This window comes from Stenella coeruleoalba (genome assembly GCF_951394435.1).
Source record: "Stenella coeruleoalba genome assembly, chromosome: 4".
Classification (NCBI taxonomy): Eukaryota; Metazoa; Chordata; class Mammalia; order Artiodactyla; family Delphinidae; genus Stenella; species Stenella coeruleoalba.
In genome coordinates this window covers 85,424,789-85,496,877 of record NC_137149.1, presented here as the reverse complement: position 1 = coordinate 85,496,877, position 72,089 = coordinate 85,424,789, and the positions used below count along the sequence as shown (strand labels likewise).

The 72,089-nt window shown below is 37.1% G+C and overlaps 1 protein-coding gene across 1 annotated transcript; it reads left to right on the top strand.

Moving 5' to 3' along the window:
• Nucleotides 1–24,219: 24,219 nt before the first annotated feature.
• On the top strand, nucleotides 24,220–54,734 carry TMPRSS11A (transmembrane serine protease 11A; the record flags this gene model as incomplete). Its single annotated transcript, XM_079919815.1, has 11 exons — nucleotides 24,220–24,311; nucleotides 24,359–24,477; nucleotides 26,497–26,615; nucleotides 36,731–36,802; nucleotides 38,761–38,828; nucleotides 40,792–40,952; nucleotides 45,434–45,472; nucleotides 47,371–47,542; nucleotides 49,731–49,990; nucleotides 52,599–52,741; nucleotides 54,502–54,734. 11 exons carry the CDS (start codon nucleotides 24,220–24,222, stop codon nucleotides 54,661–54,663), a joined length of 1,407 nt encoding a protein of 468 aa, XP_079775941.1. The 3' UTR covers nucleotides 54,664–54,734.
• Nucleotides 54,735–72,089: the final 17,355 nt, after the last annotated feature.

Below are 72,089 nucleotides of genomic sequence, written 5' to 3'. Positions count from 1 at the left end.
TCATGAATGATTTCACCTTCTATCTCCAAAAAGGGACAGATATTTGTATACCCATGTTCATAGCAGCACTATTCTCAATAACCAAAATGTGGAAGAAATTCACCGTTCACAGATGAATAAACAAAATGTCATATGTATGTACATAAAATGGGATATAATTCCACCTTTAAAAAGAAGAAATCCTGACACATGCTACAACATGGATGAACATTGAGGACATTACGCTAAGTGAAATAAGCCAGTCACAAAAAGACATACTATATGATTACACTTACATGAAGTACCTATAAAGTACTTAGGGTCGTCAAATTAATAGAGACAGAACGTAGAATAGTGGTTGCCAGAGGCTGGGAGAAGGGGGAAATGGGGAGTTAGTGTGCAATGTGTACAGAGTTTCAGTTTGGGAAGATGAAAAATTTCTAGAGATGGATGGTGGTGATAGTTGCAGAGCAATGTGAATGTTCTTAATGGCAAAGAACTGTACATTTAAAAATGGTTAAGATGGTAAATTTTGTGATCTGTATATTTTATCACATTAAAAAAGAGAGACAGAAAAGGAAGGAACAAAGAGAGAACAAAGAAGATATTCATGTCAAGACTGAGACAGAAACTGGAGTTTTTAAATACAAGCCAAGGAACTCCTGAAGCCACCAGAACTAGAAGAGGCAAGGAAGGGCTCCCTGGCTCCCTTGAGCCTTTGGAGGGAGTGCAGTCCTGATGACACCTTAATTTCAGACTTCTGGTCTCCTGAACTGTGAAAGATTACATTTCTGTGTTTGTGGTAATTTGTTACAGCAGCCTCTGGAACCTAACACAATGATGTAGGAAGCAAGGTCATCAGCTAAGAGTGAGAAGTGAGGGGGTTTGAGAAAAGAGGAGAGGCGAGAAATTGTTGACCAGGAGTGTGGGAAAGGGAACAGGCTACGAACTATAAAATGACTGTCTGCAGCACCAGGAGCCCACTTTAGGATCACGGACAGAAGTTTAAAATTAGATCAATCAGTTTGTGTGTTTTTCTAGAGGCCGGTTTATCTGCACAAGGGTACAGGTGAGGAATCATAAAAAGTTGGCTTTATCCAAGGTTATCTTTTCATCAAGAGAGTACAAAGTAAAAGAGAAGTAAAGGAGTTGACGATGTATGTAAGGAAGTAATTTTAATAAATTTTTTTAACTGCTCTAATTTCCAAGTACCCAAAACGTACCCTGGCACATCATAGGAACTGGGACAATATCTATTTAATGAATTACTGAATGCCATGACGTTACCGTGTTAGGCTTCTCTGAAATAACCATCACACAATGGAGTCTGAACTACTATGTACAATGACTCCTAAGCTATGTGATGCCTTCCATCTGTTCATTTCCAACATGACAACACTTGTTTGTCACCTGGTATCAGTCCTGTAATTTCCCCTTAGCAGAGAGAGGACAAAAATATCAGTTGAAAAAAAATATCATTCAGAGAAATATCTTACATCTCACTCAAGAAAGGTATATTGCTGTTGTCTCATGATATAATCCTTATGCATTATAATAGTTTTTAGTATTCATATTTCAGTATTTCATATTCAACCAGTTAGTCCTCTACCCTCCTGTAAACAAAGACCCAGAAACCTAAGAAGCCAGATGACGTCAGGGCCTATAGAAAAGTTAGAAGCAAACTTCTTGCCATGTTCTGCCATGCTGACATTCAGGGTAGTCATCTTTTGATCTCAGTACACTTCTCTGTTCAGTTCTTATATATGCCAGTTAGTGTGGGTGACATATTACATGTACTGTTACATTCATTCCTACAATAGCCTGGAAAGCTGTTATTAATGTCATGTACAGACAGGGAAGCTAAGATGCAGAAGAGCTAAGCAGCAGCTATGTGGGGAGCCAGGATTTAGTCAGGTGTATCTCCCTCCAAGTCTGGGCTCTGTCTACCAGGCCTTCTTCCACCAACAATGGAAGCTGTGATTTATTACCAGATATCGTGCTAGGCAGTTCCACACACATTATGTTGTTTAATTCTCATAAAAGTATTGCACATAAATGGTATCAGCTCATTTCATATAGAAGGAAACTGATGCTCAAAAGATCTAAGTAGCCTGTCCAGGTCCACATAACTTTCAGAGTGTCAGAATTCCATTTTAAGTCAGGCCCCATTTCACTGAAGTGAAGCACTCTGTCAAGAACAAAGGAGGGAAAAGAAGGAAGGGAAAGAAAGGAAAAGAAAAGAAAGGGATGAATGAAACTATGTATACTCCTTGTATAGTTCAATAGAATATGCTCCATTAAGTGTTTCTCTCTTAAATAGTAAGAAAATATATGCATATAAACTACAGGCCTAATAATAATAATGCTTAATATTTCTGTGGTGCTGTGATTGCACAAAGCACTATTCTAAGCATTTTACATTTATTAACATATTTACATTTCAAAAAACCCTACAAGGTACTCACTAGCATTATTCCTATTTTACAGACATGGAAACTGCTAAGATTTGAACCCTGGCATTCTGATTCTAGAGTCTATGCACTTAAAGCACTATGTGGTACTAAGATTATTTCAATAGTGTTAGAAGCAATTTCCTTAAGTGTTAGAAGCAATGACTGCTGAAAACCTTTATTTAAAGTAGTGTTTCCCTTTAAATGGGTATCACTGGGTTGTAAGATTATAATCAAGGCTAAACACTAAGTATATTCATATTTCATATAGCTGTTAAAAAGAATAAGGTAGGTAGATCTGTGTCTCCAAACACAGAAAGATCTTCTAAATATTAAGTAAAGAAAGAGTGGGTTGCCCAAGGGTGTTTGCATCATGACATTGTTTAATTAACATTCATATATATTTTTCTCGAATATATGTGTGTATGTGTCTGTGCCCGTAAATGCTTAGTATGTTCCATGAAAAGATGGACCCTAATAACAATGGTTGCTTCTGAGGAGAAGGAAATAAATCATGATAAGGACATGGTCAAACAGAGTTTCAGCCTCATTTCTAATGTTTTAATATTCACAAAGAGTTGGTATTCATGTTGTCTAATTGAAAATATTATCTGTTTCCCTTATCTTCTCTTTTTATTTTCTTCATTATAATAAATCTCTCTCTCCCTCTCTCCCCCTCTGTGTGTGTGTGTGTGTGTGTGTGTGTGTGTGTGTACACACACATACACACATATATGTATATAAATATAGATATATATATATGTATAAATATATATTATATAAATTAAATTACACTTATTACATTAAGACATTTAGGGGAAAAATCTGGTTTGATATGAATTTATTTGTATGTACTCTGAGAAATAGGTATTTTTAAAAAGTAAAATGATTATGTATTAATAAACTCACTATACCCCTGATACATGGAGATAGCTGTTGTTCAACAAAAATTTAAGGAGTATTTCCCGAGTCATATTATGAATCTCGGTTTTAAGAATATCTAATTGTTTTTATTGAGAGCTTTTTATGTGAAGGTTTCTTTAAGATATTTGTATACCTGCCAATAATCTTCTTTAAACTCTTAATCCTAGTGCATTCTTAAAGTATTTCTCATTCAAATCCCTGAAACCAGTTCCTTCTCCTTTAACAAAATTAGTCAATACCAAAAAAAGAAATATTGCTTTCTTGTTGGGACTATGCTGTCTCTGGAGCTATTCTATGGGTTGAGGCTTCTCTGTTCAGACTTGTCAAACTAGTTTTATTTCAAGTACTTGTAATTTGTTTCCTTATGTCTTCCAGCCATAGACCTCTAATATATCTAGAGATATCATATTGTTGATTAGAAAGTCAAGGTGAGTGCACGCAGACCTCTAAGATCATATTCTTCCTCCCACAGATGATGAATCGGTAAGTTCAGTTTTGTTTAGTAATGGCTTGTTTGTTCTACAGTCTGTCAGTGGCTAGATCCCCGGAATGTTGGAGGACTGCCTACATTGGATGTTATGAAGTTTGTGGAATTATTATAGCAGCTGGATTAATTAATCTCTGTAGTTAAAATCAATATTTTTGTATTAAAATTCATTATTAACATTATTTCATAGTTGGGATTTTAGAGGAAGTTAATGAAAAACTATATTACATTGTTGTTTTGACTGCTTCTGATTTTGGAGGGGGATGGGGGAGAAAGGTGTTAATTTGTTTTAAGAAAAGCCTCCTTTCAGTAATCTGACTAAACTTAGCTTCTGTAATACTTTCCTTCAGCTCCTTTTCCTCATACCTTATAGTCAGTCAATGGGAACTAATGCAGATTGGGAGGTCAAAATCTGCCAAGACACCTGCCTTCATAGATATTTCAGGACTTCTTGGGGGGAGAAAGGAGACGAGATCCTGATTAGGGAAACTGTTTACTCTCTAAAATTTTTCATGTTAAATATTAAAGAGAAAAGAAAACTATAAATTATTTCAAGTTTTTTTTTTCAAAGTAAGGTTTGCCACATGCAAAGGAGAGGAAAAAAATAAGACTTCTTGGTATAACCTTTGATACAATTAAAATAGTGATTTTAAACATCAATGACAATAATATTTCAAGATTGCTTAGATGTATGCCATTTTCAAAACATTTTTACACATTTTATTTCATTTAATAGTCAGGACACCCCTGTAAGATCAGGAGAACAGTTACCAACTACCATTTTAAAGTGATGAATCTAAGAGAAACAGATCTTAAGGGGCTTCTCTGTATCGACAGAGCTGTGATGTCAAGATCAGAGCACTGCAACCCACAACTCCTTAAATCCAGTCTTCCTGGATTCTTGCAGCCTCTCTAGGTGGCAAGGATTCCATCTGGGGCCTTTCAGAGATGAGAACTTGACACTAGGTCAGCCCCTAAATTAGTGAACTTCACTGGGCTTCCTTCCCCACTAATAAAATGCACATTTGGATCAGTCCTTTAGTAAGCAAATAGTAATTGCCAGAGGGTCTCTGACATCCTTATGCAGGGTCTACAGTGCTTCACACATAATTGGCACTCCACATATTTGTTGACCAAATTAATGAATAAACAAATGTAAATATCTAGAGTTAGTGTTTTGCTTATTAAAATTCATTGAATTTGAAAATGCATATTCCATGTCTATGGAAATCATGATATTATAGAGCAGTAGTTCCAACCTTTCGTATTTCACGTTCCCCAAATTATTCTTTTAAAAAATCAAGTCTCATTATTATGGACACCAAAAGTCTTCTTTTCTAATGCATATTTATGTGTTTAGAGGAATGTTTCCAGCTTAAGGGAAGTAAATTATAGGAGTAATATTAGGGGTCAGTGCAATTGTTCAGGACATCCATGACAAAGAAAGGGGACAGTGAGAAACACTGAATGTTTATGGTTTCTTTAAGATAAACTAATGGAACATTAATCCAGGATTTGGAGGATTTGCAGGAGATGGCCAGGCAGTCTTAAGGATTGAGGCAAAGCAAATGCTTAATAATTACTATGACACCCTATGTCTCACCTACACTAATTTTACAGTACATTCTATAGTCGTGTTGGCCATCCTTACCTCTCCACTAACAAGAAACTCAGTGTGGAAGCTGTGTCAAAATGTACTTGATTCATCTTTGCTGTTTCTGGTCTGTTGAAACTTGGATCTCTTTTCTATGGGTTTTTGACCCTTCTCTCTACCTTTCAGAGATAGTATTTAGTGTTCCAACTTTGCTGTTAATATCCATTTGTATTTGCCTTTAGCAATATCCATACGCCTACTCTTTCCTATAAATTGATTAGTTGGGTGATATATTCACTGAAAATCTCAATTATTTCTCTTATAAAAGATAAAATATCAAATGACTTCTTCATCTGAGATTGCTGTCCTGTTCCCAGATGACGGGCATCTCTCTCTTCCTATTGCCATTATTTTCAGCATTGCTTAATAAATGCAAAAATTAGATTTCTCCTTGTCATTATCCTCATTTAGAGAAAATGCTTCTCAAGCACTCATGTTGTACATTTTAATTTCATTTTGAATACTCATTTAAATCAACTTGTTAATTTGCTAAGGTCATTCTCTAATATACTCAAAAACTATATCTTCAGAGTTAAAGCCAAAATAACAAGGTAAAACCTCCATGTTACTTACTGATCACTAAACTTTGTGTAAATTATCAATTAAATGTTACTGTTTTGTTAGTTTTTCGCAAACTCATAGTGCTTGCTGGGTGCCACATATGCATATTATATTACCTCATTTAATTCTCACAACAATTCTATGATTAGGTACTATTATTATCTCCATTTTATAGATGAAAAAGTAACTAGCCCTACATCACAGGCTAATGAGTGGAAGCTGGGATTTGAGGCAGTCTAGAACTCAAGCCTAAGCTTAACTATTAGGATATCCTGTTTTTTTCAAGAGAAAAAAATCAATTTTTCCATTTTAATTTAAAATTTGAGTAAGAGGTTCATAATGTTAGTTATGCAGTAAAGCTTTATCTATATATGTATTAAAATCATTGAAATTTAAAGGCTAGTTTATAGCATCCTCTTCTTTCTTTTGCTTTTCTTCTTTCCAATTGTCTGTCATACAAAGAATAATGTATTTGTAGATAAAATAGGGAGGCTGGCAAATATGTATACAAAATACTTGGAAACCAAGATAATAGAAATTTATGTTCAGGTAAGCATATATGAATCTATAGTAGGTGGTAGTTTATTTGTAATTACTGTACTAGCATCTACCATTTATTACCTATTTACAAAATATTCATCATTTTCCATATATTATTTATTTACAATCCTCATATAAGTTAGCTATTATTATTCCATTTTACAAAAAAAGAAAGCAGCCCTAGATTATAGAGTTATTGAGCTTTAAACCCAAGCTATACACACCATCTTACCCCCAATACATTCATAACTGTGCCTCTGAAACATCTGGGCAACGACAGGAAATTGATCCACTACGGATACAGAAATAATATAAGCAACAACTGAACAGCGTACTACTAAAGGCTTTCACATTCATGATCAGAGTGGCCTGGTTACGAATGGTACTGATAGATTCGAAGTCAGAAAGATAAGGCCTCCCCTTAGCTTTGGAACCTGTGTTGATTTTCCTCTCTGATCCTCAGTTCCTTATTAGTGAATGGTGATAAGACACACCTCACCAAGCTGTGGCAACAAATACATCAGATAGCTCCTATGAAAACTCCTGACCCAGAGTAGGAATTTGATATGTGCTAGAGTCTTTCATATACTCATTTCACTACCTCACATCCTTGGGTAGTATTTATTATCACCATCTTACAGGTGAGAAAACTGAAATTCAGAGAGGTTTCATTAACTTCTCAAGATACATGTTAAAGAGTTATAAGCATGGACTGAAGCCAAAGTCCTTTGACTCTAAAAGGTAGGGCAGATCTGCAATACAAATAGGCCTAGAGAAGGTTTGTCCAGGCAGGTAAAAACTTAAAGGAATTAAAAAAAAAATCTTTGTATTGGAAAAACTGTGTTTTTCTTTACTATCACACTATTACCACACACAATACTTCTGACATCAGCTGGGTAGGGTTTTCCCCCAAGCAATTCTCCAACACCAGCTGGGAATCTTACAATTCAATTCAATTATGACACTAACCAGAGTTAGTGCAGGCCCCACAGGTTAAGGGCTCAGTCCCATAAGGCTGCCCGTGCTGCCACTTCAGATATCAATCCCAAGTCCCAGTTGTTACCTGTGTTCCTGACTGGTGGGCTATAAAATGGAGCTTCCTACAATCCCCTCGTCTGATTTGAGTAATTTGCTAGAGTGACCACAGAACTCAGGAAACCAGTTTACCTACTAGATTACCAGTTTATTACAAAGGTTATTAAAGGATATGTATAAACAGCCAGATGAGACAATATATATGGTGAGGTCTAGAAGGGTCCCCAATGCAGGAGATTCTGTCCTCAAAGAGTTGAGATGCTCCCTCCTCCCAGCACGTAGATGTGTACACCAACCCAGAAGCTCTTTCATCATATACGACTGGGATTTTTGTGGAGGCTTCATCACATAGGTATGAATGATTATTAACTCGATCTCCAGCCCCCTTCTCTTCCCAGAGGATAGAAGTGGGTGGTGGAGCTTAAAGTTCCAAGCTTCTAATCATGGCTTCGTCTTTCTGGCCCCCAGAAAGACTAGCCCCCATCTTGAAGCCATCTAGGAGCCCATCAAGAGTATCTAACTGGAATAAAAGACACTGCTATCACCCAGGAAACTCCAAGGGCTTTAAGACCTCTATCTCAGGAACTGGGGCCAAAGACCAAATATTAGAACAAAAGATGTTCCAAGTGCTCTTCATCACTTGGGAAATTACAAAGGTTTTAGAAGGAACTGGGGGCAGAGACCAATATATATATTTTCTATTATTTCATAATCTTTAACTCTCATTTTTGTTACCTTAATGGAAATTCATTATTTGTGATATTTTAAATATTTATAGAAAAGAAGTTTACAATACTTAATTATTATCATCCATATGGCACAGATTGAGACAAAAGCATTATATGTTGTATCATGAGTTACATGAGGGTAGAAACCATATTTTATTCATCCTTGCCTCCCTAAGCCCTGCATGATTCCTTAAAACATAATAAAGACTCAATGAAACGTTGTGGAAAAGAAAAATAGTTGAGTAAATGGACAGATGGATGAATAGTTGAATGGATACATAAAAGGACAAATTAAAGGACAAAGGAGGAATAAGAAATATTGCAATATATGAGTAATTCTCAGTAGTTTGCTAGGACATATTTATGGTATATAAGGCTCTGATCCAGGCATTTGTATACAAACAACTCATTTTGCACACATGCATAGACTCCTAGCCTAGACCTTAACCTCTAACCTGAGACATATTTTACAAACCTTAATAGGTGGGACTGCACTTTGCGTCAAAAACATGCTAGACTAAACCAAACACACAACTCCATAACATCTGGTGCTGTCTACCTTTTCTAGTAAACTAGAACATCTGTAATAAATTTCTGTTTTGTTACTGAATCTCTTTTTCCCTTACTAATAGTGTACTTGTAAAACAGGATTTCTATTTCATTGTGTCACTCAGGGCCACCCAAGGACACATTTTTGTTGATTAACATTGCATTTAAAATATTTGGGGGATTTCCTAATATACTACCTATCTAAGCTTTCTCTTGCAGGGCCACTCCAAGATGATCCTAAATTCCAAAATGCTACTGGTATAAAAATTACCTACCATGAATATTCTCAGGGTGAAATGCCAACTTTCTCAGCATGGCAAATTTCTAACAAGTGTGTAATATTAAGAAGAACAAAAATACTGATAATAGCTCATATTTATATAGCATTTACAATGTGCTGGTCATTTCACATGAATTAATGCACTTAATTTTCATGGAAATCCTGTGAAGTAGGTATTCATTTCATCTCCATTTTACAAATGGGGGAACTAAAACAAAAAAGGGACAAATACGTTGCCACCTATTACAGAGCTAGCAAGTGGCAGGGCTAGGATTTGAACTCTGGTAGTTCAGCTCAAGAGATTGGGCTCTTATCCTTAATACTATACCACCCCCTGTAGAAGTGAGTTCAATCATGTTGCATTAATTTAAACTAACATGTGACTATGCTCTACCTCTAACGCAAAATCTAAGTTCAACACCATTTAAGAAAGACTATGTGGGACCTCCCTGGTGTTCCAGTGGTAAAGAATCCGCCTTCCAATGCAGGGGACGTGGGTTCCATCCTTGGTCAGGGAACTAAGATCCCACATGCCGCGGGGGCAAATAAGCCCACGTGCCACAACTACTGAACTCGTGCGCCTTAACGAGAGAGCCCACGTGCCGCAAACTACAGAGCCCATGCACTCTGGAGCCCATACGCCACAACTAAAGAAAGAAAACCCACATGCTACAACTAGAGAGAAGCCCGTGTGCCACAACAAAGAGCCTGTGCCGCAACGAAAAGATCCCACATGCTGCAAAAAGGAGCCCACATGCTGCAATTAAGACTCAACACAGCCAAAAAAAAAATAAAATATAAAATAAAATAAAATGAAAGACTTTGTGCTAAACTACACAATAAAACTCCCTATTTTGCTTATATATGAAGGTGAGAGAATTAAATGCCAGTCATTTCTTAGAATAAAGCTAGAGAATGCCTCCTTACTGAACCAGGACAGGGAAACCTAGAAGGGATAAGAATCTGAAATTAATTTAACTCACTAGGGCTGGGTAGATGCTAGAGGAAAGACAGAGCTGCCAGGATTTGGAGTAAATCCAGCCCAGCAGGTCAGATGTGATAAAGAATGAGTAATTGTGTTCCCGTCAGGAATTGTCAGGGGTGGGAATATCCCTCCAAGAGGAAGAAGTACATCCATGCGGAATCCAGGAGAGGTATTCTCAATCCCCTTTAGGTCACGTTTTCTTCTTCCAGCTCAAAATTCTCAGTTATGCTCCCTTTTTGCCAGTGTGCCTAATTTCCACCCCTGGGACCAGGATGAAGGCATTTCCCTAGATATGTGAAGAAGTTGAGTCTTGTCTTTTCTGGCATTCTCATTTTCTTTTTCTGAGTCCCCTGAATTCAGCTCAGCCTGAAACTCTTCATTATTTTCTACAGAAGATGTTCTTTGTTCTAGACTCACAGTGGTATTTTATTCAATTTTGCCCTTCTCTCTTTGTCCCAACCCTCACTCCATTCATATCTGGAAGTTAAATATAGAAGGAAAATCAGAAGTTTTCTTTGTTTCTTCTTTTTTTTTTTTTAACCTCCTGACAATAAAGCATTCCATGGAGCAGCACACTGGTGTAAATACATCTAGAGCCATGTTTTCAAAACTGTGTTCTGTGGAACATCAGACTCCCATGAGATACCACTAGATAGGTTGATTTTTAATGAGCACATTTGGAAAACTTTTATTTCAGTCCAATTCATTAAATAGTATTCAAGTATTTACCAAGAGTCAGATAATGTATTTGGTACTGGGGTTGTATCAGTTAACAGGATATATGCAAAGCCAAAGCAGAAATGCTGCCTCACCTTTACTCCCTTTTTTTTTTTTTTTTCTTTTTTTTTTTTTGCGGTACGCGGGCCTCTCACTGCTGTGGCCTCTCCCGTTGCGGAGCACAGGCTCCGGACGCGCAGGCTCAGCGGCCATGGCTCACGGGCCCAGCCGCTCCGTGGCATATGGGATCTTCCCGGACCGGGGCACGAACCCGTGTCCCCTGCATTGGCAGGTGGCCTCTCAACCACTGCGCCACCAGGGAAGCCCCTTTACTCCCTTTTAAAACCATTAAAGGCTCTAAGACTTCTAGAAGTGAGAATCCTATTTAACTTTCTTTAACCCATTTTTTTCCAAACCTATTTAAATATGGGAAACCTCCCTTTACCCCACTACCTGGGAACACTTCTTGAGAAATGCCTCAATGCTGTATATGGCTTACTCACTGTCTTCAAGATCTTCTGCACTTTGGGGCAAGAAGATAGGTGTACACATAATATCTCAAGAAATAAAACTTATAGGGAACATATGGCAGCATGGAAAAAGTGTCAAATTAAATAAAAGCCTCCAAAGTTTACAGACAAGCCCAAATATGGTAATTAATTCTCCTCATACATGCCTGCTTTCACAGCCCTCTTTCCTTCCTCCTCCCTTCTAGATGACCTCTGCTACTGTCTGGAGAGGGATAAGGGAATACTTACTTCTTGAGAGTTCACAAGAATTTAAAGCCAGTAGAAAGGAAGAAGTGAAAGCAAAAACAAATTCAAGACTTGACCACAATGGACGTGGGTGGTCCCTCTGGTCAGTAAACCAACCCTTGCTTTCACTTCATAAAACTCTTCACCTGCCTTTTATGCTTCTTGATGTTCCACACATTATTCATTTGGATTAATAGGAAGTCTGTTCTGTAAAAGGGAAAAAAATCACTCTCAAAAGAAAATATCATACTACAGAAAAAAAGGGCTTCTGAGTCACAGTGGCCAGAGCTAGGTTCTGCCTCTGCTTCTGGCTGCATGAATTGAGCAAGTTGTTCACCTGTAAAATGAAGATAAATCATTCTACTGACAAGAGCATTTAAAGGATAAAATCAACACATCCTACGAAGTCAGCACTTACTAAATAGTAGCTCTTGTTCTTATCACTTTTAGTACTAAATGGTCATTCTAAAATAGTCACAGGAATATCAAAGCATATTAGGTCACCACAAAAGGTTGCTTTTCTGTAACAAATGACTGAGTTCAGCCACTCAAAGGGAATGACAATTTTCACTGGTGGAAGGAGAGTTTGGCACTTTAGTTCTATAAGAACTTTCCTCCAGGGGTGGGAGCCAGGCTAGGAAAAGAGAAGCAAATTTTCTGCACCATCTCCCAGGAATTCAGTGCATTTAGCATCTTTGACAGTTTATATTAGGAGTTCAGTAGACTTGTAGGTTGGCCTGGGAAACTAACCAATAATTTCTTTTTAAATCAGATAGTATATCTTAAACACCAGAAAACTCTCTCTGTGAAGATTTATGGGAACATAACCTGTCTGTAAATTGGCATTTTTATAATAATCACATGTATCTACATTTGTATAATGGTAAAATGTAACTACAAGAAAGCAGAAAAATAATCCTGAAAAGGGAAGATTTGCAGCTTATAGCAAAAATGATAAAGGGCATGTAGTTGACTGTGGAGTGAGCCAAAGTTACTGCCTTCAAGGGAGGTCTTTATAGGAAAAGGAAGATCCATGTGGAATAGGGGGTCCATGATGTCTTCTGCTAACTCAAGTCATCTTTGAACTCACATATATAGAAGTCATCAGCTTAGAGGGTTTCTTTTTGTTTTTTTTTGTTTTTTTTTTAAATATTTATTTATTCATTAGGCTGTGCCAGGTCTTAGTTGCGGCACATGGAATCTTCGTTGTCACGTGTGGGATCTTTAGTTGTGGCATGCGGGATCTAGTTCCCTGACCAGGGATCAAACCCAGTCCCATTGCATTGGGAGCGCAGAGTCTTAATCACTGGACCACCAGGGAAGTTCCCAGCTTAGAGTTTTGTTACTAAGGAAATGAATATCCCAACTCTGATCATTAACAATTCATACTGCTCTATATATTCTTCAAGGTGTATATCTTTCGGTCTTCAAGATTGCAGAAGACAAAGTCACAAATTTATTCATATTATCACTATGTTTTTATTGATAACATCTTTGGAAAAATCATGCCATAAATACACCCTTCTAAACACAATAATCAAAGTTAATGAAGGTGTAATAGATATGATAAATTGGATTTCACGCAGATTATAGGTTACTACTCTGAATAAATATCTGCTGTACTTGCCCTCTCCTTAAAGGAATGCAAAGTGCTAATTAGGTCATGATCAGGGATTACTTTTAGCTTTTTTCCTACTTTAATTTAGAAGAGTTCACTTTGTATTCCCCCCAAGTTGTTACTTGAATAAAACAGTCATCTTCTAATTTTATGCTTAAAATAGAATTCCCTTTTAATGAAATAGTTCTGCCCCAGCTCCACAAAAATTAGAGAAGATTTTAAATCTCACATGCTTTTCTTTGAAAGCTGTAGATTTCTGTCCCTTTTTATGAAAGTCATAATATTTTCAGTTGTGAAAAACTTCTAAGATCCTCCAAGATTCCCAACCCTTGGGGTATACACTCCTTCACCCAATTATTCAAACACTAACCTAGGTGCTGCTGTGAGGGGATTTTGCAGATATAATGAAGGTCTCAAGTCAGTTGACTTTTAAATGAAGAGATTCTAATTTGTAGGCCTAACCTAATCAGGTGACACCTTAAAATAGAACAAGGCTCTACATGGAGAAAGAGATTCAGAATGTGAAAGAAATTTGATGGGAGGAGATTCCCCATTGCTGGTTTTGAAGATGGAGTGGGCTACATGGCAAAGAATGTGGGTGACATTTAGCAGCTGAGAGCCCTCTGACTGACAGCCAGCAAGGGAACAGGAACCCCAATTCAGCTTCAAGGAACTGAGCTCTGCCTCAAACCTAAGTGAGCCTGGAAGAGGGTCACATACGTCAGGTGAGATTGCAGCCTCAACCAACACCTTGATTTCACCCTCCTGAGATCCTGAGCAGAGAACTCAACCATGCCACATACAGAACTGTGAGTGAAGAAGTGACTGTTGTTTTAAGCTGCTAACTTTGTGGTAATTTGTTACACAGCAACAGAAAATTAATATACCAGTGTTTGTTTTATGGGTGCAGGTAAAGCAGGGAAAAAATGCTTGAGCATCTCTACCTACATACAGGCTAGATTCCAAAGGCTTTACTGAGTATATTTCCTTTCAAATCTGTAGTGATATTATGCAAATCATTAATAGGACCTCTCCAGAATGGGAGGTTGATGATGCATATTTGTTTTCATGCCTTGCTTGTTCATAGTCATGAAAGTTGATACTAAGTTGCAAGTTTATTCATATAGGATTAAGTAGTTACAGCTTTAACCCATGGCTCCTGCAGCATTTATAATTTGGTCTTGCGCACCTGTTACATTCCCCAAAAGTTTTCTCAAAAGGAGAAACTTCTGACAGCTGATCACCCCTGTTTGTTGGCCACCATTTCCCGCAAGATGTTAACAGCTCCTTGTATTGCATTTTTGGACATGACCTCCATGGCACTTGAGGCAGTGTATCAGTGAGTGTTGAACCACTCTTCTGCCTAGTGTCTCACAGCCTGTAATACTGTGAGTTTGTGTGCATCTTGGTGGCGGGGATGTGATCTTCCTGCATCTACTTTCTCCATTTGTCCTACTCGGAGGAACTATGTTATCATGGGAAGATAGATTTGAAAGCTTGTAAATCTGCTTGAGGTCTAGCCTTTCTCCTTTGGTCCATTGTTGGTTTTGAATGACTTGAAGACACACTGATAAGATTCTCTAAGAAAATAAATGAAGAATGAATAAGTGAAGAGATGAATATATAAATAATAAATCTAGTTAAGAATTAAAATGCAATCAATGGGGAGGTACTCTGGCACTAAGAAAAAATAGCATACTACAAGTTAGAAGACATGAGTTTGAGATGACTACTAGCTTTATTATACTGGAGAAGGCACTTAATCATCTCTAGGGCTCAACTTCCCCAACTGGAAAATGTGTTACATTGTACTAAATAGTCTTTAAATTATGCTTCACTTCTGAATCTAGGTTTTAAGCCAATTAAGAGGCTAAATAATGTCATATCCCATGAAGCTTCTATTTGTTGGGTTTTTTTTAACATCTTTATTAGATGGTCTGTCAGTTTCTGCTTTATAACAAAGTGAATCAGTTATACATACACATATGTCCCCATATCACTTCCTTCTTGCATTTCCCTCCCTCCAACCCTCCCTATCCCAGCCCTCTAGGTGGTCACAAAGCACCGAGCTGATCTCCCTGTGCTATGCGGCTGCTTCCCACTAGCTATGTATTTTACATTTGGTAGTGTATATATGTCCATGCAACTCTCTCACTTTGTCCCAGCTTACCCTTCCCCCTCCCCGTATCCTCAAGTCCATTCTCTAGTATGTCCGCATCTGTGTTCCTGTCTTGCCCCTAGATTCTTCTGACCATTATCATTTTTTTTTTAGATTCCATATATATGTGTTAGCATACAGTATTTGTTTCTTTCTCTGTGACTTACTTCACTCTGTTTGATAGTCTCTAGGTCCATCCAGCCCACTACGAATAATTAGGTTTCATTCCTTTTTATGGCTAAGTAATATTCCATTGTATATATGTGCCACATCTTCTTTACCATTCATCTGTTGATGGACACATGTTGCTTCCATGTCCTGGTTATTGTAAATAGAGCTGCAATGAACATTGTGCTACATGACTCTTTTTGAATTATGGTTTTCTCAGTGTGCATGCCCAGTAGTGGGATTGCTGGGTCATATGGTAATTCTATTTTTAGCTTTTTAAGGAACCTCCATACTGTTCTCCATAGGGGCTATATCAATTTACATTTCCACCAACAGTGAAAGAGGGTCTCCTTTTCTCCACACCCTCTCCAGCATTTATTGTTTGTAGATTTTTTAATGATGGCCATTCTGACCGGTGTGAGATGATATCTCATTGTAGTTTTGATATGCATTTCTCTAATGATTAATGATGTTGACCATTCTTTCATGTGTTTGCTGGCCATCTGTATACCTTCTCTGGAGAAATGTCTATTTAGGTCTTCTGCCCATTTGTGTATTGGGTTGTTTGTTATTTTGATATTGAGCTGCATGAGTTGCTTGTATGTTTTGGAGATTAATCCTTTGTCAGTTGCTTCATTTGCAAATATTTTCTCCCATTCTGAGGGTTGTCTTTTCGTCTTATGGTTTCCTTTACTGTGCAAAAGCTTTTAAGTTTCATTAGGTCCCATTTGTTTATTTTTGTTTTTCTTTCCATTTCTCTAGGAGGTGGGTCAAAAAGGATCTTGCTGTGATTTATGTCATAGAGTGTTCTGCCTATGTTTTCCTCTAAGATGTGATGGTGTCTGGCCTTACATTTAGGTCGTTAATCCATTTTGAGTTTATTTCTGTATATGGTGTTAGGGACTGTTCTAATTTCATTCTTTTACATGTAGCTGTCCAGTATTCCCAGCACCACTTATTGAAAAGGCTGTCTTTAATCCATTGTATATTCTTGCCTCCTTTATCAAAGATAAGGTGACCCTATGTGTGTGGCTTTATCTCTGGGTTTTCCATCCTGTTCCATTGATCTATATTTCTGTTTCTCTGCAGATGCCATACTGTCTTGCTTACTGTACCTTTGTAGTATAGTGTGAAGTCACGGAGCCAGGTTCCTTCAGCTCCGTTTTTCTTTCCCAAGATTGCTTTGGCTATTCGGGGTCTTTTGTGTTTCCACACAAATTGTGAAATTTTTTGTTCTAGTTCTGTGAAAAATGCCAGTGGTAGTTTGATAGGGATTGCATTGAATCTGTAGATTGCTTTGGGTAGTAGAGTCATTTTCACAATGTTGATTCTTCCAATCCAAGAACATGGTATATCTCTTCATCTATTTGTATCATCTTTAATTTCTTTCATCAGTGTCTTATAATTTTCTGCATACAGGTCTTTTGTCTCCTTAGGTAGGTTTATTCCTAGGTATTTTATTCTTTTTGTTGCAATGGTAAATGGCAGTGTTTTCTTAATTTCACTTTCAGATTTTTCATCATTAGCGTATAGGAATGCAAGAGATTTCTGTGCATTAATTTTGTATTCTGCTACTTTACCAAATTCATTGATTAGCTCTAGTACTTTTCTGGTAGCATCTTTAGGATTCTCTACGTATAGTATCATGTCATCTGCAAAGAGTGACAGCTTTATTTCTTCTTTTCCTATTTGGATTCCTTTTATTTCTTTTTCTTCTCTGATTGCTGTGGCTAAAACTTCCAAAACTATGTTGAATAATAGTGCTGAGAATGGGCAACCTGGTCTTGTTCCTGATCTTAGTGGAAATGTTTTCAGTTTTCCACCATTGAGGACGATGTTGGCTGTGGGTTTTATGGCCATATAAAGGCCATATATGGCCTTTATGATGTTGAGGAAAGTTTCCTCTATGCCTACTTTCTGGAGGGTTTTTAACATAAATGGGTGTTGAATTTTGTCGAAAGCTTTCTCTGCATCTATTGAGATGATCATATGGTTTTTCTCCTTCAATTTGTTAATATGGTGTATCACGTTGATTGATTTGCATATATTGAAGAATTCTTGCATTCCTGGTGTAAACCCATCTTGCTCATGGTGTATGATCCTTTTACTGTGCCTTTGGATTCTGTTTGCTAGTATTTTGCTGAGGATTTTTGCATCTATGTTCATCAGTGACAGTGGCCTGTAGTTTTCTTTCTTTGTGACATCTCTGCCTGGTTTTGGTATCAGGGTGATGGTGGCCTTGCAGAATGAATTTGGGAGTGTTGCTCCCTCTGCCATATGTTGGAAGAGTTTGAGAAGGATAGGTGTTAGCTCTTCTCAATGTTTGATAGAATTCGCCTATGAAGCCATCTGGTCCTGGGCTTTTGTTTGTTGGAAGATTTTTCATCACAGTTTCAATTTCAGTGCTTGTGATTGGTCTTTTCATATTTTCTATTTCTTCCTGGTTCAGTCTCAGAAGGTTGTGCATTTCTAAGAATTTGTCCATTTCTTCCAGGTTGTCCATTTTATTGGCATAGAGTTGCTTGTATTAATCTCTCATGATCCTTTGTATTTCTGCAGTGTCAATTGTTACTTCTCCTTTTTCATTTCTAATTCTATTGATTTGAGTCTTCTCCCTTTTTTCTTGATAAGCCTGGCTAATGGTTTATCAATTTTGTGTATCTTCTCAAAGAACCAGCTTTTAGTTTTATTAATCATTGCTATCGTTTCCTTCATTTCTTTTTCATTTATTTCTGATCTGATCTTGATGATTTCTTCCTTCTGCTAACTTTGGGTTTTTTTTGTTCTTCTCTCTCAAATTCCTTTAGGTGTAAGATTAGTTTGTTTATTTGAGATGTTTCTTGTTTCTTAAGATAGGCTTGTATAGCTATAAACTTCCCTCTAAGAACTGCTTTTGCAGCATCCCATAGGTTTTGTGTCATTGTGTTTTCATTGTCACTTGTTTCTAGGTATTTTTTGATTTCCTCTTTGATTTCTTCAGTGATCTCTTGGTTATTAGGTAGTGTGTTGTTTAGCCTCCATGTGTTTGTATTTCTTCCAGATTTTTTCCTGTAATTGATATCTACTCTCATAGCATTGTGGTCGGAAAGGATACTTGATATGATTTCAATTTTCTTAAATTTACCAAGGCTTGATTTGTGACCCAAGATATGATCTATCCTGGAGAATGTTCCATGAACACTTGAGAAGAAAGTGTATTCTGTTTTTTTTGGATGGAATGACCTATAAATATCAATTAAGTCCATCTTGTTTAATGTATCATTTAAAGCTTGTGTTTCCTTATTTATTTTCATTATGGATGATCTGTCCATTGGGGAAAGTGGGGTGTTAAAGTCTCCTGGTATGATTGCGTTACTGTCGATTTCCCCTTTCAAGTCTGTTAGTATTTGCCTGTATTGAGGTGCTCCTATGTTGGGTGCATAAATATTTACAATTGTTATATCTTCTTCTTGGATTGATCCCCTGATCATGCTGTAGTGTCCTTCTTTGTGTCTTGTCATAGTCTTTGTTTTAAAGTCTATTTTGTCTGGTATGAGAATTGCTACTCCAGGTTTCTTTTGATTTCCATTTGCATGGAATATCTTTTTCCATCCCCTCACTTTCAGTCTGTATGTGTCCCTAGGTCTGAAGTGGGTCTCCTGTAGACAGCATATATATGAATCATGTTTTTGTATCCATTCAGCCAGTCTATGTCTTTTGGTTGGAGCAATTAATCCATTTACATTTAAGGTAATTATTGATATGTATTTTCCTATTACCATTTTCTTAATTGTTTTGGGTTTATCATTGTAGGTCTTTTCCTTCTCTTGTGTTTCCTGTCTAGAGAAGTTCCTTCAGCATTTGTTGTAAAGCTGGTTTGGTGGTGCTGAATTCTCTTCGCTTTTGCTTGTCTGTGAAGGTTTTAATTTCTCCATCAAATCTGAATGAGATCCTTGCTGGGTAGAGTAATCTTGGTTATAGGTTTTTCCCCTTCATCACTTTAAATATGTTCTGCTACTCCCTTTGGGCTTGCAGAGTTTCTGCTGAAAGACCAGCTGTTAACCTTATGGGGATTCCTTTGTGTGTTATTTGTTGTTTTTCCCTTGCTGCGTTTACTATTTGGTCTTTGTATTTAATTTTTGATAGTTTGATTAATATGTGTCATGGCGTGTTTTTCCTTGGATTTATCCTGTATGGGACTCTGTGTGGTTCCTGGACTTGATTAAGTATTTTCTTTCCCATATTAGGTGAAGTTTTAAACTATAATCTCTTCAAATATTTTCTCAGTACCTTTCTTTTTCTCTTCTTCTTCTGGGACCCCTGTAATTCGAATGTTGGTGTGTTTAATGTTGTCCCATAGGTCTTTGAGACTGTCCTAAATTCTTTTCATTATTTTTTCTTTATTCTGCTCTGCAGTCGTTATTTCCACTATTTTATCTTCCAGGTCATTTATTCATTCTTCTGCTTCAGTTATTCTGCCATTGATCCCTTCTAGAGAATTTTTAATTTCATTTATTGTGTTGTTCATCACTGTTTGTTTGCTCTTTAGTTCTTCCAGGTTCTTGTTAAACGTTTCTTGTATTTCCTCCATTCTATTTCCAAGATTTTGGATCATCTTTACTACCATTATTCTGAACTCTTTTTCAGATAGACTGCCTATTTCCTCTTCATTTGTTAGGTCTGGTGGGTTTTTGCCTTGTTCCTTCATCTGCCATGTGTTTCTCTGTCTTCTCATTTTGCTTAACTTACTGTGTTTGGGGTCTCCTTGTCACAGGCTGCAGGTTCGTAGTTCCCATTGTTTTTGGTGTCTGTCCGCAGTGGCTAAGGTTGTTTCAGTGGGTTGTGTACGCTTCCTGGTGGAGGGGACTGGTGCCTGTGTTCTAGTGGATGAGGCTGGATCTTGTCTTTCTGGTGGGCAGTTCCACATCTGGTGGTGTGTCTTGGGGTGTCTGTTATTATGATTTTGGGTAGCCTCTCTGCAAATGGGTCAGTTTGTGTTCCTGTCTTGCTAGTTGTTTGGCATAGGGTGTCCAGCACTGTAGCTTGCTGGTCGTTGAGTGGAGCTGGGTCTTGGCATTGAGATGGAGATCTCTAGGAGATTTTCACCGTTTGATATTACATGCAGCTGGGAGGTCTCTTGGGGACCAGTGTCCTGAACTTGGCTCTCCCACCTCAGTGGCACAGCACTGACTCCTGGCTGGAGCACCAAGAACCTGTACTCCACAAGGCTCAGAATAAAAGGGGAAGAAAAAAAAAGAAAGAAAGAAGAAGATAAAATAAATTTATTAAAATAAAAAATAATTATTAAGAAAAATAATTTTTTAAGTAATTAAAAAAAAACGGACAGACAGAACCCTAGGATAAATGGTAAAAGCAAAGCTATACAGACAAAATCACACACAGAAGCATACACATACACTATGACAAAAAGAGAAAAAGGGGGAAAAAATATATATCGTTGCTCCCAAAGTCCACCTCCTCAATTTGGGATGATTCGTTGTCTATTCAGGTATTCCACAAATGCAGGGTACATCAAGTTGATTGTTGAGCTTTAATCTGCTGCCCCTGAGGCTACTGGGAGAAATTTCCTTTTCTTTGTTCGCACAGCTCCCGGGGTTCAGCTTTGGATCTGGCCCTGCCTCTGCGTGTAGGTCGCCTGAGGGCGTCTGTTCTTCAGGACAGGATGGGGTTAAAGGAACAGCTGGTTCTGGGGCTCTGGCTCACTCAGGCACGGGGGAGGGAGGGGCACGGAGTGCGGGGTGAGCCTGCGGTGGCAGATGCCGCCTAACATTGCACCAGCCTGAGGTGCGCCATGTGTTCTCCCGGGTAAGTTGTCCCTGGATCACGGGACCCTGGCATTGGCAGGCTGCACAGGCTCCCGGGAGGGGAGGTGTGGATAGTGACCTGTGCTTGCACACAGGCTTCTTGGTGTCTACAGCATTAGCCTTAGGATCTCATGCCCGTCTCTGGGGTCCACGCTGATAGCCACGGCTCGCTCCTGTCTCTGGAGCTCCTTTAAGCTGCATTCTTATTCCCCTCTCCTCATGCACCAGGAAACAAAAGGGGCAAGAAAAAGTCCCTTGCCTCTTTGGCAGCTCTAGACTTTTTCCCAGATTCCCTCCCAGCTAGCTGTGGCGCACTAGCCCCCTTCAGGCTATGTTCACGCCGCCAACTCCAGTTCTCTCCCTGGGATACGACCTCAGAAGCCCAAGCCTCAGCTCCAGCCCCGCCCGCCCCGGCGGGTGAGCTGACAAGCCTCTCAGGCTGGTGAGTGCTGGTCGGCACCGGTCCTCTGTGCGGGAATCTGTCCGCTTTGCCCTCCGCACCCCTGTTGCTGCACTCTCCTCCGCGGCTTCGAAGCTTCCCCCTCCACCACCCGCAGTCTCTGCCCACGAAGGGGCTTCTAGTGTGTGGAAACCTTTCCTCCTTCACAGCTCCCTCCCACTGGTGCAGGTCCCGTCCCTATTCTTTGTCTCTGTTTTTTCTTTTTTCTTTTGCCCTACCCAGGTACATAGGGAGTTTCTTGCCTTTTGGGAGGTCTGAGGCCTTCTGCCAGCATTCAGTAGGTGTTTTGTAGGAGTTGTTCCACATGTAGATGTATTTCTGATGTATTTGTGGGGAGGAATGTGATCTCCGAGTCTTAATCTTCCGTCATCTCGAAGCTCCTCCTGTTTGTTGTTTTTATGTTCTGGAACCTTAGGTCTTGTCCATCCAAAACTGCCTTTCGACATCAGTTGTCTAGATTCTTTTAAATCAGTCAATGTGCATTGTCAGTATTTTCCATACACAACAAAATTCAGGTCTCTCAAGTTTCACTAGTGGTAAGTTGTTACACAGCAAGCAACAGAAGATTAATACACCAGTGTTTGTTTTATGGGTGCAGGTAAAGCAGGAAAAGAATGCTTGAGCATCTCTACCTACAAACAGGCTAGATTCCAAAGGGTTTACTATGTATATTTCCTTTCAAATCTGAAGTGATATTATGCAAATCACTAATAGGACCTCTCCAGAATGGGAGGTTAAGGATGCATATTTGCTTTCATGCATTGCTTGTTCACATTCATAAAAGTTGATATTATGTTGAAAGTTTATTCATATAGGATTAAGTAGTTTATTGGCTAAATGTATTACTTATGCCAAAACTATTACCTTCTTAACTATTTAGGTCCAAACAGTTTATATCTTTCATGCTGGCATTTATGTATAAAAGTATTTTACATTAAAAAAAATTCCTGTAAATCAATCAATATTTATTAAAAGTCTACTTAGAGTAAATCAATGCACTAAATATTGTGAAACATGAAAAATACCTCTGCCCCCAAAGAATTAGCTTTTCAATACACACACAAAAAGATAAATTCTAATGAAAGAGATAAATTAAGTTGACTACAATGGCAAGTTGCAGAGAAGGAGCACTAGAAAATGCGTTAGATGACCTGGGTCCTTTTAAGTCTCCTGGCTCTAATAAATAAGACATCTTCTCTCTCAGCCTCTGTTGTTTCATATGTAAGGTTGGTATAATACCTGCCTGATTCTCATGGATTTATAAAATTCCTACTCTGTACCAGGCACCTTATTAGGTCTTAATGATTAAAAGATGAACATGACTAGTTTAACCCATTGAGTTCACTGTTACGTATAGGTTAATATACTTGAAAATAAACAGTTACTACAATGTGATTATCGCTATTGTTGAGCATAACTAGAGGAAGAGCAAAGAGTTACCTTTTTTCTCCTAAACTGTGGAAATTTTCTCTAATCCAGAGGTGATGCAATATAAAGTATATAGCATCACTTTTGAAGTATTTTTGCCAAATTAATTTAAATCTAATCAAACCTTTAGATCTAAATTTAAGCTTATAAGAAATGAGGGGGATAGAACAAGTTAAATGAGATCACAAGAAAGCATTCAGACAAGTCCAGAAGGTGGACATTCTAAAGAAAAACTGGCTTGATCTCTTCAACAAGTCAATGCCATTAAAAATTAAAAAGCAAGCTGGACTCTTTTATGTTACAAAAGACTTAAAAGACATAACAACCAAGGTACTATGAGGTCCTTGATTTGTACAATCCATCTGTAAATAGGGACAATAAAGGAAATCTGAAGATGGATTTTGTTTAGAAGATAAAAAGATTAGAGAAATACTGTTAATTTTTTAAGACTGTTATGGTATTGTGGTTATATTGTAAATATCCTAATTGCTTATAATAATGATTTGGTAAAAACTCATGAAGTCCTATTTTACATTAAAATACAGCAGAAAATAATGAATGAAGCCATTATAGTAAAAATGTTAACTGACAAAATGATGTGATGAATATAGGGGTGTTCTACTATACCATTCTTTCTAAATTTCTGTGTCTGAAAAGTTTCATAATAGTTAAAAATGAAAGATAAAGAATAAATGAGAATATATTTGAAATCACTTTGTAAACTTTAAAAGGATAAAAGAGATTTTTTTTTTTAAAGAAATTGTTGGAGAAAGAAGGAATGGTTTTTTTCAAGCATATGTGCTACTTTGGACCACACTGCTAAAAGAAGTCAGGAATGGCCACCACAGAGATCCACCCAATGCCTCTAGAAATAGAAACCAGGAGGAATAGCATGGATTCCCAGATACTGATCTTTTTAATACCCCCCTTCATGCCTAGATGACCTTGACCAAAATTGAAGACAAATGTCTTCTTGCTGGGAAAGGTGGGCTAAAGCAACGTGCACTTATCCAAGAAGCAGCAGAAAGCCTGTAACCGTTACAACATGAGAGTAACTGGTGAGTTTTCCTTTTTGCAGATCGGTAGGATTTGGCACCCAAAGCAGAGGTTTGAAACCATGGATGATTGCCCTTATTGTGTTATTACTGACAGTGGTAACTGTGGCCACTGGTCTTCTGGCTTACTTCTTAGTCTCTGGTAGGTAAAATTGTGGATTTTGCTCAGTTTGATTTCAGTTTTCTGTAAAGCTTCATTTGAATAAATGTAAATTTATTTCCATCCAAAAATAATGTACTTTCACTAGTAAATGTCCACATTTTGAATTTTTTAATTTATTCAGTCATTTCATCAACAAATAACTACTGAATGTTTAGTATGTCCAAGTACTTTTCAGGGCACTCAAGAAACAGCATTAAGCAAAGCAGATAAATTTCCCACCTCCTTGGAGCTCACAGTCTAGTATTCTTTTCAGAATCTATACAAAAGACCAAAATAGTAATTGTCTAAAATTTACTAGTAATCACAATAAACTCTAATCATTCATGTATATGCAAGTGAAAAATTATGATGAATTAGTTATTAAAATTGGCTCTTTTACTCAGCATTTTCTGCCCACTAACATTTCTAGGGAAAAAGAAAAGCACGTGTCCAATGAAATAATGAATTTTAAAATTATTGGTAAAGTATAAATATGATACAGTATTATTACTTTTTTTTCTTTTTTTTTTTTTTTTTTTTTTTTTTGCAGTACACAGGTCTCTCACTGCTGTGGCCTCTCCCGTTGCGGAGCAAAGGCTCCTGACGAGCAGGCTCAGAGGCCATGGCTCACGGGCCTAGCCGCTCCGCGGCATGTGGGATCTTCCCGGACCGGGGCACAAACCCGTGTCCCCTGCATCGGCAGGCAGACTCTCAACCACTGCGCCACCAGGGAAGCCCCTATTACTTATTTTTAGAGAAAAAATTTTACTCTTTCCAAAACAATATCGAGAGATTTTTCTATTGCCTGATATATTTATAATCCCACAAAAATTCATTGCAGAATTCTCTTTTTACATTGCATCACTCTGCAGAGTGCAAACCATTTACATTTTTCACAAATGTCCACAATGTCAATCTCACACAGATGTATGTGATAAGACAACTAGTACAGGGGACTTACCTGAATGGACTTATCTGTTGTCTCTTTCCTCAGACTTGATGGGGGAGTCCAGATTCTTTTAGGAGCTTTAAAGGGCTTAAGAACATAGTTCTGGAGCCCATATAACTACTCTATCTGTAGTTTACACCAATGGCAAAAGATTCTCGGGTCAGCTAATTTAATGTATAGAAGCCCCTTTTCTATGAGTAGAGGGTTCAATTACAAATGGACTATATAGATTAGTAATCGGGGGGACCAAAAAAGCACTACAGAGTCCAGAGATGTCCCTAGGAGACAGACCATCCTGAGGTCCTCTTTCTTTCCTAGATCCACAGCTTCCCAAGGAGAGATATGCTTCTGTGGTTGCTCCATTTTCTATCTTTAACTCTTTGTAGATTTCTTGTCCCACCAGGGCCATACTCCTAAGATTACCACACTCCTCCACTGCTCTGTTTTTTATAACCTTTCCTGAGAGACGAGCAGAAATCTGATTGATTCATCCCTTTTACACACTGTTCTCACCTCCCACCTCAGGCAGTTTTTTCCCTGCCTTTCTTTTCACACCTTTCTTAGTGTGCCTGGCTCTTCCATTAAAAACCAAAATTTACAAGAACACTTATTTACCTCTACTTCCAGTAGAGTACAAGGTGGTATACATTTCACCGCAGCAAGAAGCAATACAGTAATTAAATATTCCAGCTCTAGAGCCACACTTGTCTGGGTTTAAACTTGGAGAGGCCACTAACTAGCTGTATAGCACAGAGCAAGTTACTTAATGCCTCCTGCCTCACTTTCTTCATCTGTAAAATGAAGGTGATGCCAGTCTTAGAGAGCTTAGTGAGAGTCAAATGAATTAATACATATAAAGTGCCCAGAACAGAGCTTGGCACATAGTAGGCACTGAATAAATACCAGCTACTATTATTAACATATAACATTAATCATTATTTTTATTATATTTATTATTAAAGTCTCAGAGATATATTCAAGACTTCATATTAGCCCCATTATAGTTGGGCCTTAGATCCCAAAATCTACCCTCAGACCACTTAATTTCCTACTTTTTCTTTTCATCACAGGCCAGAAAATGGAGTATTATCATGGCACCTTTAAAATTTCAGATCTACGAGTCAAAAGTAATTCTGGACAAAGCAGCCCATACCAGCTTAAGGACTTACAGGAGATGACTGAAAACTTGGTAAGTCAGATAAAATTGTTTCTATCATAAAATATTGCAGGAGGAAGGGATTTTGTGAATCATTTTCTCCACTATTTCTTAAAACATGATTTTCAGACAATTTGCATCAGAATCATCTTGCAGATTCCCAGGTCCCACTCCAGATCTTCTGAATCAGTGTCTGATGGGGTGGGTGGGTAGGGAGAGAGGAGTAAGGGAATCTGCATTCTAGCAGATTGGTGATTCTGATAAACCACTTTTTAAACCACCTCATTTAAAAGTGAGAGAACGGAAGCCAAGGTATCCCAGCCCTTCGCTCCCCCATTCCACCACGATACTACCCAACTGAAAAGCTTAAACATACCAGAAGTGGTTATTGGTAAAACCACATGCTTTTTTTGTTAGACCACATTTTAGGACTTAAAATATTTTTTAAATACATGAAAAAAGGAAAGAGGATTATAAATGTTCATTTTATCTCAAAAACACACTAATTAAGATAAAATACCCAGACCTATTGTGCAATATTCAAATGAACTGCTAACGATTTTGTTAAAACTGAAATACAAGACTGTCCCCACCCCCACCCCCCCTAAAAAGTAAACTCAGTTGCATAACAGCTCTGCTCACGATGTGTGTGAACCCTCACTCAAAAACTAAGGTCAAGTTAACTGCCTTGACAAAGAAGCACAGACCATAAAATTATCTTAAAAGGGTGGAAATGTCAGGTGTTGGTTTGTTTTAGTCAAAGAATCATTTTTTACTCAAAACATTTCCTTTCTTTCTCAAACCATTTTCATTTTTTCATGCCACTATTTTATCTTTGTCCACATGCATACCCAGTTGCAACATATTCACAGCCACATAACAAATGGAGTTTTTAATCTATATTTTCAATTCTCATTAAATTATGCAATTTTTTTTATTTTGCAGTCTCATCCCCCCAGATCAATAATTACATTTATAGATTGATATATATCCTCCATTCTTTTATATTCAGAGCACCTTAGAAAATAGCATTTGTGATCATTTCTTGAGGAATGCCAGAAAAAACTTGGATACATACCCTAGTACCTCTTTTATTCCTCTGACCCTGAGTGACTCCACATAACCTCCTCAATGTTAAAATATTAATAATAAATTAATTATTTATTAATTTAAAAATTAATAAATTAATAAATTAATTAATCTTAGTTTAAAAGATATACAATTTCTTTGACTGTTGAAAAAATATTTATAATTTAACAGGAAAGTTTAAAATTTGTTTTCTTTATGTTTTACAGCCAATATTGTTGGCATTGTTTTAGGCTAACTAAGACATTGTTTCTACTGAAGTAAATGGACAGGAATGAAGTAGGTCTTTTTAAAAAAAGTGAAAGAAATTCACTTATAGAGGTATGTGTTTGAAGGTGAACTTTGAAGCTTCACTAAAGCACACGTTTTTAGGTGTGAAAGAACCTCAGGTACAAAGGCTGAGTTACGTGATGAAACATTATCATCATAAGGACCTACAAGGTCTTTCTCTAGTTGTCATTATTTATTTCTTCTCTTTTATTTTCATACCACACTCTCATTCTCCTCCCCCTGCAGACAACCATACTGTATTTCACATGTATTCTTTTATTAGTATTCATTCTTGCAAAAATGCATTTTCTTGTTTTGTGCAGAGCACATGGCTTTAATTTATTCTTTGTGTTATAAATCCCTTGTTTTAGTTAGTTTGGGCTGCTATAAAAATGTACCATAGTTTGAGTGGCTTATAAACAACAGAAATTTATTTCTCATAGTAATGGAGGCTGGAAGTCTGAAACCATGACACTAACATGGTCAGGTTCTGGCAAGAACCCTCTTTCTTGTTGCAGACTTCAGACTTCTTGGTGTATCCTTACATGGTGCAGAGCAGGGAGCTAAAGAGCTCTCTGGGGTCTCTTTTCTAAAGTACTAATCCCATTCATGACCTAATCACCTCCCAAAGGCTGCACCTCTTCATATATGGCCTTCATTATGTTAAAGCAGGTTCCCTCAATGCCCACTTTCTGGAGGGTTTGTAACATAAATCAGTGTTGGATTTTGTCAAAAGCTTTTTCTGCATCTATTGAGATGATCATATGGTTTTTACTCTTCAGTTTGTTAATGTGGTGTATCACACTGACTGATTTGCAGATACTGAAAAATTCTTGCATCCCTGGGAAAAACCCCACTTGATCTTGGGGTATGACCCCTTCAATGTATTGTTGGATTCAGTTTGCTAGTATTTCGTTGAGGATCTTTGCATCTATATTCATCAGTGATATTGACCTGTAATTTTCTTTTTTTGTGGTATCTTTGTCTGGTTTTGGTATCAGGGTGATGCTGGCCTCACAGAAAGATTTTGGGAGTGTTCTTTCCTCTGCAATTTTTTTTGGAAAAGTTTCAGAAGGATAGGTGTTAACTCTTCTATAAATGTTTGATAGAATTTGCCTGTGAAGCCATCTAGTCCTGGACTTTTGTTTGCTGGGAGTTTTTTAATCAGTTTCAATTTCAGTACTGGTGATTGGTCTGTTCATATGTTCTATTTCTTCCTGGTTCAGTCTTGGGAGATTGTACCTTTCTAAGAATTTGTCCATTTCTTCTAGGTGTTTATTTTATCGGTATATAGTTGCTTGTAGTAGTCTCTTAAGATCTTTTGTATTTCTGTGGTGTCCATTGTATAATAACTTTCTCCTTTTCCAGTTCTAATTTTATTGATTTGAGCCCTCTCCCTCTTTTTATTGATGAGTCTAGCTGAAGGTTTATAAATTTTGTTTATCTTTTCAAAGAACTAGTTTTTAGTTTCATTGATCTTTTCTATTTTCTTCATCTCTATTTCATTTATTTCTGCTCTGACTTTTATGATTTCTAGATAGGAACAGTTTGTTGGTAGTAGACATTGCACTTATCCATTCCATCTTTTATTAATTTGGACCATATTGCCCTTCATAAAACAAAAATCCATAATTTTAAAGTAATCATACTTATCAGTTTTCTCAGCCTTATGGTTGTGTTTTTAAAGATTTTTTTAAAAAGTTATTTCCTCTTTTAAGTTATAAAATTAGCTTACTGTATTTTCTTCTATTAAACTATTAAACTTCTACCTTCTACAGAAGGTTTTTAATGCATCTGAAGTCCACCTTTGAATGTGATATTAAGTAGGAACCCAGGTAGTGATCCAGTTTTCCCAATGTAACTAACTGAACAATCTGTCTCACCAATATATGGTATGATTATTCAGCTTATGACACTTCTTAGCCCCTGAGTCTTACAGAAAAAAAACGATGATCCTCATCTCTTCAAACTGCTTCCCATCTCCTTGGAGAGATGATAGTAACACACATGAAACTGAACAGCATGACATGATATGGTTAAGGACTAAACTATATGTTGGGGACTATAAGTGCAGAAGAACTTCAAAGAAAAGGAAGATCAACTAGGGTTCACGTGGTCAGGAAAGGCTGTGTATTATTTTAGCCCTGTTTAAGTGAGACAATGTCCCTTTCCCTCCAATCCCCACCAATTTACCTTCAGGAGAATTACAGGAAGTGTTCATGCCTCATCCTGAGCCACTCCTTTTTATTGTTGCTAAATCCCAATGAGTGAAACCAGATTCTTCTCTCTGACCTACGTGTGTGCTAATTAGACAGCCACGAAATACAGGTTGTAGGTCCTGTTCTTCCTCATAACTGGGGATTCACTGATTTGAATGGAAACAGAGATGCAAATATAAAATGAGTTCATGCTCAGATACTGCTAAAACCCATTCAAGTTCCTTGAGATAGCAGCACAGACATATCTCATCTTTCATACCATTCTTCAGAGAATACTCCAGTAACCAGACACCATGATATTCCTAAATAGCTAGGTCATTTTTATTATTATTATAAGTTTGAGTAGGATCACTGACTGAGCGAGCACTTCATTTGAAGAAATATATTTCAGAAATATTTTTAAAGTATAGGATCATTACAAATGTGAAAGTTAAAAACTTGTAACACTATAGCAATAACACTAGTTAACATATACTAAATGCCAAGCACTCAATTAGCTTAGCACATACTGTATCTGTATTATTTTAGTTAATCCTCAAAAACAAACTTATGAGGTAAGTATAATTATTATCACAATTTTACAAATTGAAAAATCAAGGTACACAAAAGTTAATTTACCCAAGATCATTCAGCTAGTAAACGATATAGTTAGGGTTTTAGATTACATTTTCTTAATACATTTTCGTCATCCATAAGAATCATCTGTGTGATTTTACTTCCCATCTACCATCCCACAAAACACCAGAAATCAAGTAATTATCCCTGGTACATTATTCTCTTTCAGTTACAGTTGACCCTTGAACAACATGGGTTTGAACTGTGCAGGTTCACTTACATGCAGTCTTTTCAATAAATACGTGTTATAAATAAATAAACAAATATGTGCTACAGTACTACATGATTGGTGGTTGGTTGAATTTACAGATGCAGAACCAGGGATACAGAGAGCCAACTATGAAGTTATATGCAGATTTCTGACCCAACCCCCCACATGGTTCAATGGTCATTGAATACTGTATAGTATTAGCATGTGCCAGTAACCACCATCTGAATTAACAATGGCATCAGTTAGGAATTTTCTTAGTGTTGTCTCCAAAAAAACTCACTTCTCCTGTGCCCAAAGCAGTCCTAAATTTTATCTTCTTTGTGCCCAGGAACACCAGAAACAGTGCCTGAAATGATCCTCAAACTATCCTTTGGACTATGTGTCTAGAGTTGTAGAGACAAAGAACTTGGAAACAGAAGTGATGTAAGGAGATAATATAGTTTAGGAACACTCTCTAAAGGAACTTGAAGACACCAATGAGAGACTTGGCTCTCTGAAGCAGGAAGCTCTTCTCTTGAGAAAAGGCAACCGGGTCAAGGTAAACAACTTAGCAAAGGTATTAGACTACCTAAAGTTTGGAGTTGCATAATGTAAGAGAAGTAAGAGGCCCCATGTCTGGTGTAGGCCTATGGTCCTATGCTCAGAGAAGAGATGAATTTGAAAGCTTATTTGAAAGCTTAGAAAAGAAAATAAGTAGGAATTATTTAAAAAAACAAAAAAAACCCTTTGTGTTCAGAGGTTAGAAAAATTGGGTGTAGAATGTGACTGAGTTCTTACTTGGGAGCTCAAACTCACGTTCATTTCATAACTGAAGATTAGGTATGACTAAAAGAGGAAAATGTGTATCACAACCTCTGCCTTCAACGTGTTAAATTTGAATACTGAAAGAAAAAGCTAACTGTTGTATATTTCATGTCTAATCTTCAATATAACACTGCAAAGGAGGCATTGTTATTCACACTTTATAGATAGATAAGAGAACTAAGCCTCTGAAGATAAGGTCCACAGTTGGTAAATCAAGGAGGGGAGATTTGAAGCCATATAGGTTAACTCCAACAGGTGCCATCTCCACTAAATTATTCTATTTGTCAGGAAGGGACTAAGCTATAATAGGAAGTTCAGTTCTACATCAATTCTTCTCCCATTTAATTTTTAAATCCATAAAGATTATAAATTTATATGCTCTGTCAGACCACTTTTACTTAGCCAACACATTGGGATTACATTACTAATTATATAAAGATGTCTTCATTCTTAGTTTCTTCATTTCCTTGTATCAATTTTTTCAGCTTTATTAAAATATAATTGACATATAACATTGTGTAATTTTAAGGTGTAAAATGTGATGATATGATACATTTATGTTGCAAAATGGTTACCACTGTAACACCTCCATCATGTCACATAATTACCATTTTTTGTGTGTGGTGAGAACACAAGTTCTACTCTCTTAGCAACTTTCAAGTATATAACACAGTGTCATTAAGTATGATCATTACAATGTACATGGGATACCAGAACTTATTAATTTGCAACCAGAAGTTTGTACTCTTTGATCAATATTTCTCCATTTTTCCCATCCCCTAGCCTTAGTAAGTACCATTCTACTATCTGTTTCTATGAATTCTGCTTTTTAGATTCCACATAAAACTGGAATAAAGTATTTGTCTTTGTCTGACTTATTTCAGTTAGTGTAATGCCCTCAAAATCCATCCATGTTGGCAGAATTTCATTCTTTCTCCTGGCTGAGGAATATACAGCTGACCTTTGAACACTATGGGCTTGAATTGCAAGGGTCCACTTATATGCAGATTTTTTTTCATTAGTAAATACTGTAGGATTATATGATTTGACCCATGGTTGGTTGAATCCACAGATGCAGAACCATGAATACAGAGAACCATATGGGAACTGTGGATACAGAGGGATGTTATGCCATATGGGGATTTTCAACAGCACAGGGGGCAGCACCTCTAACCACGACATTGTTCAAGGGTCAACTGTATATATATGTATATACATATTCTTTATCCATTTATTTTTTGACAGACACTTAGGTTGTTTCCGTATCTTGCCTATTGTGGATAATACTGTGATGAACATGAGAGTGCAGATATCTCTCTTGAGATCCTGTTTTAATTTCCTTTGGATCTATACCCAGAAGTGGGATTGCTGGCTCAGATGGTAGTTTTAGTTTTTTGAGGACTCCCCCCATGCTTTCTCCACAGTGGCTATGCCAATTTACATTCCCACCAACCGTGCACGAGGGCTCCTTTCACCAAAGTCTTGAAGTTTCATTGTTAAGATCTTTTACCTCCTTAGTTAAATTTACCCCAAAGTATTTTATTGTTTTCGATGCTATTATGAATCGCGTTGCTTTATTTCTTCTTCAGATATATTGTTGTTATTGTATAGAAACACAACTAATTTCTATACACTATGAATGTTGATTCTATATGTTTGATTTCTCTTGATATGTATGCAACTTTACTGAATTCATTGGTCAGTTCTAACAGTGTTTTGGTGGCATATTTATGATTTTCTATATATAAAATTATATCATCTGCAAATAAAGGCAATTTTACTTCTTCCTGTCTGATTTTAATGCCTTTTATTCTTTTTCTTGCCTGATTGCTCTAGCTAGAACTCCCAGTAACATGGTGAATAGGAGTGGTGAGAGTGGGCACCCTTCTTATCTTGTTCCTGATCTTAGAGGGAAAGATTTCAATCTTTTACTGTTGAGTTTTGGTGTAAGCTGTGCATTTGTCATATATGGAGTTTATCATGTTGAGGTATGTTCCTTCTACACGTGATTTGTTGAGTGTTTTTATCATGAAAGAACCTTGTTTTCTGTCAAATGCTTTTTCTGCATCTATTGAGATGGTCATATGACTTTTAGCTTTCATCCTATTGATGTGTTGTGTCACATTTATTGATTTGCATATGTCAAACCATCCTTGCATCCCAGAGATAAATCTCACTTGATCATGGTATATGATCCTTTTAATGTGCTGTTGAATTTAGTTTGCTAATACACTGTTGAGAATTTTTGCTTCAGGAATATTGGTCTGAAGTTTTATTTTCTTGTAGTGTCCTTATCTGGCTTTGGTATAAAGTTAATGCTGGCCTCACAAAATAAGTTTGGGTGTGTTCCTTCTTCTTTGATTTTTTGGAAGAGTTTGAGAAGGACTGGCATTAATTCTTATTTAACTGTTTGGTAACATTCACCAGTGAAACCATCTGGTCCTGGGCTTTTCCTTTTGAGGAGGGTTTTGATTACTGATTTAATCTCCTTATTCATTATTGGTCTCAGATTTTCTGTTTCTTCATGATTCAGTCTTGGTAGGTTGTATTTTTCTAGGAATTTATCCATTTCTTCTAGATTATCCAATTTGTTGGTTTATAATTGTTCATAGTAGTTTCTTATGATCCTTTGTATTTTTGTGTTATAATGTCTATTCTTGCATTTCTGATTCTGTTTGAGTCCTCTTTTTTCTTTTAGATAGTCTCACTAAAGTTTTGTCAATTTTGTTAATCTTTTCAAAAACACAGCTCTTAGTTTTGTTGATCTTTTCTATTGTTTTTCTGATTTTTATTTCATTTATTTCTTTTCTTATCTTTGTTATCTCTTTCCTTCTGCTAGCCTTGGTCTTAGTTTGTTCTTTTTCTAGTTCCTTGAGGGGTAAAGAGATCAAAAGACCAATAAGCATCAAAATCCTGTGAGCACCATCAGTGCTCAGGTTGGCCATGTTCTACATAGGCTTAGGATAATGATTCACAGCTGACTTCTTAAATCTTGGGTTTTGCCAAAAATCTGGATTTTAAATAGATAGAATAACAACTTTAAAGGATTGCAATAAGAACGATCAAGATTATGGTCTTTATTTTTAGAGGGCAAAGAATATAGGCTGCCTTTGGAGAGGGGTAACCATTACATGTTGCTTGTACATATCAATGGGTAGGAGTTCTTAATCCATAGGAATCAAATTACTGAAAATGTCAACAAGGAGAAAAAATTCCCCTCAAATACTTCATGTGCAGTTTTCTTTTTTCTCTAGGAGCACTGATCTCAATATGATGTAAATCTCATTAAAAGCACTAATAAAATCTTCCTGATAAATGCAAGGCTTTCTGATAAACAAATTTTCACTTCCTTTTATTAATTCATTCAAAAAAGCATGCTGAATTCTTACATATTGTAGAGTATGAAAAGAAGAATGATTGTCCCTATCCATAAAAGGTTTGCAGTTTAGTAGAGGAGATAATATATTTTCATAAATAACTATATTAAGGAGTAGAAGATATAAGAGGAATAAGAACAATTAGGACAGGAAGAGGAAAGATTACTCTTTCCTCAAGGTTCAAGGAATAAACCCAAAGTAGGTCTTATCTGAAATAGACTTTGAAGGAGAGTTGTGATTCAGAAAAGCAGAGCCAGCAGAATCAGAGAGGGGACTACAGACCAAAGGAATAGCCTGAGAAGGGCAAGTACAGAGGGAAACAGGACATGCCTGAAAACAGCACTATCAAGCATGAAAGGTAATGGTGGTGTTGATGGGGGTTGTGGGTGTGGGGATGAATGACAGATGGTGAGGCCCTTGAACATATGACTCTGTGACCAGAGACTCAAATGCAATTGTGCTCTAATCTCTATTTCTACCTTGAGTTCAGTCCTGGAGTAAAGCAACTTCAATTGAACCTTATTTAAGGTTAAAGGTGTGTTTTTTAAAAGCATCTCTTATACCATCCTTTGTGTGCCACTCTTATTATAATTAGGAGAAAGCAACAGGATCTGAATTTTTTTTTTTTTGGCATGTTTTGGCTCTAAACTTTTAGTTATCAGGCACTCATCTGGTGAGATGTTGGTAGAAACTGCCTTCATATTCCATTGGCCAGTCTTCAGTGGCATATCTCTCTGAAGTTAGTGGTCTCAGCTCTGAAACACCCCTATGTGAGTACAAAGACTGCTGTGAGAGGAGCAAGCTGGGAAGCATCTAAACTGAAAGGCGGGCTACATGTGTGAACAGAGGTAGTCTGGGAATGAGAGTTAAATTGCTGGGCCCGTCTGTTTGTTTGAATTGAAGGCCTCTCCCTAACTCTTCCATTAAACACCCAACTAACCTGCAGTTGCCCTCTTAGAACTTAGTGCAACTTCCAGCATTTCAAAATCATCAAATATAAAGAGGTACTACCTTGAAAGAAGGTCTTTTGTTCAACATGAGGGACTAACTCCAACTACAAGACTCTACAAATGGCTCCAAATGGGAGCAAGATAGATTTATAAATCACTAACTCTATTAAGATATGTAAATAATAAACTTAGAACAACTTGGCACACAGCTTAAAAAAAGTGTCCTTTGAAACTTCTGAGAATTTAGAATTAGAATGCCAAAATGCTGGCAGAATGTTTCTGATGAAATAGGCCTTAATCTGCCAGGGAAACATTTTTGGGTGGGGTCTCTAGAAAGCTAGTTCTTACATAAACTCCATTCAGCAATAAAGTTTACGTTCATGTTTTCTCTGATTTCCCTGTTTTAAATTCCTTTAGTGTAGGAACGCTGTTAGCTAGTCTCTGTGCCCCAGCATCTTTTAGGATAACATAAAGATCCTGGGCTTCACCCCAGACCCAACCAATGAGGCTTTATAGGGACACGGTCCTGGAATTTGAATTATAGAGAAGAGAATTCTATATTTCTGTGATTACCAAAGTTACTTCTACCTAGATTCTTCTTATGTTATTCTTTCAGCTCCTATCTTCCCAGACACCTGAACTATTCAAAGATGGAATGGATGCTGGGGCTAGATATTCTTCTCAGCAGGTATTTTGCCAGATGAATGATGTCATCCAGAGTCAAAAACTTAATCCAGTACCTTCACCAACAAGTCACAAACAGCCAAGGGATCTATTGCGGGTAGAATTTCAGAGGATAATTACAAACCAAACTTCTTTAGATACCCAAACACTATTTACTTTTTTTTCCTTTTAATACTGGTCATTTTTCTCCCCTTTGTTTTGGTTAGTCTTTTCTTTTCTTTTGGATTTCCCCCAGATACTGAGCAATAGGACTGGCTGTGTATGTCGGAAGAGAAATGATTAAAACAATTAGTGGTCTTGCAAAAACATAACTTACAAAATAATTTCATTTCTAACATATAAACCCCACATTTCTTCAGCCCATTTAAGCTTTTCTTATTTAAGTACAAGTAAGTGTATATTCTGGATACAAGCAATTTCTCTATTTTCTAAATACTGTCTTTGATCTAAAGTTTAAAAATATATTACCAAATATATGTTTAAAAGTTTTATACTTTAAGTCAATCGACTGTTTATGTTATAACTTATTGTTGTATGTTCTATGAAAGAAATTGAAGTAAAATGTACATCACATTTAACAAGGAGGTTGTGTGATTGATGAGAGATGGACCTAGAGACAGAAGACCTAGATTTAAGTCCCAGTTTACTAATCCACATGATGCTAGGGAAATTCACATGATGTCTCCGAGTGTCAGTTTCCTCTTCAAATGAAATAAGAATCAAAATAATTCTTATTTCATACAGTTATTATAAGGAGTAAGGGGGATATATATTTTGTTTCCCAATTAAGCTTTTTATGAATGCCTGATACTGCTAAGGAAGTCACAACTTGTTCCTTGATCTCTGAAACAGTCTTCTTTTTTATTTCCATTCTTTGGGTTTTTCAAAATGAGAGGTGGTTTTCTTGTCTCTTTCTTAAGGATTTAGGACATAATTTTTGTCCTAAATAGATGAGCACATTTGGCTCATCTACTATCAAATATGAAATGCAGTGCCTGCATTCAGATGACACTGTTGCCACCAGGTGGTCACTGGGGGATACTGCAAGCAAAAATCTAGGTGTGATAAGTCACAGCATCATAATGTCTAGGCAGGCAATTAAAATTCTGTGCAAATGGACCCCAAACAGTAGTTTTTGTTCTCCTCCCCTGTTGACATAAACTGAGGAACACAACTTTGACCTAAACCTGTAAAATCACCTTACTCTTTCTTCCTTCCTGACCTACCCTAGGGCTCAGAATCAACAACAATTAGAAAATTTTTAGCTCTTTCCTAAATCTCTAATGCCTCTTCCCTGTACTTATAGCCAAAGACCTGCAGAGAAATCTGAGACCTGTGATGCCAGAATGGGGGCTAACCTGATCCACCGGCAGTCTACTACCAAAATATACCCAGCATTTTATATGTGTTTAATCCTTACAACCCTATGAGTAGCATAGCAATATCTTTGTTTTAGAGGTTAGGATACTGAGGCTCAGCTTGGTTCAGCAACTTTTCCAAGGTCACCCAGTTCAAGAGCAGCAGGATAAGCAGGCTTCAAACCCAGCACTGAGCCACGGTTCTCTCCACCACTTCTCAAGGCCTCCCTCCATGTCCCATCTCTGCTCTGCAACTTTCTGCTTCACCTTCTGTGGAGTTTTAGGAAGATAACCTTTACCCCAGATACCTATGTCAGCACATTAGAGTCACCTGGGGAGATTTTTACAAATACAAATGCCTAGGTTCCATCCAGACAATTTATAACCAAAATTCTGGGAGAGGGGCCCCAGCATCTTAAGTCATTTTTTGTTTTTTAATTCTGCAAATGATTCTGTTGCACAGTTGGAATTGAGAACCACTGGTTTAAATCATGATATTACTCATGTTAAAACATTTTTCTATCGCTTTAACATTTAATCAGGGGTATATTCTTCTCATAAAATATCTTATTAACACATAGTTTCTCTCTTATTGTAATAACAGGTGGATGATACATTTATAGATTCGGCCTTGAACAAGCATTATATCAAGAACCAAGTAGTCAAACTGACGTATGTATGTTTGGGCAAAGGTGGATTCACATCCTGGAGTGACAAAGGGCAAAAGAGATAGGAACCCTCATATACTGTTGCCTCTATGAGTTTGGCTTTTGGCTAGGATTTCTTATAAATATTATTTCGACAACAGTCTCGAGATACAGGGCCGATCACCAGTTTGTAAACATAAAAACTAAGACTCTGGGAGCTTAAGTGATATGTTCAAAATTCCGCAAGTGACAGAACCAGGATTCAAATCCCATCAACTGATTATAAGGCCTGGGACTACCAGAAACCATAGCTTTGGGAAAACCCAGCAGCATGTCACTGAATGCACCAAGCTGTATTCTTTCAATACACATGTCATTTCAAAAGTATTAAGAAGGCAAAGTTGACTACAAAATGGGATCATAAGTCTTACCTGTAATGAAGCCCTAGTTAGAGGAGCCATGCCCAAACAAAAAGATGTTCCTGTTTTAATGAATTTCTGCTTGTTGTGGTGGAGAGGGAAGACTCCTGTCATTTGCAGAAATTGCTCAGAGGTTTCAATTGTGTTATTTGGAAAGCTCATAGCAGAACATATACGTAACAGATACAAACATATGGGCCTGTGTGACTCATCTTCTTAAAGAAAATGAATATAGTCAGACAGATCTATTTGAAGGAAATAATAATCGGTTTTCTCATCAATAGGCTAATGCTTTATTGGCAGACTTACCCCAAGTTCCTTATACCTTTATCGAGTAACTAGTGACCTCCAGAAGGATTTTACGATATATATTGGATAAATTTTATAATATTTAGGAGATAAAAAGCATGTATTTCCCAAAACTTTCTAGATTTCATGCCCTCCGTTTTTAAATTCTGACTTGCCATAGCATCCTAGCAAAATTATCATAGTCTTAAGAACTCCTTTGAATTTGTAGCCACTATCATTTTGTAAGCTTTTGTGTGGGTCCAGGGAAATCCCACTTGGTAAACAATGTTTTCCCTCTGATTTAAAAACAGGGAAAATTACTAGATTGTATATTTACCAATTTGACATAAAATTCTGTTTATTTATATCTTCACATTCCAAAGCCTAAAATGAACCACAATATATAAAATGCCTTTAAACTGATATGATTCCCTCTTTTTTTAAATCGAAGAATTCAGGAAAATAGGGCTTCAGTGGTTTTTAGAGCTTGGATCTTTTGAAATGTAAAAATAAAAGACATGGCAGATCAACACATAGGTTTCCGTTTTTCTTAAAGTCCTTTAATTGTTTGGTTTTCCTACTTTAAGAGTATGGAAAAATTCAACCCCACAAGTGAAGGGGCTTGAACTTGTGTATATGAAAAAAGTTCAAGGAACTGGACATGTGTAATCTGGAGAAGACTCAGACACCAAGAATATCACTGTCTTCAAATATTTTATGTGGAAGAGGGAACTGATGTTTTATGTATGTCCCAACTGGTAGACCTAAGCCTATGGAATGTAAGCTTTAGGGAGACATATTTCAACTCCAAGTGAAGAGCTCTCTTAAAATCAGAGCTGACCAAAGAGAAATACCCTCTTTAGAGAAGTAAATCTTTTTAATTACTGTGCTGGGGTTAGATGACCACTTATCATGGAAGCTGTAGAGCTGATGAAGGTATCACACGAGGGACTGGCCAAAGACACCATTAAAGTTTTTTCCAATTCTCAGGGTTTATAATTTTGATGATAAAATTTTGGTGTCTGAGTCTAACTCAAATGCTATAGCAAGCCTTCAAATTAATGGGGAAAATTCACTCAGAACATAATGAAAACTTGAAGAGGGAACATATGAAATGATCTTGAGTCAGAAAGTGACATATATGAGTTATCAATGTGAGATGATTAGTTCTTGACACTTTCAACAACTGAGGCATAATTCAGGAGAAGACAATACAGAAAAGAGAGTTAGATAATACTGGATGTATTTTTTGAACAAGTACCTTTCTCTTGTGTGTCACAGTCCAGAGGAAGATGGTGTGACAGTAGATGTGATTATGGTGTTCCAGTTCCCCTCTGCTGAGTCAAGGGCAGTGAGAAAAAGGAAAATCCGTAGCATGTTATATAAGAAGATAAGTAACACCAGAGCTTTGTCAATAAATGCCTCGTCAGTTGAAGTTAATGGTAAGTAGGTGCCTTTCTATGTGATGTGAAGTTCTCTATTAAGTCCATTTTTTGTCTAATCATAAACTTATTTACCATTATTTCTATTCCAAATAATGGCTAGAATTCAGATGGAAAAAATTTCAAGTTAAAAAAGTGACTTTTAAAGGTTTTGTTATTCTCTGATGAAAGCATGTCTGAAGTTAGTTGTCAAGTGATTTTTTTCTGTAGTAATTGACTGGCACTCATCCAGAAATAAAATCAAACCTTTACCACTAACATAGTCAATCTGAGCCAGCCACTTCCTCCATGACTAAGCAGGTGAAAATACCAAGTGTTTAGCAAAAACTGTTTTTCTGTTTCTAAAACATAAACTCATTTGTTGCCTTTTAAAAATATGAATAGTTTCTGTAAACAGTGAAATCATGGAGTTTATGTTAACTTTTTTTCCTATGGGCATTTGAGAAAATGGTAAATCAATTTTGGAGCCACTAAAGCCTTCTTATAAGTAATGCTTTAAAAATCACTAAACTAGAAAAGAAACCATAGGAACGAGAAGTAATCTTTATCAAGGCCCTTCTCTATATCCTTTACATGCAGCATCTAGTTTCTATATTCTTATGAATTAGGCAAATTCACCTTTATAGATGTGAAAGAGGGGCAAAAAAGGCTAAGGACTCCAATAATTAAATGGAGCAAACATTCGGGACTTCCGTGGTGGTGCAGTGGTTAAGAATCCACCTGCCAATGCAGGGGACATGGGTTCGAGCCCTCGTCCGGGAAGGTCCCACATGCCGCAGAGCAACTAAGCCTGTGCACCACAACTACTGAGGCTGTTCTCTAGAGCTCTCAAGCCACAACTACTGAGCCCGCATGCCACAACTACTGAAGCCCGTGCACCTAGAGCCCGTGTTCAGCAACGAGAAGCCACTGCAATGAGAAGCCCGTGCACCACAACGAAGAGTAACCCCCACTCGCTGCAAATAGAGAAAGCCCGTGTGCAGCAACAAAGACCCAGTGCAGCCAAAAATAAATGAATAACTTTTTTAAAAAAAGGAGCAAACATTCAAATCTAGATTACTAATTTCTTGAGAGGCTTGTGAAAAAAGGGTGTGGTCAAACACATTTCAGAAATTCAGTCTATGATATTCACCTCTTGGAAATTCATCCCTTATATTAGCATACTAAAGACTCTGAGACCAGCTAGACAGAAACCTGTTTAACCCTGTACATTAAGCTGCTTCCACAAGCATCTATTTCTGGAAGACAAGTGCAGATTTCCCGTACAAATTCCAGGGGACACCAGAATTATGAGTCACAGAAGAGATTCAGAGTAAGTGTGATTAATATCAGATGTGAAACAGAAGGCCCTGCCCTTGCAAGGGTCTGGTTGACCCTTTAAGAGGAAACCTGACCAGGAAGTGAAAATCTGCAGGAATGGGATGGGCAGGAGTTTGCTGATGAGACAAAGAGTCAGCTAGTCAGGGAATAAACCTGGGGACCTCTCCCAACCCAGGAGGGAAGAACCTGTCAAGGGCTTAATCCACCTTCTTTGTTTTCTTGTTTGTGGGGAAACAAATGAATCGAGGTTGTGAAATAGTGGAAGCTCTGATAAATTACATGATGTGTTCTATGTAATTTCCAACAACCAGTTAATCTGCCAGGAACTTAAAAGCCTGAACTATCTGAAACCAGAAATGAAGTATGAAATGGTCATCAGTTGTCTGGGCTCTTTGTTTCTTATAGGTTCAGTTTGTGACCTGCAGCTTATTTTAATGACTACAGTAGAGTAAAGGGCAGGATGTGCTGATGGAGAACCTGATTTGAGAGTTACCTAATTCTAACTCCACTGAGTCACTGCAGGAACACCCAAGTAATTGGCCCATGCCTTTGCCTCCATCTTCTCATCTATAAACTTGCAATGATAATGTTTGTTATTCCTGAAGTCACAGAAATACCATGAAGATACACAGGAAAATAGAATATGGAACATATAGGCCATAACCTCTTAGAAAGCCAGCAAATTGTGCATATGCGTTGGAAACCTGAAAGCATTAATGTGAGTAACTGGTGGTAGAAAAAGCTATAACCTTGAAGTTTTCCAAATTTCCAAATATAAAAAGAGCAGTGTTTACTAGTACTTAGGAAAGGCCCATTTAGTAGAAAGCTCAGTAGAATCCTCAAGGCAATTCTTACAGACAAAAACATTGCTCTCCAGCAAAACTTAATTTGGGGGACTTCAAATGAATGGAGAACCACAGAAATTCTAGACCAAGTCTAGAAACAACCCTGCAGCCCAAGATTTATCCATAATTTGTCAAGAATCTGTGTTTTGGCTTGACAAATAAGTGTGTGGTGTGGGTCTTTCACGTGATGTAATGTGTCAGAGCAAAATTAAAATCAGCTCCTTTGAATTGCAAACACCATGGCTGTGGAAGAGCGGCTCACTGCCTACCTGTTGTTGATGTGGGTTCCAGTTATCATCATGTTACTTGTAGCATGTACTGACCTGAATATGATTACTCCCAACTCAGAAGTGTGTTAGAGGGTCACTTTCAAAACTAAGGTGTTAATGTTTCTTTTCACTTCTAGACGTGGAAAGTAAAAGCATTTGGTCAAAACTGGAAATGGGAAACAGCTAGTTACTTGTGTATGGGTAGTTTAGTTCCAGGTGTAATCATTCTCTTTCCTTAAAAATTCAATTACACTCCCAACTATTACACTCACCCTGGTATCATTCCTGGAAAGGGGTGATTTGCATCTTGCTCAAACTAAGCTGAAGAAGTTTTAACTGAAGAAGTCTAACATTATACTATTTTCCATTTTAATTTATTACTAACATGTGACATATTAAAATACCTCTTTTTATTTCACTTCCCTTCATTGCACTTCAGAGATGTTGTGTTTTTATAAATTGAAGGTTTGTGGCAACGCTGTAGTGTCAGATAATTTTTAGCATGTTTTAGCAATGAAGTATTTTAAAATTATATATATATATATATATAGTTTTTTCAAGACGTAATGCTATTGCACACTTAATGGACTACAGTATAGTGTAAAAGTAAACTTTTATATGCACTGGGAAATCAAAAACTTTGTGACTTGCTTTATTGCAATATTCACCTTATTGCAGTGGTCTGGAACCGAACCCACAATATCTCCAAGGTATGTCTACATTTAAAAACATAAAATAAGAAATTTACTACCTTAAAACTATATTTGACTGAAAATTGAGTTCCTTTCATAAGTAAGTACTGAGAATCTGACCTGAGAAATTGATTCTTCACCATATAATGATTTAGGTATGCCTTTAAGGGTATCCCTGAATTGGATATTCTCAAGAGCTCCCACTTTGTAGAGTTCATTATCACTAGTTTCCCAAGTGAAATTTATAGAAGGTAAGTAGAAAGAAACATTCTTATTGTGTATAATGAGAAATTAGATACAAAGAATATGAGTCTGAGAAACATGGCATTGGTAGAAATAAGTAAAACCAATCTACCCTCATTCTACTCATTAAGCCCTTTTATTTTGAAAAACATCACAGTTTTCATGCAACTGTCCGTCAGCTTAAGTTTAAATGTTTGTATTTCCTTTATCAGATTCCTAACTTTGTTGGAAATGACAGAATTTAATCTTAGATTCTGTCCAATAATTGGCCTTTACCAATATTCAGCCGGTGTTTGATAAGAATATACAGTAGTTTATACCTCAGAAAAAAATAATTTTAATAATTTAGGAACCATGTTTTAGAAGTATTTTAAATATAGTTTATGTGGTAGTTTTCAAAGTTTTTTTTTTTTTTTTTTTCCATTCCCAAACCCTTTGACCAAAGAAAGGCTTATGCGAAATCTTAAATAAAGAGAAGAGATAGGGCTTCCCTGGTGGCGCAGTGGTTGAGAGTCCGCCTGCCGATGCAGAGGACACAGGTTCGTGCCCCGGTCCGGGAGGATCCCACATGCCGCAGAGCGGCTGGGCCCGTGAGCCATGGCCGCTGGGCCTGTGCGTCTGGAACCTGTGCTCCGTAACGGGAGAGGCCACAGCAGTAAGAGGCCCGTGTACCGGTAACAAAAAAAAAAAGAGAAGAGATAAAAGCAGACCTGTTCTGGTTGAGCCTGGGTTTGAACCTGAAGACCCCATCTAGTTGCTCCCTCTTTCCCCTCTTTCTCTATTTCCTTAAATAAAATCCAAAGAAGCTTTATCCTGCACCATTGGAAAACCACTGTTCTGTATTAATACAAATGATTTGTGAGTTTTGATCATCCAATATTTGTGCCTTAATTACCTACTGCTTGTATTACCCACCTAATCAGCGGTTGCCTATAAATCTCTACAAAAACTGTACACATATTCTGTTATATCAGATAACCACTTTCCTGACTGATCTATATGCTCAAGTTTCTAGAATCCATATGCGGTCAGTATCCTCTGATAATTTCTGGTCATTGAGACCAACCAGAAGAATATCAAATTATCATTCTTTGCTCTATTTTGTTTTTCAGCAATGAGCTCATCGACAGGGAAGCTAACTGTCCAAGCATGTAAGTCTAGTTAGCTTGTAAAAACAAGTTCAATTTCCATATCAGGGAGGATAATATCTTCAAATATTACCTCATAATCTCCCACCCATGTCCCACATTTTCTTTGGGAGAGAATAACAATTGAGTAAGAGATGAAAATACTTTTTTTCCCTAAGACCAATCTTTTTGTAATGTTCAAGAAAAACATTTTACATGGTGGGAATTTGGGGGCAGTTTGAAGAAATTATATATTTCTGGTTTGGAATAAATAAACTTGCCTTGCTAATTTTTTGAATGCTATGAAATATGCTTTCTACTGAGAAATAAAATGAGAAAGTGATAAATGGGAAAGAGACCCCATAATTTGTGACTGACCTATAAAATTTACTTATTATACCCATCTTGATGGTTGACAGCAGCTCCACTCACTCACTTTATATCACTGTGACCTAAATTTTGAAAGATTTTATAATAGCAGTGATGAATTTTAGGAAAGTTGTTCTTTCATTTTCATCTGTGTCTTGCAAACACACTATACATTTTATTCATTCATTCAATAAATAATTTTTTAACATCTACCAAGTGCCAGAAAGTGAATACAAGTGTCAATAAGACATGATTCCTCCTCTAAAGTTAGGAGTTTGAAGGTAGGGGAAGACATAAATAAATCAGGAAATGTTAAAACAGTGTGATAAACGCTATGACAGAGACAGAGCACAGTGCTATGAGAGTCAATCAGAGCCACCTAACCTGGTCTTGTGGGGTCACAAAGTGATCCTTGAGGTGAAAGGAAAGACAGAAAATCAAGTGACAAGTGGAATGAGTGTCTCGGGCAGGGGGAGCAGAATGTAAAAATGTCTTCAGAAAAGCAAGAACACGGTCATTTCTTGTCATTGAAAAATGTCAGTGTGGCTGTAATACAGAATAGGGTGGGCATGGGAAAGGGGTGTGATTAATAATGATCAAGGACCAGAACCATGCTGAAACATTTCGACCTTGTTTGGAGGGCAATGAGAAGTCACTGAAGGGTTTTACACACATCAGAAAGGTCACTCAGTTTTCAGTGTGGAGAATGGACTGGAAGAGCAAAGCTGGAGGCAGGGAGATGAACAGGGAAGCTATTGCAGTCCTTCAGATGAGAAAAATAGTAGTCTAAACTAGAGATGGCAGAGTGATGGGGATTTCTAAAATGACTGGCCACAGAAGGAGTGTAATCAGTACCAGTAAAGTGAATTTCCTTTTTGATACCTAATTTGTTGGAACAAGAATTGAACCTACCATGTTTTCTTTATGAGCACCATGCTTTAAACAGGCTTAATTCTTAGCAGGAACCCTAAGCATCAAACTAATCTCTGATCTGATGCACATAATAAAGTACATATTTATTCCTACCAATAGTGAATGTGATGTTTATGTGGAAACATAGAACCCTCCATCCCGAAGAGTAAGAGACTGGTCATGATACATTAACCCGTGCTCACTTTAGGAACTAGTCACTCAGAAAACTGTATGGGGGTAGGAGTTCCAAGGAATTAGCAATTACTTCTCTGACTAGTTCTTTTGGTGAGGGCTTCATGTCAAAGTAACATGGTGGGAACATCTAAAACTGGGAAACAATAATCTTAGTAGGAGCTCCCAGAACATCTGGATAATTGACACTGCAGGTCCTCAGGACATACACTTTTTGGTGTGTCAACACTTTACAGCCTTACATAGCTTTAGTAGGCAATATATATCCACATCTATAAAGGGAGGGAGTAAGCAAAACATCAACTATCAGGAAATACAGAGGATGGATATTAATATTGTACATGTTTATATAATGACATGCAAATATTGCACTGCAGTACTCTACTAGTTTCTCTGTATCAGGGATTATAGAGATGTTTCTTACAATCTAATGAGGTCATCTCTTTCAGGTTGTGGTAAACGAGCTGTTCCATTAATAGTGAACAGAATAATATCCGGAGAGATTGCAGGCAAGTCTTCCTGGCCTTGGCAAGCTTCCCTTCAGCATAATGACATACATCAATGTGGCGCCACCTTGATTAGTAATACGTGGCTTGTTACCGCAGCGCACTGCTTTAGGATGTAAGTGATTGACGTTAACTTACTACTACTACTGCTACTACTACTGCTTAAAAAAAAACCTCTGAGTTTTATCATCTTCTGAGTAATAATCAATGTCCCCAAATATTACTGAGGTAAAATGAGAAAAACTTCTTTCAGTTTCTTTTCTAAAATTGTGTTACACTTACACTTATTTGGAAAGTCAGTAGGGGTAGTAGTCATTATCCTAGTATCAGGTCCTTAAGGTTTTAAATAAAGAAACTGTGGCTGAACAGAGTGTGGAGAAAAGGGAACCCTCCTACACTGTTGGTGGGAATGTAAATTGGTGCAGCCACTATGGAAAACAGTATGGAGGTTCCTTAAAAAACTAAAAATAGAGCTACCATATGATCCAGCAATCCCACTCCTGGGCATATATCCAGAGAAAACTCTAATTCGGAAAGATACATGCAACCCAATGTTCACAGAAGCACTATTTACAGTAGACAAGACACGGAAACAACCTAAGTGTCCATCAACAGGTGAATGGATAAAGAAGATGTGGTATATATGTACAATGGACTATTACTCAACCATAAAAAAGAATGAAATAATGTCATATGCAGCAACATGGATGGACCTAGAGATGATCATACTAAGTGAAGTAAGTCAGACAGTGAAAGACAAGTATCATATCACTAATATGTGGAATCTAAAAAAAAGATACAAATGAACTTATTTACAAAACAGAAATAGACTCACAGACATAGAAAACAAACTTATGGCTACCAAAGGGGAAAGGGAGGAGGGATAAACTAGGAATTTGGTATTAACAGATACACACTACAATATGTAAAATAGATAAACAACAAGAACCTATGTATAGCACAGGGAACTATAATCAATATCTTGTAATTAACGCTAATGGAAAAGAATCTGAAAAAGAATATATATATATATATATATATATATATATATATATAAAATGAATCACTTTGCTGTATACCTGCAACATTATAAATCAACTATACTTCAATTTAAAAAAAAAAGAAATAATTAGGTTGAGAAACAAGTATCTATATCGGCAGTACCTGTCTCTTTGCTTATCCCTCTTGGATGATGTTAGTTCAATTAATTAGTTAAGGAACATTAATCTCATTATTAATAATACATTTTGGTGGAAGATGGTGTCCTATAAAGAACAGAGAGAGACAAGCAGACATGTGATACTAGGCATATAATTTAAACCATCTAGGCCCTATTTTCCTTAAGTATAAAACAAAGCCTTTACTAGAGGACCTTTCATTACTAGATGACCTTCCCAGTCCCTGTATGTGCCAGGATCTACCAGCTGCTCAAGCCCATAAGCTAGAAGTCACCCACACTTGGTCATTTCTCATAGGACTTATGACAACTTTGCCTCATTCACTCTTGCCCTCTAACAATCTACTCTCTGGAAAGAAACAATGTGATTTTTTTTTTTAACATGAGACTACATTATGCTTGGCTTAAAATCATCCAGTGAATTGCCATATCACTTGAATAAAATCTAAGCACTTTATTCACGACGTATAAGACACTCTAAAATCTGGCCCCCGCCTACCTCGCCGATCTCATCCCCCACCGTAATTCCCTTGTGTCCTGAACTGCAGCCTGTCTGGTCTAAGCCCTTGAGATGTTTGCCTGAAAACTTGTCACCCCACCTTCTCACAGCTGACTCCTCATCAACCGTGTCTCAACCCAAATGCCATGATCTCAAGAGGCTTATCTAACTACCCCCTTGTACTCTATTCCATTGCCCTATTTTATTCATAGACCTTATCACTGTGGGAAATTATTTATCTATTCATTCATTTGTTTTGCTCTTTTTCCTTCACTGAAATCGAATACACCCACCAGCAGGGACCTTTCTATCTTGTTTGCCACTTTATCCCCGGCACTTCAAATAAGGTTCAACATGTAGATGTTTAATAAATATTTGCTGAAGAAATAAATGAATAATATTTTATGTGCTTTACAGTTCTAAAATTCAATAATTCTATACTGAATTTCAGCTCAAAGATGCCGTTTGTATACATTTTATCTTTCAAAACAGTAGCAAAAGACTATATGGTCAAAGAAAACTATCATTGCAACCAAGTGTTTTAGGGTGGAATTTTCTCCTTTATTAGCCTGCATGCAATTATTGTAATGCAGTTCATATATTCTGTTCATTTCTAATCTTTTCCAGTAAATCAAATCCACATCAATGGACTGTTAGCTTTGGAACAACAATCAATCCTCCATTAATGAAAAGAAATATCGAAAGAATTATTGTCCATGAGAGATATCACTTCCCAGCAAAAGAATACGACATTGCTGTTGTGCAATTATCATCCAGCGTCACCTTTACTGATGAGATCCGAAGAGTTTGTTTGCCAGAAGCCTCTGTGTCCTTCCAACCAAATTCAACTGTCTATGTCACAGGATTTGGAGCACTTTTTCATGGTGGTGGGTATCCCAAAATGAATCATGGAGCACTAAGCCGTATTTATGGCAGTGTGATTTAATGTCCATCAATATTATTCTGTCAGACTTTTCCACACAGTTTGGTTGGATTAGTTAGGGTAAAAGAATGGAAATCACACATAGTATGCTCTCTGATGATAATGGAATCAAACTAGATACCAGTAACAGATAATAGGAAAATCTCTAAATGCTTAAAAATTAAGCAATACACTTCTAAATAATTCATAGGTCAAAGAGAAAATCTTGAAGAAAATTTTAAGTATACATAGAATAAAATGAAAAAATATCAATACATGCAGGATGTATCTAAAACAGTAAAGAGAGAGGGAAACATAGCAAATGCATACATTAGAAAACAGGAAAGGTCTCAAATCAATAACATAAATTCTCATTTCAAGAAACTAGAAAAGAAGAGCAAAATAAACCTAAAATAAACAGGAAGAAGGAAATAATAAAGGTAAGAGTGAAAATGAATTCTATCAAAAGCAAAAAATAGAGAAAATTAATGAAATAAAAAGCTGATTCTTTGAAAAAAATCAACACTTTCTGAGAAATGTCATTAAGCATTCCCACAATAGTTGAGAAACAGTTCAGGGATGTATAGGACTTATAGGCTATACTTTTTGTTTGTTTGTTTCCTATGGGTTTTTTTTTAATTTAATTAATTTTTATTGGTGTATAGTTGATTTACAGTGTTGTGTTAGACTGTAATTTTTATAACTTTTTGCCAACTAGTTTTATGAAAAATTTATGAATTTACACTGTCACCTACAATATGCATTTCAACCCTTCCCGGCACTGGACATGAATTTTTTTTTTGTTTTTTTTGTTTGCGGTACACGGGCCTCTCACTGTTGTGGCTTCTTCCGTTGCGGAGCACAGGCTCTGGACACGCAGGCTCAGCAGCCATGGCTCACAGGCCTAGCCACTCCGTGGCATGTGGGATCTTCCTGGACCGGGGCACGAACCCGTGTCCCCTGCATCGGCAGGCAGACTCTCAACCACTGCGCCACCAGGGAAGCCCGACATGAATTATTTTTAATTGATAATGTAGTAGGCAAAAAAAATTACACCAATTATATTCAAAGAACAGAATAATTTGAGCATTTTTAAAACATTTTAGCAAACACACCTGTCCAGAAATAAATCCCGAATTGGCATTCTACAGAAATTAGTATCTATATTAGTTTTATACTGCTGTGTAACAAATTACCACAAATTTAACAACTTAAAAGAGCACACATTTATTACCTCACAGTTTCCATGAGTCAGAAGTTCAGACATAGCTTAGTTGGGTTCTCTTCTCAGGGTCTCACAAAACAGCAATCAAAGTGCTGGCTGGGGTTGTGGTCTCATCTACGGCTCTGAGTTCTCTTCCAAGCTGGTTGTTGATGGAACTCAGTTTCTTGCAGCTGCAGAGCTCATGGCATCTTGCTTCTCCAACACCATTAGCGAAAACTCTCTGAACTTAGGGAAGGCCTAAGCCCTTTTTAAAAGGGCTCACAGGATTAGGTCAGGCCCACCTTGGAAAATCTCCCTTTTTATGAACTCACTGTCAGACTGACTACATCTTAATTAATCTGCAAAATTCCCTCTCCTGTGCCACAGAACATAACCTAATCATAAGAATGACATCCATAATATTCACAGATCCCACCCATACCTCAGAGAAAGGAGATCACATAGGAATCTTGGGGATCATAGTAAAATTCTGTCTACTACAGGGTCAGTTTCCCAATCAGCATATGGTTGATATAAAGAAACTCTGAATGCTTGTGATATTATTGTTTTCCATCATAAATAGTTGTCTTCTGCATTAATACTGGTTTCTATAACTCAGGATCTAGTTTATGATCTGGAGTCCCAAAATTGTAAGAGGTAATGAAATCATTGCCTTTAAATGTCATTATGTATGTGAAAGTTCTTCATAAAATGTAAAGGATAAAGTAAATGTATATAGTTATTTTATCAAGCCAGGGAAGCAAACTAGGCCTGAGAAGTTTCTGGGAACAATCTGGAATCTAGAAATACAAACTTTATTTTTTAAAAAATGCCACCCTGGGCTTCCCTGATGGCGCAGTGGCTGGGAGTCCGCCTGCTGATGCGGGGGACACGGGTTCGTGCCCTGGTCCGGGAGGATCCCGCGTGCCGCAGAGCGGCTGGGCCCGTAAGCCATGGCCGCTGGGCCTGCGCGTCCGGAGCCTGTGCTCCGCGACGGGAGAGGCCGCGGCAGTGAGAGGCCTGTGTACCGCAAAAAAAAATAACAATAAAATAAAATAAATAAATAAATAAAAATTAAAAATGCCGTCCTAAATACATTAACTGATTGTTTTTTAAGGTACAAAGGTTCCAGAAAAAGAAACAAAATGTTTTTCTTGCTAGTATAGGTATTTATAAAAATGAGATAAGGACGATTATCATTTACATATACCAGATATTAAACAGAATTTTTTTTCTTTAGGAGCTGCTTACATTAACCTCATCCTGTATCAACAATTTTAGTATGAAAAAAAAATCGGGAAAAGGTCCACACTTCATTCTAGCTAAGATGTTTACTGTAAACACTAAAATTACTTTGTTTTTCCTTAAGGGGAATCCCAAAATGATCTTCATGAAGCCAGACTGAAAATCATAAGTGATGATGTGTGCAAGCAGCCACATATGTATGGCAGACATATAAAATTTGGGATGTTTTGTGCTGGCTATCTGGAAGGAATTTATGATGCCTGTCTGGTAGGTGGAGAGAGATTATTTTGATATCATGACCTCAAAAAATGTATCTGGCTCAAAATGCTCTTTATTTTAGTAAAATACAGAGATCTTGTCTGTTCAAAAATTTATAAATGCAAATCTCAAACACATATTTTTAAATGTTTTATTAAGCAAAACAAAATAAGCAAAGAGTTTCTTTGATGCTATCAACCAACCAATAAAATTAAATTTTCTTAATACCAAAAATCCACAGGTTCATAAAGCAGAGTCCCTTTCCTTAAAGAGCTCACATTTAGAAAGGAAACAATGATGAACAATGAACTATGATGTAATGTTATAAATTATATAACAGAGAACAAAAACTTTTATTAAAGTATAGTTGATTTACAATATTGTATTAGTTTCAAGTGTGGAGAACAAACATTTTTAGCTTGAAGGAACATTTCTGGAACAAGTATTAGAGAGACGATACTTCAATGAGGCCTGAAGGATAAAGAGCACTTACCCTATAGAATAAGAGGGGAATATTATAGAAAAGAGAAAAAGCATAGCTAAAATTCTGAAGGTGTGAAATTATAATTCATATTTGAGGCAACTCCAAGTACTCTGTTGGGTCTCAGCCTAAGGAGGATGAGAGGTGAGAAGCTGTTAATGCTGAGAAGGTGGATTAGGCCATGGTGTGAATATCTAGTCCCCTTTCCAGTGGCCTACTCTGTTGTCCAGCATCTATCCTGCATGTATATTTTTGGACAAAGGAGTAAAGTGTGTTTCTTCCTGGAGGCACTTGCTTTATAATGAGAGATTCCTGAAAACTCCAAGGAGGTGATTCCACATGCTAAAATGATGGGAATTGTATTGTTATCAGGTGGCAGAAAGCCCTGCGCAGAGTCCCACCAATTACACAACATAGACAACCTCTGTCAGAAAAATAGCAGGGAGTTTTGCAAGCATACACGCTGGGCAAGAGCAGAATCTAGCCCCAGTTGCTGAGAATGTGGAGGAGGCATCTAAAATTCAGGGAATCCAAAGAGAGGTTCATGCCATGACAGGCAAGTGGGAGGTGGTGACAGGAACACACTGAAAATGAGAATCTAGATGAACAGTAAGATCAGTGATAAGCCTCTGGAAAGACTGGTGGTCATAAAGAGCTTTCACTGGACTGGGGAGCAGAGGTAAGATTCCTGCCCCATGACTGTTCAGTACATAATAAGGCAAAGCTCTAGTCATAGAAAAATTGAGGAAGTTATCGAGGAAGTGACTCAGGCACAGGGGTCTAAGCAGGAATACAGGGATTGCTACTGGGGTACATCGGGAGGTGCTTTGTCTGATAAAACAGAAGCTCAGGCACCTTACTTGAAGTCAGAAAAAACTAACATCAGATTGACTTTCTGTGTTGTGTACTTGAAATTTGCTAAGAGTAGACCTTAAGCATTCTTACTACACACATACACCCACACATACACAAAGTATTGTGAGGTGTGGGTGTGTTAATTAACCTGATTGTGGTAATCATTTCACAAAGTATATATGTCAAATTATCACGATGTACACTTTAAATATATATGTTTATTTGTGAATTATTCATCTATAAAGTTGAAAAAATAAAATGTGGAAATTGAATTTTATAACTTTTGAAACCCATGTTTCAACTAATTATCCTAGAATTGTTAATCTATACATATACTGTCTAATAATAAAATATGTGGTTCATCAAACTATCTTAAGTAACAAGTTTTACATTTAGCTAATTTTCTTTCTCTTTTTTCTTTTTTTAATTTCAGGGTGATTCTGGGGGACCTTTAGTTGGAAAGGATCTTAAAGATACCTGGTATCTCATTGGAATTGTGAGCTGGGGAGATAACTGTGGGCAAAAGAACAAACCTGGAGTCTACACAAAAGTGGCTTATTACCGAAACTGGATTACTTCAAGAACAGGCCTCTAATTCACTATTACAAGTTAAACATTGAGAGCTGTATGCAGGTCATACATGTATGAGAATCCATATATTCTGTGGTTGTAGTACAATGAAGTGAGATTAAATGATATGTTTTATTTCAGAATCACTTTAATCAATCAAAATCCCATAGCCAATTTGTAAAGGATTTAAATTTATAAGGTAGTGGGTCAGTTTAGCCTGGCTTGAAAAATACAGCAGAGATACTGAGCTCTTTAAATCAGCAAGCTAGAGTATAAAAGAGGAGCAATGCAAATTTTTGAGGATAATCTGTATGATTTTTAGAGTGTCTTTTTCCCTTAAGTGAGAAACTTTTTGAACTCTGAGTTTAGGAAACCCTTACATAATTTTCTATCATTTCTCTAGAGGTCACAAATACTTTTTTCTAGTTCTTACAGATTTTCCAAAGAAATTTTCCATGCTTTCAATTTATAAACCCATTGGAGGGATCCTAATTTTTTTAAAAGTTATATCTAGGAAACAAAATATGGTGATAAATCAAGCCAGAGAGCTTATAACCTTTGCTGCAAAATCTCCCTAATTTTTCAGTGATTCTTTAACATACATACACACACACACACACACACACACACACACACACACACACACAGAGAATATCCCTACCTTCAGATATACCCAGAAAAAGCCTGCTTAATGAATATATACAGTAATTAGCTAATCAAAGATGTATTTTTGTTACAAAAATTGGGGGGAAGGTGATAGTAACTTCATGAGCAGTCCGAAAAAAATGGCACAAAAATTGGATATTTTATAGATGCGTTTACATGTTTGGACCACCAGGAGGCAGCTTTGTACATTATTGTTGTACGCTTAAATGCCTAGAAAAAATGAGAATTTGTTCATATGTTGAAGAATTAATGAGCATTATCCTTTCACACAGAAAGAAAAAGTTTATTCCTGTGTATTGCTGCAGCCAATTATCTCCTAAGCCTTGCAGCAACAGCCTGACTATTGCAACCATGAAACAATAGTTTTTGTTTTAATTTAATAAATATAAATTTTGAGGACCAACCATAAAGAACACATGAACAAAGTGATTAAATGAACCCCCTAAGTGTCTCATGAAGACATTAGGTGAGTCAGGCTCATGTATTCCATGATACAATTAAATGAAGATTTTGTGGAAACTGTTACTCTGTGTGACAATGCTGACTAAACATCAGGGTTTATAGGTGGGGCGTCGTTTACTCATGCAGTCCAGATATAAGCCAAACTGTTAGAAAATTGAGTGATTTTATAACAATCTCCCCTATGTCCTATTAATAAGGCATAAAAATAATCCTAAAAGCAACGAAGACCCAACGCAGCCAAAAATAAAGTAAATAATTTTTTTAAAAATCCTAAAATAATCTAAAAGAGATTTAAAATTTATTCACCATAAAAATTGATCCATAACTTAGACTCACAGAATTTTAAAGCTTAGGAGAGACTACACGTCATATGGGCCAGTACACTTAGGGTTCAAAGAACTGAAGCCAGGAAAAGTAAATAACTTTGTGAAGTTGTAGGTAATTTGTATCCCCAGTGGGCCTAGAACCCAGGTACAAATTTCACAGGCCCTTTTCTTACAAAGTATCTTTATGATTGTCTATATTTATTGAATCATCAGCTGTATAAAAATTTCAGTGAGTTCTATTGAATCTGTTTTAAATTGAATTTTAAACGGTGTGATTCACTTAGGCGGCTGGCTGCCAATTCTCTGAACTCACTTCAAGATAAAGCTGCTTTTTCTTATATAAAAATATACATAGGCATATAAATTATTCGATATTATGGTGGCAAGATATAATTCTGATTTCTAGTGTTAAGGTTCAAGAAATGATCTTAGAGTTATAACTTTATATTTCTAAACTGTTTTGTGAAGCACTTAATCCTGGGTCACATGTAAACAAATACTGATATATTATTTAAAATCTAGTAAAGTTGGTGATCAGAGCATTCTACAAATAATATCATTGAATCTGTGTTAGGCCAATAGCATGAACCTTTCTTTCAACTTCTGTTAAAAATTGCATTTCTTTTAAATAACTAGTTTGGGTCACTCTGAAGCAGAATTTCTCAACTTTGGCACTTTTGACTTTCTGGTCTGGATAGTTCTTTGTTTTAAGAGGCTACTCCATGCATTGTAGAATTTTAGCAGCACCCCTGACCTCTGCCTTCTAGATGCCTGAAATACACTCCTTCCCCCCAAATTATGATAACCAAAAATGTCTCCAGACATTGGCAAATGTCTCCTAAGGGGTGAACTTGTTCCCTTTCGAGAACTACTGTTCCAAAGACATTTGATTATTTTCAGAAATGCCAGCGATATCTCAAAATTATGACACTGAGCATTCAAAAACTATAGTCTCCTGGTCAAACTGTACGTTCACTATCATGTTCCTAAAAGAAACAGCAGAATAAGTGACTGATGCTTTAGTCAGTGGCTATTTCAAATACAGAGTGATCTTCCCACACACAATGTGCCTAGCGTTTCTCTCATACTCCTGCCTACAGTATATTCATAGAGAACCATCAACCACTACTATGAAGATAGCTTTTCTATGAATATACCCTCTAGTAGAGTTTCTCTATCTTGACCACAATCCACAGCAAGAAATATATTTTACATCACAGCTCCATAAATATGTTACAAAATACTATGTATGAAAAAATGAAACAGAAGTTTCATAAAACAATACCTACCTTATTAAATACAATAAAATCTAATATTTCTATTCTATTCTATTTCATATTTTTAAATGCTTGCCCCACCAACTAAATTGATTTCACAATCTAACAAGTCAGTTAGATTGTGAATCTGCAGTTCCTATAACATATTCTGGAATGATCATTCACTATTATTAACGCCATATTGTTATTACCTCACCTCTTCCCACTGCGTTCCCCACCTTCAACCTCTCTCTACTGCATTTAGCAAATTGTAGCTAGATTATAATGCTATTCAATAATGCTATTCTCACGCACTCAAATCTTCACTGATTTCCCCTTTGCCTGACAAATAGAGTCTAAATTCACATCACCATAGCTTGTAAGGTCCTTTACAATCTGCCAACAACGAATAAAATTTTTGTTTCACTTGTACTCAGTGCTCTTATAACACTGAATGTTACTCTTTATTTCCTGAACACATATATAGTGGGGCATGCAATGTTCTCTTCACTCTATAAGATCTAGCTCAAATATCACTTCTACTGAGAATACCTTTTTTATCCCAGATAAAATTACTCTTTTTGAATGTTTTTGTTCTTCCCCTAGAGCATTTCTCATACTTTACTCTGTATTACAGCTTATATGTAAATTTATTATCTCTGCAAACATTTTAAGTTCCATTAAAGACTGCTTTGCTCATTTTTGTATTCCCTACAGTATTTAGGACAATATGCTGTATATATTGTGTTTAGTGAAGGAATAAATTAATAGAGGTTAATTATGATTTCTATGAAGGAAAGACACCTCAGTTCTCAGTTGTTAACTGCTTCCCCCAGGTCACCTTCTTTTACACTGCTTTACAATCTGTGCTGGTCCTGCTTTGCACATTCTTGAACGTTTCTAAAGATCTCCTGCTCTCTGCCTACACCAGAAGCAATCAAATTACAGTAAGGCAAGTCCCTGACATTTCAGGACCCCCTCTAAATCAAAAACTTTTCCCTATATCCCTTAAATGAGCACATTCCAAACCCATAGGGATATTTGGAAATAAGGCCAAAAAGCAAATCTCCCATTTCCTTTTTTTTGTTTTTATTTGATCTACAAGGACTGTCCCTTTCCTCCTTTTTCTTTCATGGACCTCACAAAAGAGGTCTGGGTACTTCCAAAAAGCCTTGTTAGATATCCATGGTTATTTTTTTCTGATCAAAGCCCTTCTTTGTTGAATTTGCCTAATGGGAAACAATGGAGATAAAACTAAAAATCATATACAATATCTATTTTTGAAAGCTCACAGAAATAAAAGGATTAGAATTTCATGAAAAACATGACATTTGGTTCAACAATTTTAATTATCCATAAGCCTGTCCTTTCATATCCATTAGTAATCAAGATTTAACTGATTAACTTTTTAAAACTGATTTTGTTGTTTTCCAAGTTCAGGAGACTCCTCCCACACCTGAAGTCACTAAATTAAATAAAGGGAAAAAAATCCCAAATGTTGCACTGAAATCTAAATACATACTAATGAAAATGATCAGGGGCTCATGGGCTAAAAGAGGAGAGACAGTAAGAGTGTCAAGACTGTTTGTATAAGTACATGCCTGGGACATCTAAGCTTGAATAAAGATGCTACATTTTAGGCTCAGTAACTTATCCATGAACTGTGGTATTTTGAGCTAAAGCTGGAATTTCTGAGGTCCTGATTTAGAGAGAAGCCAAATCGAAAGACATCTTATAGATTTTTAATCTGAAGATTAAAGCCAGTGGGGAGAGAAATCTAAATACAAATCCACTTAGAAACAAGGAAAGTCTGAAAGAGAATAAATTCAAAGGAAAGTCTGGAAATTCAAAACCTAATTATTAGACCAACTAATGGAAAAATGAAGCTGATTTTACTAGAGTAACAATATTATTTGCAAAAATAATGATGGATGAGTTAAAGAGACTATCTCAGGTTTATCCATTGAAAAACCCAAAGGTGCTTGCTACATTTCTAAGGTTGGTGCTACAACAGCACCTTCCTCCAGCCTGTACACTTTTCAGTAGACAAAAATAGGAGTCAGCTGGGAACCTCTTAACATACTTGGGTTTTCTGCCTCAGGTTAATGTTGTTGGGATATGTAGGCATAAGCTATAGTGGGGTCTTAGTTAATTGGCATAGGGGAGAGCTGAGGAAGAAAGGAGGCATGTCAACAAATGAGGCAACTGAAGCTGAAAGTTATGAGATTAATATTATTAGTTACTAACACCTCAAAGCAGTCCCACAGAACTTTAAATCATAACACAGGCTAGAAGGATATCAAAGAGTATATTCTACATAGTAGTCTTCCCTAAGTTTAAAAAGTCAGCATCCCTAAAGATGCTACACAAATGCCAAAACAGTTGCACCTGATCTTGATACCATGGAGACTATGGTGGTGTCACTTCCTTATGGCCTGTACATTTCTCAAGTGCTAAAAAGCTACCAGGGGAATGCAAAATGGTATGGCCACTTTGGAAGAAAGTTTGGCAGTTTCTTACAAAACTGAACATACTCTTACATACAATCCAGCAATTGTGCTCCTTGGTACTTAACCAAAATGAGTTGAAAATCTATGTCCATACAAAAACATGCACAAGAATATTTATAGCAGTTTTATTCATAGTTACAAAAATTTGGAATTAACCAAGACAACCTTCAATAGGTAAACCGATAAACTGTGTTACAAGTAGACAGTGTAATATTACTCAATGATAAAAAGAAATGAGCTATAAAGCCATGAAAAGACGTGGAAGAAGTTTAAATGCGTGTTACTAAGTGAAAGAAGCCAATCCGAAAAGGTTACACACTGTATGATTCCACCTAGATGACATTCTGAAAAAGGAAAAACTATGGAAACAGTAAAAATATCAGTGGTTTCCAGGGATTGAGGGGAGGGAGGGATAAATAAGTAGAGCATGGAGGACTTTTAGGGTAGTAAAACTATTCAGTATAATACTCTAATGGTTGTCAAAACTCATAGATTATCAAAACCAAGAGTTAATGTTAATATAAACTTTGGACTTTAGGTAATAATGATGTGTCACTGTAGGTCCATTGATTGTAAAAAATGTACCACTCTGGTTCAGGATGTTGATAGTGGGGAAGCTGTGCACATCAGGGGGTAGTTGGTATATGGGGGCTCTTTGTACTTTCTGTTCAATTTTGCCGTGAACCTAAAATTTCTCTAAATATAAACTGTTTCTCTATTTTTTAACAAAAGCTGCTAGAGCCTCAGAGGCCCTTGAGGATGTGGTAAAATATAAAGGAATATTGAGTTCTGACTCACAAGGAGTTAGTATAAGGGAATTCTTCTGTAGCTTAATTGTGTTGTTTGCAGGAAACATACAACAGGAGAGTTTTCTAATTACCAAGCTGAAAGTCTTTTTATCAATCGGTATAGGCAAAAAAAAGAGGAACTAAACGTATTTTTCTTAAATGAATAGCTGAAAATTATATTAAAAAATTCTGTGGAAACTGATAGTGATGGTGAGGATAGAGATCCAGTATAGGGATTAACAACTTCATAAGTGTAGTGAAGACCTTCAATGTTAGTGAGGGAAAATCAAAGATTAAAATGCAGGCTTTCAGGAGTCAGAAAAAAAAAGGAAAGAAACAAATGAACAGCAGTTCCTCAGATTAACCTAAACTGTGTTTAGCCTTGAAATAGGTGTTATGGGTTTAGGCATATAGATGATATTATGTCACATACAGGGCCCCTGAAAATTCCTACATAACCTGTTGAATACTTTGTATGGGCTACAATGATCAACTGTGGTAACAACATGGTACAGAAAAAACACTAAACTGAGCACGTCTCTGACTGAGTTACGTGGTCACTGCCCTCATACAGCGGACCACCTATGTACCCTGTGCCTCCCAGGGCCATCTCAGGAGGTTCTGCCATTCAGTGAGGCACTATTATCCACATGATTCTCCTGCTATCCTTTAAGGGATCATGTGCTTTAGTTGGAACCTGGGAACTAGATGTCTTCAAAATTCTCAAGATTTCCCAAGGAAAAACTTCCCTTACCAATCTGTTAACCTGGCTTCCAGGATTAGAGGAGCCATCTGGCAGGTTTGCTTTATCTACTTCAGCAAAAGCAACTCACCAAAAAAGACAGTGGCAGTAACCATGGTAGAACAAACCGTGAAAGTCTAGAGACATGATGCTGGCCCCCCCTCAAAGGGATAGTTCTAAATCTTGAAAGTGTGCTTGATATTGAATAAATACGGTATTTTACCTTTGTGGGAATGCTCTCCTGGAGAATCATATATAATATTGGTCCCCGAGCAAAGATAAGTCCAATTTCAATGACGGAAGGTAGGGGTAGTTTAGAGGAGGAGATTGGAGTAATTTCTGTCATTGCCTATAGAAAGTACACAGTTGTCTCTGGGGTTCCAGACAAACCTCCTTCCCATGTAAAGTTTTGTTATTGTTTTGTTTTGTTTAAGTGACCATGGCAGAAAAGTATGAAATGAATCACTGGGGGGACCTTAAATATTTTTGCCCAACCTTGAAGATTCCCACTTATAAAACTGTCATCAGTTATCTGGCTGGGATCATGTCTGGATAGAGAGAACATTCAGGTTTCCTGTCAGTGCTCTTCTTGAAACTGTACTAAAAGTGGTAACATAATCTGGCTCCATGATACACTACACAATGGTGGTCCACCACAAACCTTTAGCTAGGCCTCCAACACTCTTCCTGCTTTCCCTGGATGGACAACTGGGAAGTAGGATGGAGACCATTCTAGGTCAGAAGTCATGCCACAGCTGACCACAGCTCTGTTTCCTCTCTCTCATGGTGTCTGAGGCAAAGGACAGTATTCTTGGTGCAAAAGCACAAACTTTACTTCTGGATTTCCATGAAAACCACTCTAAATACAGCCTAGCCCTCACATTGCCTTTCATTGGGCCATTTTAAGAACCTAACCATCAAATAGGAGATAATTACACCATCTCCTATTTGATCTACATTCCTCATTTCCTTCTCAGTTAGACGCCTCTGAAAAAATAATCAGATCAACAGACTCCAGCACAAGACAAATAAAGCAAACATTAAAAAAAAAGACACAGACTGAATTCCAAGGTGAGCAGGTAGCTTCTCCCTGTTCCATGACTACAGACTATTCCTAATCATCAAAACTATCATAGTATTAAATGTTCTTGTTCAAAAGCCTGGGAAAACAAATAAGGGTAAATCAGTGGAAATTCACGAGTATTACTAAAAAAAAACAACTCAAGTACTTTCTCTTCGAACAGTAAGTGAGAATTGTTATCTTTGTGTCAAAATGATGTCATCATGCACTTTCATGGTTCCAAATGACCTCAAACCCTGTTCATGTACCTCCTTACAATCACATATTTCACAGATTGGTGAAAGAGTTCAACACTAATAGAAAACCTGGCCATTGATGCTCATTTGAATCAACTGGATTATTAAATATAGGTTTAAAAAATCTTTCAAAATGTTCGTAAAAGATTACACTACCAAATCATACAATTGCTGGATAGTGAGTAGTAAAACACAGAAGTAAACAATATGAAGTTAAAAAGAATTTATTTAAAGAAAAAGAAAAAGAATTTATTTGAATCCCAGCTCCATAGCCTACCAGCTGAGTGACTATGGGTGTGTTATTTGAACTCTATGATGGTTAGTTTTACATGTCATCTTGACTGGGCCACAGTGCCCAGATATGTATCAATAGTTAAACATTATTTTGGATGTTTCTGTGAGGGTGTTTTGGGTGATATTAACACTTTTCCAGCTTTATTGAAATATAATTGAAAAAACTGTATGCATTTAAAGTATACAACATAACTTGATTGTATATATACATTGTGAAATTATTACCACATTAAGTTAATTAACACATCCATCATCTAACATGTTTTTTGTTTTTTGAGTGAAAATGCTTAAGATTTACTCTCTCAAAAAATTTCAAGTATACAATACAGTATAATTAACTATAGTCACTATGCTAAACATTAGGTTGCCAGGAGTTAGGGGCAGGGGAAATGGGGAGATGTTGGGTGAAAGGGTACAAACTTTTAGCTATGAGATGAATAACCTCCAGGATCTAATACACAGCATAGTGATTATAGTCAATACTGTATTATATACCTGAAAGTTGCTCTGAGAGTAGAGCTTTAAGGTACCCAAAACAACAACAATGAAATGGTAATTATGGAAGGTGAAGGATGTATTAACTAACCTGACTGTGGTAAATATTTTGCAATGTATATATGTATGAAATCATCACATTATATACATTAAACTTACACAGTGTTATATATCGATTATATCTCAATAAAGCTGAGGGGAAAATCAATAGATTGTCTTGAAGTTAGCACTAAACAAACAGAAAAAGAAATGGAAAATTAACCTATTCAAAATGACAACAAAAACAAATCCAACAAAACAAACTCAAGAAATCTGCTTTTGACCATTCCCAGGGACAAAGCAGGAAAAACCCAAGTTCTAAGAAAGGTCTGTGTAGGGGGAGATTCAAAATGGCGGAAGAGTAAGATGAGATCCCCTTCCTCCCCACAAATACATCAGAAATACATCTACATGTGGAACAACTCCTACAGAACACCTACTGAATGCTGGCAAAAGACCTCAGACCTCCCAAACGTCAAGAAACTCCCCACATACCTGGCTAGGGCAAAAGAAAAAAGAAAAAACAGAGACAAAAGAATAGGGACGGGACCTGCACCAGTGGGAGGGAGCTGTGAAGGAGGAAAGGTTTCCACACACTAGGAATCCCCCTCGCGGGCGGAGACTGCGGGTGGCGGAGCGGGGAAGCTTCGCAGCCATGGAGGAGAGCGCAGCCACAGGCGTGCGGAGGGCAAAGTGGAGAGATTCCCGCACAGAGGATCGGTGCCAACCAGCACTCACCAGCCCAAGACGCTTGTCTGCTCACCAGCTGGGACAGGTGGGGGCTGGGAGCTGAGGCTCAGGCTTCGGAGGTTGGATCCCAGGGAGAGGACTGGGGTTGGCTGCGTGAACATAGCCTGAAGGGGGCTAGTGCGCCACAGCTAGCCGGGAGGGAGTCCGGGAAAAAGTCTGGAGCTGCCGAAGATGCAAGAGACTTTTTCTTCCCCCTTTGTTTCCTGGTGCACAAGGAGAGGGGATTAAGAGTGCTGCTTAAAAGAGCTCCAGTGACGGGTGTGAGCCGCGGCTTTTAGCGCGGACCCCAGAGACGGCCATGAGATGCTAAGGCTGCTGCTGCCGCCACCAAGAAGCCTGTGTGCAACCACACGTCACTTTCCACACCTCCCCTCCCGGGAGCCTGTGCAGCCTGCCACTGCCAGGGTCCCGTGATCCAGGGACAACTTCCCCGGGAGAATGCACGGCGCACCTCAGGCTGGTGCAACATCACGCCGGCCTCTGACGCCGCAGGCTCGCCCTGCGTTCCGTACCCCTCCTCCCCCCAGCCTGAGTGAGCCAGAGCCCCCGAATCTGCTGCTCCTTTAACCCCATCCTGTCTGAGCAGAAAACAGACGCCCTCAGGAGAACTACAGGCAGAGGCGGGTCCAAATCCAAAGCTGAACCCCAGGAGCTGTGGGAACAAAGAAAAGAAAGGGAAATTTCTCCCAGCAGCCTCAGGAACAGCAGATTAAAACTCCACAATCAACTTGATGTACCCTGCATCTGTGGAATACCTGAATAGACAACAAATCATCCTAAACTGAGGAGATGGACTTTGGGAGCAATGATATACGTATTTTTTTTCCAATTTTCTCTTTCTGTGAGTGTGTATGTGTATGCTTCTGTGTGTGATTTTGTCTGTATAGCTTTGCTTTTACCATTTGTCCTAGGGTTCTGTCTGTCCGTTTTTGTTTTTTGGGGTTTTTTTAGTATGGTTTTTAGCACTTGTTATCATTGGTGGATTTGTTTTCTGGTTTGGTGGCTCTCTTCTTTCTTTCTTTTTTTTTAATTACTTTAAAAAAATTTTTTTCATAATTATTTTTAATTTTAATAATTTTTAAATTCTATTTAATGTTATTTTATTTAATTTTCTTCTTTGTTTCTTTCTTTTTCATTTTTCTCCCTTTTATTCTAAGCCAAGTGCTTGACAGACTCTTGGTGCTCCAGCCAGGCATCAGGGCTGTGCCTCTGAGGTGTGAGAGCCAAGTTCAGGACACTGGTCCACAAGAGACCTCCGAGCTCCACATAGTATCAAACAGTGAAAATCTCCCAGAGATCTCCATCTCAACACCAAGACCCAGCTCCACTCAATGACCAGCAAGCTCCAGTGCTGGACACCCTATGCCAAAAAACTAGCAAGAGAGGAACACAAACTCACCCATTAGCAGAGAGGCTACCTAAAATCATAATAAGTCAACAGACACCCCAAAACACACCACCAGACGTGGACCTGCCCACTAGAAAGACAAGATCCAGCCTCATCCACCAGAACACAGGCACTAGTCCCCTCCATGTGGAAGCCTACACAACCCACTGAAACAACCTTAGCCGCTGGAGGTAGACACCAAAAAAACCGGGAACTACAAACTTGCAGCCTGCGAAAAGGAGACCCCAAACACAGTAAGTTAAGCAAACTGAGAACACAGAGAAACACACAGCAGATGAAGGAGCAAGATAAAAACCCACCAGACCTAACAAATGAAGAGGAAATAGGCAGTCTACCTGAAAAAGAATTTAGAATAATGACAGTAAAGATGATCCAAAATCTTGGAAATAGAATGGAGAATACAAAAGAAGTGTTTAACAAGGACCTAGAAGAACTGAAGAGCAAACAAACAGTGATGAATAACACAATAAATGTAATTAAAAATTCTCTAGAAGGGATCAAGAGCAGAATAACTGAGGCAGAAGAACGGATAAGTGACCTGGAAGATAAAATAGTGGAAATAACTACCGTGGAGCAGAATGAAGAAAAAAGAATGAAAAGAATTGAGGACAGTCTCAAAGACCTGTGGGGCAACATTAAACACACCAACATTTGAATTATAGGGGTCCCAGAAGAAGAAGAGAAAAAGAAAGGGACTGAGAAAATATTTGAAGAGATTATATTGAAAACTTCCCTAATATGGGAAAGGATATAGTTAATCAAGTCCAGGAACCACAGAGAGTCCTATGCAGGATAAATCCAAGGAGAAACACGCCAAGACACATATTAATCAAACTATCAAAAATTAAATACAAAGAAAACATATTACAAGCAATGAGGGAAAAACAACAAATAGCACATAAGAGAATCCCCATAAGATTAACAGCTGATCTTTCAGAAGAAACTCTGCAAGCCAGAAGGGAGTGGCAGGATATATTTAAAGTGATGAAGGGGAAAAACCTACAACCAAGATTACGCTACCCAGCAAGGATCTCATTCAGATTTGATGGAGAAATTAAAACCTTTACAGACAAGCAAAAGCGAAGAGAATTCAGCACCACCAAACCAGCTTTACAACAAATGCTAAAGGAACTTTTCTAGGCAGGAAACACAAGAGAAGGAAAAGACTTACAATAACAAATGCAAAACAATTAAGAAAATGGTAATAGGAACATACATATCGATAATTACCTTAAAAGCAAAAGGCTTAAATGTTCCTGCCAAAAGACACAGACTGGCTGAATGGATACAAAAACAAGACCCATATATATGCTGTCTACAAGAGACCCACTTCAGAGCTATGGACACATACAGACTGAAAGTGAGGGATGGAAAAAGATATTCCATGGAAATGGAAATCAAAAGAAACCTGGAGTAGCAATTCTCATATCAGACAAAATAGACTTTAAAACAAAGACTATTACAAGAGACAGAGAAGGACACTACATAATGATCAAGGAATCAATCTAATATGAAGATATAACAATTGTAAATGTTTCTGCACCCAACACAGGAGCACTTCAATACATAAGGCAAATACTAACAGCCTTAAAAGGAGAAATAGACAGTATCAGAATCATAGTAGGGAACTTTAACACACCACTTTCACCAATGGACAGATCATCCAAATTGAAAATAAATAAGGAAACACAAGCTTTAAATGATACATTAAACAAGATGGACTTAGTTAACTGACATTTAGAGGACATTCCATCCAAAAACAACAGAATGCACTTTCTTCTCAAGTGTGCATGGAACATTCTCCAGAATAGAGCACACCTTGGGTCACAAATCAAGGCTTGGTAAATTTAAGAAAATTGAAATCATATCAAGTATCTTTTCCGATCATAACACTATGAGACTAGATATCAACTACAGGAAAAAATCTGTGAAAAATACGAACACCTGGAGGCTAAACAATACACTACTTAATAACCAAGAGATCATTGAAAAAATCAAAGAAGAAATTTAAAAATACCTAGAAACAAATGACAATGAAAACACGACGACTCAAAACCTATGGAATGCAGCAAAAGCAGTTCTAAGAGGGAAGTTTCTGGCAAAACAATCCTACCTTAAGAAACAAGAAACATCTCAAATAAACAACCTAACCGTATACCTAAAGCAATTAGAGAAAGAAGAACAAAAAAACCCCAAAATTAGCAGAAGGAAAAAAATCATAAAGATCAGATCAGAAATAAATGAAAAAGAAATGAAGGAAACAATAGCAAAGATTAAAACTAAAAGCTGGTTCGTTGAGAAAATAAGCAAAATTGATAAACCATTAGCCAGACTCATCAAGAAAAAATGGGAGAAGACTCAAATCAATAGAATTAGAAATGAAAAAGGATTAGTAACAACTGACACTGCAGAAATACAAAGGATCATGAGAGATTAATACAGGCAACTATATGCCAATAAAATGGACAACCTGGAAGAAATGGACAAATTCATAGAAATGCATAACCTGCTGAGACTGAACCAGGAAGAAATAGAAAATATGAAAAGACCAATCACAAGTAATGAAATTGAAACTGTGATTAAAAATCTTCCAACAAACAAAAGCCCAGGACCAGATGCCCTCACAGGCGAATTCTACCAAACATTTAGAGAAGAGGTAACACCTATCCTTCTCAAACTCTTCAAACTATAGCAGAGGGAGAACACTCCCAAACTCATTCTATGAGGCCACCATACCCTGATACCAAAACAAGACAAATATGTCACAAAAAAGAAAGCTACAGGCCAATGTCACTGATGAACATAGATACAAAAATCCTCAGCAAAATACTAGCAAACAGATTCTAACAGCACATTAAAAGGATCATACATCATGACCAAGTGGGGTTTATCCCAGGAATGCAAGGATTCTTCAATATAAACAAATCAATCAATGTGATACACCACATAAACGAACTGAAGAATAAAAACTGTATGATCATCTTAATAGATGCAGAAAAAGCTTTTGACAAAATTCAACACCCATTTATGATAAACACTCTCCAGAAAGTGGGCATAGAGGGAACCTACCTCAACATGATAAAGGCCATATACGACAAACCCACAGCAAACATCATTCTCAATGTTGAAAAACTGAAAGCATTTCCACTAAGATCAGGAACAAGACAAGGATGTCCACTCTCAACACTATTATTCAACACTTTTGGAAGTCCTAGCCACAGCAATCAAAAAAGAAAAAGAAATAAAAGGAATCCAAATAGGAAAAGAAGAAGTAAAACTGTTTGCAGATGACATGATACTATACATAGAGAATCCTAAAGATGCTACCAGAAAACTACTAGAGCTAAGCAATGAATTTGGTAAAGTAGCAGGATACAAAACTAATGCACAGAAATCTCTTGCATTCCTATACACTAATGATGAAAAATCTGAAAGTGAAATTAAGAAAACACTCCCATTTACCACTGCAACAAAAAGAATAAAATATCTAGGAATAAACCTACCTAAGGAGACAAAAGACCTGTAGCAGAAAATTATGACACTCATGAAAGGAATTAAAGATGATACAAATAGAAGGAGCGATATACCATGTTCTTGGATTGAAAGAATCAACATTGTGAAAATGACTCTACTACCCAAAGCAATCTACAGATTCAATGCAACCCCTATCTAATTACCAATGGCATATTTCACAGAACTAGAACAAAAAATTTCACAATTTGTATGGAAACACAAAAGATCCTGAATAGCCAAAGCAATTTGAGAAAGAAAAACGGAGCTGAAGGAATTAGGCTCCCTGACTTCAGACTATACTACAAAGCTACAGTAATCAAGACAGTATGGTACTGGCACAAAAATAGATATACAGATCAATGGAACAGGATAGAAAGCCCAGAGATAAACCCACGCACTTATGGTCACCTTATCTTTGATAAAGGAGGCAAGAATATACAGTGGAGGAAAGACAACCTCTTCAATAAGTGGTGCTGCGAAAACTGGACAGCTACATGTAAAAGAATGAAATTAGAACACTCCCTAACACCATACACAAAAATAAACTCAAAATGGATTAAAGACCTAAATGTAAGGCCAGACACTATCAAACTCTTAGAGGAAAACATAGGCAGAACACTCTGACATAAATCACAGCAAGATCCTTTTTGACCCACCTCCTAGAGAAATGGAAAGAAAAACAAAAATAAACAAATGGGACCTAATGAAACTTAAAAGCTTTTGCACAGCAAAGGAAACCATAAAAAAGACCAAAAGACAACCCTCAGAATGGGAGAAAATATTTGCAAATGAAGCAACTGACAAAGGTTAATCCCCAAAATTTACCAGCAGCTCATGCAGCTCAATATCAAAAAAACAAACAACCCAATCCAAAAATGTGCGGAAGATCTAAATAGACATTTCTCCAAAGAAGATATACATATTGCCAACAAACACATGAAAGAATGCTCAACATCATTAATCATGAGAGAAGTGCATATCAAAACTACAATGCGATATCATCTCACACCAGTCAGAATGGCCATCATCAAAAAATGTACAAACGATAAATGCTGGAGAGGGTGTGGAGAAAAGGGAACCCTCTTGCGCTGTTGGTGGGAATGTAAATTGATACAGCCACTATGGAGACCAGTATGGAGGTTCCTTAAAAAACTAAAAATCGCACTACCATACAACCCAGCAATCCCACTACTGGGCATATACCCTGAGAAAACCATAATTCAAAAAGAGTTATGTACCACAATGTTCATTGCAGCTCTATTTACAATAGTCAGGACGTGGAAGCAACCTAAGTGTCCATCAATAGATGAATGGATAAACAAGTGGCACATATATACAATGGAATATTACTCAGCCATAAAAAGAAATGAAATTGAGTTATCTGTAGTGAGGTGGAAGGACCTAGAGTCTGTCATACAGATTGAAGTAAGTCAGAAAGAGAAAAACAAATACCATATGCTAACACATATATAGAATTTAAAAAACAAACAAATAAAAAATGGTCATGAAGATCCTAGGGACAAGACGGGAATAAAGATGCAGACCTACTAGAGAATGGACTTGAGGATATGGGGAGGGGGAAGGGTAAGCTGGGACAAAGTGAGAGGGTGGCATGGACATATATACAGCACCAAATGTAAAATAGCTAATGGGAAGCAGCCGCATAGCACAGGGAGATCAGCTCGGTGCTTTGTGACCACCTAGAGGGGTTGGATACGGTGGGTGGGAGGGAGGGAGATGCAAGAGGGAAGAGATATGGGTATATATGTATATGTATAACTCATTCACTTTGTTATAAAGCAGAAACTAACACATCATTATAAAGCAATTATACTCCAATAAAGATGTTAAAAAATAAAATAGAATAAATACATCTATTATGGATGCATGTTAAAAAAAAAAGTCTATGTAACTAAAGATCTAGTAGGATATGTCATGTATATTGCAAGTAAAACCAAAAATGTATATGCAATTTTCAAATACCAACCCCAAATCGAAGATCAAAAGGGCAAACACTCCAAATTACACGTGTTTGGTCTGTAGTCTAGATAAGCTACATAGGCAACCCTATGTAGCTTATCTAGAAAAGATAGACCCAGGGGTTTATTAATTCAAATATGTTAATAATTCCTCAGGGGTAGACTGGTACATTTCTTAGTGTCTTATCAAGATTTTTATTAACCAAGATAATGTCAGCAGTGTAAAATTCACGGAAAAGTTTTCAGCATGTTCTATACTTGGGAACAGTTAAGAGAGCATAGGAAATAACAGTTTCTTGAAAACATTGAGTCCTGACGCTTTTAGGAAAAAAAAGTGTATATAATCTTTTCTATTTCTTCCACACTTAGTTATTTTTCTGTTCAAGTTTCCTAGTTCTTGATTCAATTTCAATAATTTTTATTTTTTCAGAAATTTATTTTCTTGAGACTAAATATTTTTGGTATAGTTTCACATATTCTTATCTATTCTTCATCAGCTGTTACCTTATTATTCTCAGTTTTTAAATTGCTGCATTATATATTTGTGTGTTTTTATCAATATAAATAACCCTCTTTATCCTGGTTACTGTTATTGCTTTGGACCTCTATCCTTACTATCTCCGTATACTTGCTTGCTATCTTTGTTCCTTCTCTTTAACTTTTTGTTTTAGTTGTATATCTGACAATGTACAGGCTTTTGAAAACTGGATTTTCTTTTTAAAACCATCAAAGAATCTTTGCCTTTTACTCCATCTGTTGAAACTACTCATGTATATTAGCATAAGTTTTATGTTTGGTATAACTCTGTCACCTTTCTTTCTACCATTTATTTCTTATGTTTCTTATGGCTAATTTCTTCATTATCTTTATTTTATTCCCCAAACACACACCCATCCCCAGAGCAAT